The sequence below is a fragment of the Lycorma delicatula genome, chromosome 1 (assembly GCF_047948215.1).
Source record: "Lycorma delicatula isolate Av1 chromosome 1, ASM4794821v1, whole genome shotgun sequence".
Taxonomy (NCBI): domain Eukaryota; kingdom Metazoa; phylum Arthropoda; class Insecta; order Hemiptera; family Fulgoridae; genus Lycorma; species Lycorma delicatula.
The window spans coordinates 15,224,704-15,296,792 of NC_134455.1; the positions used below are offsets into that span (position 1 = coordinate 15,224,704).

At 29.5% G+C, this 72,089-nt stretch overlaps 1 protein-coding gene across 1 annotated transcript; it reads left to right on the plus strand.

The window, feature by feature from the left end:
- Positions 1–31,794: 31,794 nt before the first annotated feature.
- LOC142328464 (octopamine receptor beta-1R-like) lies at positions 31,795–57,002 on the plus strand. Its single transcript, XM_075372306.1, has 3 exons — positions 31,795–31,957; positions 50,653–52,354; positions 56,925–57,002. The coding sequence occupies exons 2-3, from the start codon at positions 51,597–51,599 to the stop codon at positions 56,935–56,937; spliced, it is 771 nt and encodes a 256-aa protein (XP_075228421.1). The 5' UTR covers positions 31,795–31,957; positions 50,653–51,596; the 3' UTR covers positions 56,938–57,002.
- Positions 57,003–72,089: the final 15,087 nt, after the last annotated feature.

Sequence of the window (72,089 nt, forward strand, 5' to 3'; positions counted from 1 at the left end):
AATTCTTGAAGGAGCTTAAATACTGGCTTTTTTATTCTATAATGAAGATTTCTTGTGACAGACTTGAGTTGAATTTAGGAATGCAGGAAGTACATAGTGTGGTGGTCAGGGACTGAATTTTTTAATCAATTATGTAGTAAGAAGTAATAGTCACATTTTAATGATTTTTTTTTTGTATTTTTTTCACCGCCATCTATCTACTCTTTGAATTGTTCTGAAAAAGTACTTCAACATAATTGTCTTAATTCATGAGGTACCTAGCCTTTTTTTTTTCATAAATTTGCATAACTAAAAGTTTTTTTTATTTTATTTAAATTGTAAATTTTTAGCATTATATTGTATATTTTTATTTATGAATACTAGTTGTTATAGAATAATGTATAGTATTGTACTTGTGAATTTTAATTGAAATAAAGAATTTGAATTTGCCTTTGCTTTCAGACGAAAAGGAACACTAAGTTTCTTTGAAATGTTTTAAAATACCATTCACTGTCCTTAGTTCAACACCACACTCAGAAGCTATTTGTTATGTCATAATGGTATGTTCAGAAAGAGAAACCATTTTCTAACATTTTCTTAGAGTTATATCTATTATAATGCAAGAAACAGTGAACAAAGATACTATTTGTAACAGGCAAATTGCTAAATAGCCAAAGAAAAATAATCTCACATTACGCAGAAAATTTAAAGAATGGGTGTGGTCAAGCAGTGTAGCTACAACAAGGAAGTAGACAAAAAATTTTCTGTGTTTGGATTAATTTACACGATATTGTACCTTTTTAGGATTCATTAAAACAAATTAGGCTCAAAAATTTACTTGAATTAGAAGTGCATACTTTTCATTTTCTTATCTCTTTCTCCAAAATGTTCATTCATTAAATAGAATATGTGATTAATCATTCAGTTTCATTTCAATAGTTTCATTTTGAAATTGTTATACTTCAGAAATGTGTCCTTGTAAGAAAAACAAATTAAATAAATAACTATAGCGATTACAGTGACTTCTTATTAAAAATTCTATTTGCAGTAATTGGCTGTATAACTTATTTAGAAATAAACTTTTTTTCTATTAATTTAGTAGCTATGATATGTAGGACAAGTTAAAAAACTAAAAAAATGAGAAGAAGTTAGTATGATCGAGGAATACATTCAAAGTAAATGATGTGAAGTTAAAATATGGATAAATCATAGGTAAAGATATAGGAGTTTTAACTATACAGAACATTGCCAAACAGCTGAACTGCAAAATGAGACAAAGATACTAACAGAACCCAAGTGAAGTATTGTTACAGTTTATTTATTTGTATTCATGAAAAAGCACACAGCTGTAAGTACAGTGCCTGGACAGTTACACATATAGTCCATGTAGATATTTTTTAAGGATTGTTTTGTCGTTGCAGAAGAGCTCCTTGACAGTGAGGATTCTGAGAACTAAACTCATTTCTAAATCCAGAGAGATACCAGAACAAACAATATATTCCTTGGATTATAGTAAGATGCGACAAACATAAAAATCAACAATATTCAGTTTTTTATTCTTTACTAGTATATCAATATTTTGTATCAAAATTATGATACTGCTGTATTTCTTCATGTGACTTAAAAAATATATTGTCTATCAGAATAAAATATTTATTTATAAACTGTACACCCGTGTATAATGTACAATGTGCATTGTTAAAAATTTATGGGTAAAAAATCATCAAAATATGGTCTAAATATATTTATCCATAAAATAGGTCAGTTAATTACTAATTAAAAATTTAATGTTCAATATTTGTTCACCAATTTTCACTGTCAATAGGTTCATTTAATTATTCTGTCATAATGAAACATCTTTGTTCCATTTATGTTTACTTGGTTGATATCTACCGTATTTATACAAAACAAAAGTAATAGATAGTATTTATGATAATTAAGAATCCATTTTTTGATGTATTATTTTCTTGTTATAAAAAAGTATTAATTGAAAATTTTCTTTTTATAACTATTTAATTGAATAATAGGGTGATATTTTGAAGTTAAGCAACAATAAGAGAAAAATAAAATGTGATGTGGACACCACATAACTTCCTTTTACGCCTGTTAAATTACATGTACACATTTTTAAAAGTACATAAAATTTCAATAACTTCTGATTTTTTTCATATTTGTTTTTTATTGTTATTCTTGAATTATTATTTATTGTATTTTTTTTTACAAATAGAAGTTAATAATTAATAAATCAACATATTTGAATTAAAAAAAAGTCAATGAAGTCTGATTTGAACCGTTGTGTCTTCCCTCATTAAACCCAAATATTTCATTAATTAAAATTTTATTTGGCTATAACTCTGGAACCAATCAAAATAAGTACCAGTTATATCATGGAAACACTTCAATGAGGCCTTATTACTGTAATTAAGAAAAAGTCCAAAATCCTAATTTTTGGGGATTTTGGGATTTTTTGGACACTTTTGCTTCAGTCAATTGCAATAAAGAGGGGAGGTGCACAACTAGGTGTTACAACAATTCTAAATCCAAAATTTCGGCATCCTACGGCTAATAGATTTTGAGTCATGTGAGATACATGCGTACAGACATCACTGACCTGCTGAAACTAGTCAAAATGGATATTTCTGTTGAAATCTGAAAATCAAAATTTTTTGTGATCACAATACTTCCTTTACTTCATACAAGAAGTAATAAAGTAGTTTATCAAGGTGAATCAATATCTGTCCTGATTTCTTTATTTAATTTTGTCCCCCAGCAAATATTTACATCTCCTGTCTTTGGCATTTCTTTTCACTCTTTAATATACCTTCTTTATCTAACATTTCTTCTTCAGAATATTTTCGCTGACACTATATGAATGATTTCTTTTATATAAGGCAGTATTCTTCCTCTTCTTTTATTTCTAATTTTGATACAGTTTTTCAACTCACATCTGAAATCATGCTCTTTTAATTGGAGTTCATCTTTCAGACTTTTACTTACTTCTGCCATTTCCCACTCTCAATATTGTAGTCTGTGGTCTCTCTCTAAACCAATTTTTGCCTAATTGTGTCATCCTGGTATCCCTCCTGTTGTGGTCTCTTAAGTAATAATCAATTATTTTAAATTGATTTATTTTAATTGGTTAGTCCTTCTTTTTTACATTAGTTTATTCTAAAATGTGGCCATTTTGCTACCAATTCTGGCCTATATTTTTAATATTGTATTACATACACTAATATATCTAATATATTCTTTCTTCAGCAACTCTTTTGTATATGCACTTCCATTTTATTTTTTGGATCTTTTCTCATTCTAAAGCTATTTAAATCCCTGTCTTAATTTCTTCTCACCTTTGCTCTTCCTGACTTCTCTCTCTCTCTCTCTCTTTCTCATTCCATTTATTTTTTCCAGGCCCCCTTATTTTAAAATTATTTTCAACCATACAGTCAACAGTTTTTCACTTAACGTAATTATATTATATTTGACACCTTCATTTTCCCTCCTTTCTTCCATTTCCATACTGATTCTTTTCCTCTGTACCACTACCTTTCCAAAAATACCACCACATGGAAAAGCAACCATAGGTTCCTGTCATATACAGCATTTTAAAGTAATGCCATAGTTTTTCTTTTTGATGGAGTTGTAATCAATTCATTATGTCAGATACACTAATGATCTTACGATAGTCATTGGTATTTTTGTAATGTACAATCAAAAGTAAAGACAGAGGCTCTGTGTTTCAGTCTTATTTTTCTCAGCATTTTTTCGATTCTGCAATACTCTCTTTCAAGATTTATAAATAATGCAAGTGTACAACTTTTGCTCAATTCTTTTCTAAAGTTGATTGGAGAGTTAAAATCCCTTATCATGTTTCCATACTTTTCTTGAACTAAATTAGTCTTCATCAAGCAGCCTTTCCTTTTTTAAATTGTATTCTATTCTTCTACAAATTATTCAAGTAAGTAATTTGGAAGCATGAAGTGGTAAACTTACAGTGCACTAGTTCTTACATTTATCTACAGCTAATTTTTTGGAGTTGGAAAAAAAGTATATTTAGTGTACAGCAGACACAGTAATACTTTTTTCAAACTGCACAATAATTCAACTGATATTATATCACCAAATTGCTTTGGTTTATTCTTGTTTATATCTTTCAGGGTCCATCCAGTTTAGGCTGCAGTAAACAGTTTATTCTAAAAGCCTAAGTTTTTTTTTATCTCTAGACTTACCAGAGAGTTTTTTCTCTATGAAGTTTGTCGAAGTATCCTGCAAACTTTTAACTCTTTCTGACAATGATTTACACTCTGCAGATCTGGTATTATTGGTAACTGGTAACATTGATAAAAAAATGTTATCTTTTTCTTCTGTAAGCTACATTTATATTTCCTGTAATTATTATTCTTTTTAGTTCACAACATCTTTCCTTCAATCAGCATTCGTTTGTGGCTTTGCAATTTCCTATTAATGTCAATTCTTATGAGTTGATGCAACTTTCAATCAAATATCATCATCTTAATTATTTTTATTTCTCTGCATTTATCTAATAGATCTGATATATTTTTCACAATCCAATAATTTTATCCAATTATTACCTTTCTATCCAAGTACATCATCCTTACTTAAGATTTTATTTTTCAAGTTTATCCAATCATTTTCACAGCTTGTTTTCAGAATTTTTTTTATTGCGTGATTCTAGGCATAAATCTAAATTACATTCAAGTGTTAACCTCACATCTTTCCTTTTAACCTGTCTGTATTCTTTTCTTTTAGTTTTTTTCTTTAATTTCTTAATTTTTAACATTCACTTTATCATTACTAAAATGCATCACTCTTATTTTCTAATCTAATCTCTACCTAATCATTACTTACAAATAGTTTATCTGATACGATCTCTGTCTACTGGCCTAACCTAAAAGTATCTTTGTTTTTATGTTTTTCTTAAAAAAAAACGAGTGTTGAAATCAGAAAAAATATATCTAATAGAAATACATAGAATCCAGCTATATTAAGATATATGGGTATACATAGTTTAGCACGTTTTATCTTTTTTTTTTTAATCACCATCTCTCGATGACTCAGCTTTGAGTAGATTCAAGACAGTAGTAATTTTAAACTTTCAAAATCTTATTTACATTTTCATGGAAAGGAAAAGGAATTATTTTATGAGTGTAAAACAATTTTTAGTTCTAAAGCTGCCATATTAGTTGATCATAAATTCAAAGGCATGTATAAATTCATATAACATGAATAAATTTAAAATAATTTAGTCACTCATATTTTTTAAAACATAAAACAGCTATGTGATTTTAAATAAAACTAATTTATAATTAGTGTTCCTGAAGCATTCATTAACTTTCTAATAACAATTAGCATTTATACTGCAACATGCTCTCACAAATGCCTAATTTCCAAGTTCTCTTACCCATACCTCAATAACAATATTCCTTTGTATATAAAGTTAATTTTTTTTATCTTGTGTATAATAGTAGCTATTTTACATTTAGTTTTTCAGCCATATCTCAAATATTTTAAGAAATATAATGCAGTTGAGACTGAGGATGAATTATTTAAAAATCTAATAATATCTGTTGTTTATATCCCTGATTTCTTCTCTTTTCAGTTTTATTTAAATATTTTTGTATAAATCAAATATTTTGAAAACTTATGAGGAAAAATTGCACACTAGTCCTAAAGTATGATCTGTTTAGTTAGAATAGTGTAGTTTCTTTCATATATGGGTATGAAAAAATTTCAAACAGATAGAGTACTTCATTATGTGAATTACACAAAACATAATTTAAAATTAAGTACAGTTTAATACTGTATCTAATTTTAGATTTTTATTCTTACTTTTGCTTGGAAAATGTGATTCTATATATTGCTGTGGAATATTTTCAGAGTGCTTGCTGAAATTTAATTGTCTTAATATCTATGTAAACTTAATACAAATTGAATGAAAGAGCTAATAAATAATAAAATGGTCATAAAATATAAAAATAAAAATGATAAAATATAAGACAATTATTTTTATTACAGTTACCCACCTAAACTCAATAATTTTATTTTTGTAAACTTATCTTCGCTGCTGACACAATTACTGTCAGAAGTTTTACCTCTAGAAAAATTATGCTTGAAACTTACTCAGTAGACTTACTTACGTAAAGTACATAAATAAACATGATAAAAATTGCCTGTGTTCAAAATATACAGCTCTAATAATGCTATTCAAATACTTCACTAGAAAAAACTTCATTATTAATACAATGTCAGATTATCTTTGAATTATATTGAAATGTACTTTAAAAAGATGGACATCATTAAACAATGTGAAGTGATTACATGCTCACAAATATGAAAATATATATATATTTCTGTTTTCTAATTATTTTGCTTCAAGGAAAAAAATGTTCATAAATCCAGCCATATCTACGTCTTTCTACATTATTCAATGTTCAATCACATTAATCCACTACAGTTTTAAACAATTTTAATCTATACTTTTTATTTAGAAATTCTGTTCAACTAAACATGTACGTCTTTTAGATTATTTATAATCGTGTTTTACAATCTTTGTCAAATTTTCCTTTGTTTTACAGGTATAAAAATTGTAGTAATTTTTTAAGTTATTGGATGCTAAAATAATGAAATTATCCATTTTGGAATCGAAATTAAAAATATGTAGTGGAAAATGAAAATATTTGTAAAATAAATCAGGTATGTAAAATTCTATTATTTTTATAACATCTTATTTATAAAGACAAAAGTTGCTACATTCCTCACAAAAAATTTCGCAAGTTTTTTCCTTAGTCGCAGATTTAGTTTGAATAGAGATGTACGTGTAAAATACTGCAAAAAATATTTTCATGTACACAGTGGTTTGATTTATTTTGGGAGAATGTTAGATATAAAGGCTTGAGTTCGTATGAGTGGAATAATACCACTTCTGAAAATTTATTCGTTTATGCAAGTCTTGAACGTATTTAACAGATGATTGTCATTAGAACATGTTCAAATGTAGTCGGAAAATATAATCATATTTTTCCACGTGGTTGCAGTTAAATATGTTTTTAATTTTTTGGACATTCCTCTTGGGACTAAACTTCTATTTTGAACTAGGTGATGAGGATTGACCTTTGAGAGCGGGCTTAAAGAATGCAATTGTGTATGCATTTAAGACGCTTTTTTTCACTTAATGGTGTTGATTTGCTTTACGAGTAATATGATTATATACCTTACTAATCATCACCATTAATGCCTGATTTCTTTCAGTACTTTGGTTTTCAGTTCTCTTTAAATCATATGTAACTATACTGATCACTAAACTATTTCATTTCTACTATTGTAGAAATGTGAGATATAGCAAAATATTTTTTTGTATAAATAAAATAACTTACAATTCAACCTTACCAATAATTCGTCAATTTTGTTTTTTCTAGACTTTTGGTCATTTGACCATCATCCGGAAGTTTTCTTTCAGTGTAAACGTATTAGGATTAAAATTAACATAAATTCATGATTGAAAGAGATATAAAATATTAAAATTTAATGTAATTTTTTCGTTTCACTTTAAGGTATTTTTTAAAAGTAAACTACAAAATAAAACTCATAGGATTTCAATAATTAATTGAATAGTTGCCCGTTAACAGATTTTTTAAAAACTTTTAATAAAAGAATGGTTGTTCAGTAATTCACATGGTATTACTGTCCTGTGAGGATGTTAATCGAATGGCAATTTTCAACTGGAAATGCACGTATAAAAACTATTTTTATTTACATGTTTTTTTTTAAATGACATGTTATATTATTATTTAAGTTTTCAGTTTTTTTTTTTAATTTTTTGATAATGTAAGATATAAATGGTTAAGCTCGCTAGAGTGGACTTTTATAACTGAAGAAATTTGTTTTTTCTGTTCAGGTTGTGCACAGAATTGATTTGTTCTTTCAGGTCAAAAAATGTTGTAGATGATCGGTTAGTATGTGTTCAGTTGCAGTCATTTTTATTACAGTGCCCTTTGGGACTACCCCTCAAGTTCTATTTAGAACGAGGTGGTGAGTATTGGTGTTTGCGAGGGAGGTTAAGGTATACAATTGAGAATGAGTTTAAGAAGATTTTATTCTTTGAATTGTGTTACATTCAATATAATTGTATATCGTACTAATCTTCACCTATCACTTCCAGTTGCTTCCATTCCATTCTTTCTTGTTCCTTTTTAATCGCTTATGAGTTATCTTTGCACAGTAAACTATTAGATAGTTCTGTTTTATTAATGTCTGATGTAGCAGAGAAAGTTTTTTTACAACAGTTTTTTAAATGAAAGATATTGTACAGTCAAAGTAGTCCAGTATCTACTGTCTAGTATTCAATTTGTTTTTGAAATAAAGACCTTTTATTAGATTTGAACCTGATAAATTTAATTACCAAAAAAAGCAAGCTTTTAAACAACTGTTTTCCTATGATGATTTAACCATATCACAGGCCAGGTAGGCAATCTCTTTACAATTATTATCTATTAGAAAACATAATATTCTGTATCATCTGTATTTGTAACTTACATTAGAAGCGATAAAGTTTTTTATGTACAGTTCATTAGGATTTATATATATTTGTAAAATATTAGAAAATTTTTATAACATGTTCCTTTAATTTATACACAAAGGTGTGATATTACTAATTTTACATATTATTGTGAGGAAAAGGTTTGTTTTGTTTGCTTCTCTCTCAAGGTTCATAATTTGAAAAAATTTGTTCAGTACTGTGAAAAGGTTACACTAAATATGACAATTTGTAAAGCAAGGCGTAGGAAGACGCACTTGAAATTGTTTTAATTATCAGTTAAGCTACATAATTGTAATAGATTGAGTAAGTGTTTTTAGGAATTGTATTATTCAAATAATATTAAGCTGTGTCTTTAATTAGAACTTAAAAAGAAATATTATACAGACTATAAGCTGAAATGAAATTGGTTTTCTTGTGTCCATTCTTCCCCCTCCCATTTTTCATTGGAGTTTCTGAAAGGGGAATTAGGGAATATATTTGTGAATGCGTTGATTAATGTTAATAATAATAACCACCTTTTGTGTCTAATTTCTGTGTTGACATTGGCTGTCAGTTCCCTATTGAATCTGGTATAACTATCCACAATACAGTTAAATATTTAAATCGTAATATTTTATAAATGTATGGTTATGAGCAATATGATTATCTTACTATTCATCACCTTTAATGCTTGATTTATTTTGTTCCATTGACTTTCAGTTCTCTTTAAATTGTATGTAACTACTGTTTGATTGGTACTATTTTAGAAATGTAAGATGTAGCAAAGTATTTTTTTATATAAATAAAATAACTTATAATTGAACCTTATCAACAATTTGTCTGTTTTTTTTTTCTAGTACTTTTGGTCATTCCACCATCATCCAGAAGTTTTCTTTCAATATAAACTTATTAAGATTAAAATTAATATAAATTGAGATATTATCGATACTTAAAGCAGTTAGGAGATTAGAGTTAAGGAAGATATAGCTACAGCAGGTGGTCTCCACGACTCTGAAAGAGGGAACCATCTCGACTAAAACTAGGGTGAATACACTGCGGATACATGATTTGGAGCATGATGCCACTTCTGAAGATGTACTTCAGAACTGGGGCAGATTGTTGAGCCAGTCTGTTTAGATGGAATATGACTTTCCTTGAGAGATGGCTTTCGAGAGACTTGGATTGCCACTTGCCAACTCCCTGCAGTTGTAGCTGCAGATATCACCCGGAAAGGAAGTGTGAAGATTGGGCTGGTGTCCTGTCCGGCTGACATTGTTGAGATGCCTTTGAAGTGTTATCATTGTTTTGAACTCGGATATGTGGCAAGGAACTGCCGCAGAGAAAGCAGGGAAAATACCTGCTTTAATTGTAGAGAAGGGCATCATACTGGAGCTACTCCATACCCACAGAAAGTTGCAATGCAAAAAAAAAACTGCAGCCCGGAGTAGGACTGGGGGATCGACAACCCTTCAATGAAGCTGATTCAATTGAATCTGAACCATGTGGCTTTGAAACAGGACATTTTGGTGCATAGTGTTTTAAAGATGAGTGCTGATATAGCACTCGTCTCTGAGCCTTATTGACCCCACTTGCAAACAAACTGGAGAGTATCGCTCGATGGAATATATGCTATTTGGAATATATGCTATGTGTTCACCTTTATTGTCAAGGGACTCTGTGTGAACATATGTTTGCAAGAACAAAGGTCGGCGACATCTATTCCTACAGCATATATTTGTCATCGAACATAAGCATGGGATAGATATAAGGAGGCTCTGACAATACTTACTACAGATGTAGCTGTGCATCACCTGGCATTAGTTGCAGGTGATTTAAATGCATGGTCTGCATCATGGGGCTCTGCCTATACTGAGACATGGGGTAGATTACTTTCTGAGTTTTCGACCTGGTGTGTCTTAACACTAGGAACGAATTTACTTACTGGAGAGGCATACACAAGTCTGCAGTGGACGTCACCTTTGCCATCCCTGCCTTTGCAGCTAAAATTCAAGAAAGGCAGATGTGTGAAGGTTATACAGGGAGCGACCACCAGGCTGTCGTTATGATGATTGATGATGGCATTTATCGTGTGATAAGGCAACCCCCCTGACTCAAGGATGTAGTGTGATGGGAATAGATCCCCAGTTATTAGTGGAGGGCCTTGATTTGAGGAAGGTTAATGAGATTACAGTGGCAGAAGGAAAGGTTCAATTATTAGTGGATGAATTGATGAGGGCTTGTGATGGTCTCCTATCCTGAAGGTATTACAGGGCTGGTCGTTCACCTGTTTATTGGTGGAATGAGGAGATCTCATGGAAATGCAGCCAATGCCTAAGGGCTAGAAGGGAAATTCAGCAGACTTATTTCCATTCAGCTAGGAAGCATTGTAAGGTACTTTACAAACAGAGAAGGAAGGAGTACAGAAGCTCAGCAGAGAATACGAAGAGGCTTACTGACACCAATTTATTGAAGAAATCAAAAAGGATCCATGGGAGAGACCATACAAGGTTATTGTTAAGTATGCTTTGAGACCTAGAGTACCCACTACTATCAATATGGAGGCAGCTCAGCACATCATTGATGGATTATTTCCACATGGTGATGGGGTTCCAGCGACTACTTCAGGTGAGATAGTGGATCTACCAATGTTCACGAAGAAAGATTTGATAACGGCGATGGGGTGCATCCCTACTGACAAGGCCCTTGGTCCTGATATGTTACCAAACCTTGTGATTAAATTGGCAGTCCAAGCTAATGTAGATGCATTTATCAATGGTTATAATACCTGTCTGAGAGAGGGGGTATTCCCCGAAGCATGGGAATACGTCTTGTGTTGGTGCCAAAACCTGGATGTGATCTGGTGCTTCCATCATCTACTGGTGATGATAATACATTGGGGAAAATCATGGAACATATGCTCCAGCAAAGGCTGGTTCATGCAAAGGAGGATGCAGGTGAATTCTCGAGGAGACAATATGGTTTTTAAACTGGCAGTTTAAAAGCCATATTTGATGCAATGGTGAGGAATTTGATGCAATGGAGCAGGTGATAGGCATGGCTCAGATGTATCTTGCAGAAAATGTGTGAATTGGTGGAGTAAGACGTGAGAAATGCAATTTAATGTGTTTCTCATGTCGCCATTGTAAATGTTCTCTGGAATCTGCAGGTTCCTGCATATCTGTTGAAATTATTATTGTCTTACTTAAGAGACAGGCAATTGACTTATACAACGGAGAATGCCATGAATGTAAGGACCATTGATCAGGGTGTGCTGCAGAGGTCAGTCCTTGGACCAACCTTATGGAATTTGGTGTATGATGGAGTCATTTGGCATTTATTTATATATAAGATAAAATTACAAAGTAGACAGGATGAATAGGAATATTGTGAGTGGGATGAATGGAGACAGCTGTATGTTGTCGTGCTGCACGCAGTTAAAAAAATAGAGATCTTGATAATTATCATTGTATGATACGTTAAACAGCAAACAGAAGAAATAATGAAACTTTATTGTAATTAAATTGTAGTTCTACTTCCTACTGAATACTTACACACATCTGATATGATTGTTCAAAATTTCACATGGTGCAAATATGCTGTTAGGATATAGATTAAATAAGAGGAATTATTTTTGAATAGGGATGGATGTATAAATAACTGTAAAATATATTTTTATTTCTACATTGGTTAGATGAAAAGGCTTAAGGTTGCTGAAGTAGATTAATATCACCAATAAAAATTGTTTTGTTTAGTCTTGGACAGAATTGATTATTGTTTAATGTAAAAAATCTTATAGATGATAGTTTAGAATGTGTTCTGTTGTAGTCTGAATGTAGAATCATATTTTACCATGTGGTTTGTAGTTAAATATATTTTCAGTTTTTAGGATGGTCCCTCTTAGGACTACCCCGTCAAGTTCTATTTAGAACAAAGTAATGTTCATTGATGTTTACGTGGGGGCTTAAGGTATTTAATTGAGTATGCAATTAAGATACTTTTTTCATTGAGTGCCGTTGATTTTCGTTAAGAACAATGTCAATATATACCTTACTAATCATAATCTTTAATGTTGGATTTCTGTCATTCCATTGGCTTTCGGTTCACTTTTAAATCGTGGGTAACTACACTGAACACTAAGCTGTTTGATTCTAATATTTTAGAAATGGGAAAAATATTATAGAACTGTTTTGTTGGTTATGACTTAAGCTAATTTGTAGACGTAATGTATGTAATTACACTAGTAGGGTTTCATAAATTCATTAAAAATTAGCCATTAAAAAAAACAAATTAGTTTTATATTATTAAGAATTCCATGTTTAACAATTTTAATCAATGAAGTTTTTTTTGCGGTTTCTTTGGTTTTAATGTCCTGTGAGGATGTTGATTAAATAGCAGGAATAAGTTTTGTTTGGAGATGCATATATAAAAAATATTGAAAAATTTGGTGACACATTTTTTTTTAAAGTAATTTTTATTTTGTATTTACTTTTTTCAGTTTGATTTATTTTTATTGAATGTTAGATATGAAGGGTTAAGTTCTCTCAAGTCGATTAATGTTTATTGTTTAAAAAATGTTATTTCCATTCAGATCTTGGGACATAATTGATTATGTATGGAATGTTATAGATGATTGCTTAAAATGAGTTCAGTTGTAGTTGGAAAGTTGAATGATATTTTACTGTGCAACTTGTGGCTAAATTTACTTTTCCCAATTAAATACTTATACATAAGCAGCCTACAATGCAGCCTGATCGTACTTCAGTGAAAATGACCTTGTGTTAAAAGTGAAAAAAGTATGCAGATACTCTATGTTCTATAGGTAAGCCTATAGAAACCAAAGCTCAAGTTTCAACACTCAACCAAACATCTCAGCATAATTCTTGACAGTGACTATCATGGATGCCTCATGTTGATCAGCTCTCTAAAAAATGAGAGTAGACTCTACATTATTTACATAATTAAGCAAATTTAATACTAGCAGCACTAATACTGCTAGAACTGCCTGATTTACTTTATTTGAGACACACCTAAGATATGTAATAATTTTTTGGGGAGGAGCAGCTAGCACCTGTATGGAGAGGGTCATGATTTAAAAAAAATTATGCAATCAGGTGCCTGCCAGGCTTAAAAGAGTTGCAGGACAACTTTCAATAAACTTAGAATACATTATGTTTCAATTATATTATACATTAATGATATTATACTATGCTCATCTCCACAGAATAAACAAGATTGTCAAAGATGCCTATCACTACAACAGTCACAACACATCAAACTTTATAATGCATCACACTGCCTGAGTTGTACTCCAAGAAGTTGACATTCTCGTATAATGGAATTTATTCAAAAACCTGCCAGATGACTTGGACCCACCAAGAATACATTACAATGAAGAAGAAGAAACAATGAAAGAATTACAACAAGAACAATGAAGAACAATGAAGAATTACAATGAAGATTTTACATTGAAGAAGAAACTACACCAATGGCTATAGTACAAACCCTTACACACAGAGGGCATTCCTAAATTCAAGAAGTGGCTTTTAAATCCTATAAATGTATTTATAGTTGTACCATTTTATTTGTATAATTACTGTCTACCTTTGATATTTTTCTATTCTATCTTTATGACAATAAACAATCTAAAATTTTAGTATTGTTTAATAGCCTTATTTTTCATCTCGCCAGTTAACTATACACTAAAATTAAAGGACGAGTTCGATTTTCTGACTCAGTACGTTTTACTCTTTTTTTTACATCTTAGTGAAATATATTAGTTAAAAATCGCTTAAAATTATTATTAAATAGCTGAAAGTAGGCAAGGGAAATTATAGGTAATTCATATAAACTCTTATCACCAAAAATAGTTTACAAGTAACCAATATTAAACATTTACTTGATTTACAACCTAATAAGTATTTCTGAAGAATTTTTTTGTAATCCAAAGTATTTATATTTGAAAAAAGTGTAATTTAAAAAAAAAATAAATGTATAAAAGAGAAAGTTTTTACCCTCTACCAAATAAACCGTAGCAAACAGCTTTGATTGCAAAAAATAAATTTAAAAAAATATATTTTTTAATTTGTTCATTTACCTTCAAATATTATCTTTATATCAGCTGCTAGAAGTATATGATTGTTATCAATATTGTATCCTCAGAATCTGTATATGTCTTTATCGCATTTCTGATTCTTTCTTCTTTAGCTTGGAATTGGTTATCATCTTCTGTTGGTTTCAGTATGTGTAGTCTTCATTTAGGGATTTAAAAAAGTGCTGTGTTGGTTATGTACATTTTATTTCCCTTATAAAGATAAATAAACTGTTTTCTCATTTCATTCCATGCACTCAATAGTCCATACTTTCCCATTAATGAATCGCAAATGCAATAGAATTTAATGGTATCCCTTTAAAAAGGGCAATGCAAATAGCACAAAATTTTCACTAAGTACATTAGTGAAGCATACATAAGTTCTGCAATTTTAATTTAAAAATCATACATATAGATTATCTATTATTATTTTCATTTAAATAGGCCTTATTCCAGAAACTCATTGACAAATTCTTGTAAAGCATATTAAAAAATGTTAGGGTGAAGAATTTTACTTTAATATTTCTAATTTTTAGTAATTTATAATCTAAGTTTGATTTAACGCTTTATTAATGGAAAAGTACACTTATAAAATTATGAAAAAAGGTTTTATTACATTATATTTACAAATTATATATCAATTAAACAGCAATTTTATTATTCTTATTTTGATTTTACATCCTGTTTCTTGAAAATAATAAGTTGGCCAAAATTTTATAGATGTATGCATATACATTTATGAAAAACTATATTCACAATTAAAATATACACATGTCTGTGATTGTTTGAACAAATGTTCTTGTGTGGTTTCTTTAAACAATTGACACCAGTTTATACTCTTACCTTCACTCATAAGATGGTCCAAAAACGTGACAAATTTCTTTCTAGATTTCAGCATCAGATCTATTTTTCTCAATTTTAAAATTGATTACTCCTTCAACCTCACAAATTGTGGGCTGCTTATTTAGTGGACCCAATTTTAATTAAGTTATATCTCCTTTCATTTCCCTAAGTTACCTTCTTAATGCAAGAATAATATTCTGAATTAGATATTAAGTATACAATCAAAGCTCCAGTCATCTGCTCTTCAATGAAGCATGAACCTTTTCTATAAGTCAAGGGATTTTTTGTGGTGGTGAATTTTATCTATCTCAGTAGTCAGTAGTTATTATACATTAAAAAATTAAAAAAAGTTTGAGTTTTTGCATTTCTAAAATTAAGAGAAATAAAATAAGCAAGTTGGGAAAAAAAAAAAGAGTTTTCTTACTGTATATTTTTAGTGTGCAAATTAAAAGTCCTATTTATCTATCTGAAGTTTGGTTTTCTGACTTGGCAAGTTTTTCTTTTTTGTAATTTTCAGTGAAATTTTAAACAATTTTCAACTTTGGAACAGTTAAAAAGTGTGGCCTTAAGTAATATTTTGAAAATCATTAATTATAACTGCTCTTACTTAACACAAAGAACAGAGCACTGCTTTACAACTACTCATAATATCTAATGTGGGGAATAGGTGGCTTCTGTGAAATGCTATTTAATCTGGTTTCTAATTTTCAACCTTTTCTGATTGTCTGGTTTGAGGTCCTGCCAATAGCTAACCTCCATGACAGGATGCAGAATTAACAGGACACATGAGCTCCACTATCAAATCGAGGTATTGTACCCTATAATTACGGATAAATATATAAAGATTGTAAAGATATATTTTCTGTTCTGCAGGCATTCTAAAATTAAGACTGTTAATGCAATATTTTTATTATTTTTTTAATGTAATTATTATTTACCAAATCTTATTCCTTTTAAAATGAACCTTTCAATTATCTTTATAATGACAATAATATTTTTACAATAGCGTAATATTTTAATAATGATGTCATTATTTTCATTTTTTTAAAATAAATCATTTTTAAAAAATACAAATTAAATTCTGTATGTACTGCTTTTATTTTGTATGACTTAGATTATCATAATTATTATTATTTTTGTTATATCTATAAATATTTTAAATAAAAGCTACGCAAAACGAAAAGAAAATATGTTTATGATTACAAAATGTTAATAATATTAATAAACATATAAATATTTTTAAAATACAAATGTATTCATTTTATATTACTATAGATTATTTTTTTTATTTTTTACAGAAAACATTTATAATTTTAATTATCGTCTTTAGGAAGACAAACTGACAATTGTAATTCGATAATGAAATCTATACACGTGTTTTTAATAAATTAAATAAAAAATATATATTCACCATACAATAAAAAATGCCGATCAAAAGGTAAATTACAATTTTAGTATATTGTTTTTTTATTATGAAATAAAATGAGGTTTCCTGTTGCTTCAATCTAAAAAATAAAACAAAAATTGTTAATATTGAATTAACAAAAAGTTTTATTGTAATTATTTACATGTATTTATAAATCTGGTGGTATGGTTTTACGCAAATGAGCCCATTTTGAAAACAATTACTTATTTAAAAATGTTAAGTTATAATTCAATATGTATGGTGAAGAGACAACAAAATTTTTCTTAAAACAAATTTGTGCATATATAGAAGAAAAAATTTAAAAAAAGACAGTGTAAATTATGATTGTTTTTGTTGTATTTTTCCACTGTTGTACATGTATTCATGAAGAAATAACAAAAAATGTAACTAAGATATCACAAGAAAAGATAAATTTAACCTTAAGAGGAAGTAAAAAATAATATTCTGGGCTATAAATTTGTACTAAAGTAGAATATTGAAGTATTAATTAATGATTAAAACAGAGAATTACAAAATAAATTATTTGCTAAAGATATGTAGCAATAAAACATTCCCATAGCAGAAGTCAACATTACCTTTAACTGTTGGTGGTCATTTTGAATTTACATTGTTCTTTATAAAGTCATAATTATTATATTTTTAATCCTAATTTACCAGAATTCTTTTTCTACTTGTTAGAAGTAAAAAAGTGTGAATTGTGTCTGATATTTTATTTTAAAAGAATATCTATTAAATAGTCCATCTGCTTTTAAATTCACCATTTAAATAATTTTTTTCAAAAGCTTTATTCATTTCATAATTTTAAAACTAGTGACTGTGAATGAAGTGTAGAATTTTTTTTTGAATTATAAAGCTGACTTTACAATCCAGGATTCAAACCAGATAAAAGAAAAGGTGCTACTATATGTTAAAAAAGTTATGAATAAAATAAATGTGTGTTTTCAGTGTAGGAGTTGGTGGATCCAACTTTTTGTAACATCAAGTTTCTTCATAAGTCAAGTAAAATTATTGTTTATTTTGTTTCTGATTTTGATTTTTGATTTGGATTATGCATCATTAAGAAGATTACAAAAATACAGAACTGGCCATTATCGGTCATCGAGTTCATGTCGAAATTGAGAATGGAATTAAAATTTTGTAATTATCATTTTGCAATAATAGTGAAGGCTATGAAGTTGGTTCAAATGTACCAATGTGAGGTTTACAGAAATGCATAAAATATATAAATATCAATTTTGAAAATCAAATGTAAGACCCCCAAAAGTGGCAGAAAAATTTTTAATAATTGAAAAAAAATTCTATAAAATCATCAAAACACGATATAAATGAATTATATTAACTAACTATAATAATCTAATTTACTCCATCTGTATATGTTAGAAAAAATGTTAAATTAAAATTAGAACAATGTTTAACTTTCTATTTGTAATGGATACTGAAAAGGAACCAACATATCAGACTATAAATTATGATAACAATATCTGTGAATATTGATTTGAATCAGCCACCAAATGATGATTATGTGACCTAAGAGAACTTTAAAACCTAAAAATTCATATGTGTAAAACCTATAAATAACAATTGCATTAAATCAAACAATAATACTTGGATATATTATACAAACACGTAATATGTAATAACCTGAATTAAGTAGAAGTTAGAGATAACTTTGTCAGAAATGAATTATTAATTTTTTAAAAATTATTAATAATTGAGAAAGTAATATGAGAATTTTCATGCTTTGAAAGTCTTACTAGACTTTTCATTGGTAACTAGTTTTTTATACATTTGAAACCAAATAATATATTTGAAAAACTAGCCTACACATTATTTGAAAAGTAATTTTGTCTGTACAATCTGAATCATTACTGTAGCATACATTTGAAATTTACATGTAATCAAGTCAAATTAAACATTTCTGCTGTGAGTTGTTTCTTTTACTTAATAAGTTTTTTAATTTATTATAATGTAAATATCTAAAATCTTAAAAAATAAAAATAAAGTAATATTTTATCAACAGTAGTTTTATTAAGTAATTTAAGTAGAATTATAAGTAATTTAAACATAGAATTTAATAATCTAAATTTCTATTTTATTTTTTTACTCTCAAAGTTCTAACACTTATCAGACACTTAAGTCAGATTCACTCTATTGAGAGTACAACTTAATAGATTTAATAATAATAATAATAAGTTATGAAGTAAAATTTTGATAATAAATAAATGTTAGTGTCATTGAGAAATGTAATATTTTTACTTATATGAGTTCATACACGTATATTATTTTGATATATATATTGTGAATATATACATAAATACTATCAGACCCGACAATGCTAGGCTATTGCTAGATTTGAGTATATATATATATATATAGATTAAATGAACACAATTGAAAGTTTGGTAAAACATTAACAAAATGAACATTACGGAACTTCAAAAAATTTAACCTCTGCCTTTTCTCTTTCCCCCTTTCCCTTTTCCCCAATTTCATTTTTACAAGATTTCATTTACCCATTTACCTCTCTCCCTTTTCCATATTTCCCCATTTTCCTCCCCTCCCTTTCCATTTCCCCTTTTCTTTTTTATCATTTCCCCTTTCCATTTACTTTCCTCTGTTTTCCCCTTTTTATTTTGTCTGTTTTCCCCTTCTTCCCCTTTTACCCTTTTCGATTTTTCCCCTTTTCCCCATAAATCGGTCCAGACGTTTTTTTAGTCTACAATGGACACACATATCAGAAACACTGAAATTGAATCGTAAAGTATGTATATATACACATGTATGTATATGTACATATAGCATGTTCTGCTTTTACGTCCAACAGATAACGCTGTTTTTCAAAAAAGCATGCTTTACCTGTCACCAGGTGTGATATCTTGCATATATAAATAGTAGATATATAAAACACACACGTATTCAAATCCAACATTGTGTCAAAATTTCAAAGCAGTCGGTGAAGAGCTTTCAGAGATTTAAGATTTTGAACAAACAATAATTTACATTTTATTTATATAGATATATGTGTATGTATATAGATAAATATCTATTTATTATGAATATAATACAATTTGCCACAAACTGTTCATCTGTAACTGTAATAATTTTTTTGTAATAAATCTTTGTAATCATGGAAAGACCTTATGGACACCTACATATATGAACACCTATTTATGTTTACACCTTATGACACCTATTTATGTTTCCGAAATTATATGTAATTAGCCTTTCATAATGATCTTTCATACAGAGATAATTAATGTTACTCCCAAAATTTATAACCACGTAAGTAAATAAATGTCATAAATAAACAAATTATGAAATATAAAACTGTATTTAACTACATTTGGCCAGAGTTGCAATTATATAAATTTGTTGATTCACGGTAGAAAATAAATAAAAATTTAGGAAATTAATTTTTTATAAATTCTGCTAGGTTTATTTGGAAGGCCCAGCTCAAATTAGTAATCGATTTAATGAAAAAATTTACATTTCACCATGAAAACTATTAAAATCAGTTCGGCTTAAAAACATGATATATTAATTATATTTTTTATTTACATTAATCAAATATGAAATTGGCATTTTTTAACAAAAATATGAAATAACAGTTAATAAAGTGATGCTTCTTAAGGTACTAGTGAGTTGTAAATAATTCGTGATTGTTTATTTACTTGTTCAAGAAGGGAAAAATGCAAAATTCTGTAACCTAAATCTAAGAATTATAATGAAAGATAAATTGCATCATGTCACACCATGTTATTTATAATATTTAATCTCATGCAATACTGGCATATTTTACTTGACTTTATAATATGTAATGTAAATGAATATTTTATTATTATTATTATTGAAAACAATAACTTAAAAGTTGATATTTAAATTTTCCAGGAAATTAATAATCAATATAAATTATATTTTCCCATTAAATTGATAGGCTCTACATGAAAGTTTTTCCTGTTAGAAATTGAAGAACTGAATTTAATTGAATTTCATAATGGAGCAACATGTTACTAGGGAAATTATGTGAAATTTTTAAAGAATACATTTCCTACAGTGCTTGAAAATTTCTTAATGGCTAAAGGAATTGAAATTTACTATTAACTTGTTGGAGCACAAACATATTTCATGAATGAATTAAGGCAATTTTTAAATGAAAAAATTACTGGTAAATGAATTCGACGAAGAGGCTAAATTAACCACCTAGATCACCATATATCATTATTCTATGGGATGGATGAAATGCAAGATATATAAACAAAATTATACACACATGATGAACTGATTATTAGTATTCTCAATGATGCTAAGAAACTCATCAAGGAACTTGTAAAGTTGGCAACAATATAAGGATACTAGTTGAAAAATGACCGATGTCTATGGTGGGATTTTTGAACATTTATTTTAAATTAATCAAGTTTACATTTTATTAAAAAAATTATTAATTTCTTAACAAGTTGAGTATTTTATTATTATTTAGTTTTATATTTTTTACAAATTTGTAACAGTTTTCTGTTTAATTTTAAATAATAAAAATTAATTTGTTTTTTTACACAGACATCAGTTTTTCAAAAATTAAATTATTTTCAAATTTTGACAAAATATACCATGTATTACTTATTTAACAATGTTATATTGTAGTTTAAACCTTAAAAAACATGTGTTTTTTACCAAATTTTTCTGTTTTTCATTGGTTACTATGAAAACTATGGGAGATACAGTTTTGGGATCTGATATATTCATTTTGTCAGGACAATAAATGTAAGAAACCATCAAATTTTCCCTATTATACAAAGTCTTAAAAATTTCAGTATAACTTGTAAAACTTTAGAATTTGTACTCAAATTCTACTGCTACCCCCAAAAAATTGCATCATTTTCTGAATGTCAATATTTAAACGTACATATTTTCTCTGGAATTAATGTTCTTGAAAAAAAAACAAGAAAATTTTATTTATCTCCTCTTTTTTTTATTTTAATCTTTCAAATAAAGTCATTCACATGAAATTTAATTATATTTTTCTTCATTACATTTTATAGCTACTTGAGCTATTGCTGATTAATTTATGTTTTTTATACACTAAAAAGAGGTACACTATGGAATTGATAGTGTTCGTTCATCAGGATATTGATAATTATTTGTAAAAGCCTTACTCTGAATCATAAAATATATTATCTAGTGTTATTACATCTTATTTCAATAATGATAGAATATATATCTGAATTTATTAAAAAAATTACTGTTCCTGACATAAATTACAAGTTGGTCAAACAAAATTTACTGTTTAAAGTTAAAATTGAATGTTTTTACTCATATTCATGTAAAACCTTCCTCATCAATAGGATGTTGACTCTGTAATAAATATTCAGTTTATATTAATTTTTTAACTTAATTCATTATTTAACTTTTTTTTGAATACTCGTATTTGAGTTTAAAACTTTATGTTCATTTTGACATTTTGAAGAACACAAAATGTTATATGTTACCTAAATCCAAGCTCTCCAATTTTTTTGTTTTTTTCATCAGTGATAAATAAGTAATATACTATCTGGGTTTTGAAGGGCCTTCTTAAAATTATAGATGTCACTAAATACATAAAAATTATTGTGAACTCTGACTGAGTTTAGTGATAATGTACTAGTTATTAGTAAATGATTATATATAATTACTGGTTATTTAAAATTTATTTAACCATCACTTTTTATATTTTTATTGTTTGATTTTATTTTTACTGTAGTGTTGCTGGCAAGCTATGTTCTGTATTTAGTACATACATTTGTTGGTTTTTTTATTCATACTGATATAAGTTTGTATACACATTAACAAACATCACAAATCCATTCTTCAGTATTCTGAACTTTAGTTCAATTCAAATTATTGAAATAAATATTTTATATTATGAATAAAAATAATTATAAAAAGTAATCCATTTTAATAAAAAAATAACAGAAATATATCAATGTGGTGTAAAATATAATTAAAAAATAAAATTGAACAGTGTATATAGTACAGTGTATTTTCTGGAAAAAAATTTCATCACAAATATTTTATTGTAAAAGTTTATTGTTGAGCTCAGAATCAAATTAAGATGAAAATAAATATATTTGTTTTCTTTAAAAAGTCAGACAATGAAACCATCAAATTAAAAAAGTAAATATATTTTACAAAAGTAGTTAAATATTGTGTAAACCGGGTGGGGAACATTAAAAGTAAATTCTAATGAATGTAGGTTTTGTTGCTTTGTTCCATTAAATCCCACAATATCTGATCTCTGTTGTCATATAAATAATAACTTAAAAGTAGAAAATATTTTTTAATTTATACATTTTTGTAAATGATAAAAATATTGTTCTAGATACCATGATATAAAACTTAAGATTTCATACAACAAAGTAGTAAAATTAGTGGACTTGGAATAATTCAAAGTAGTAAACCTTCTTCTAAAAGATTGATAAAAAATACATATAAAAACAAAGAGCATTTGTTATTTTAACAATCAGTAAAATCATAAGAAACAGTGAATATGTATTATTATAAATGCTACCAATTGAAAAAATCTACTTCCTCCTGTATAAAACATGTTCCATGTTGTTCCTCTAATGAATGAAACAAGAGATATAACGATTGTTTCCCTCTCAAAATATTAAATTAGTTCATTGCCTTATACTATGTGGTACATTGAAAAATCTTTTCTTGAGAATAATCAAACGGTAATAAAATTTTATAAAAAAATTATCAGACTTCCCAGGAACTTCCAAAACAAAAGCGAGTGACATTATAAGATTACACTGTTTTCCTTAGAATTTGTGCATGTTATAAGAAAAAACAGTAAGAGATTATTAAGAGACTCCTGTAAAACAATAAATTTAAAGTGGATTGTAAATCAATAAATAAGAAAATTGTGTCATGAAAATGAATTATTGCTGGATCTACACAAAAACTAAAAGTTGAAAACTGATGTAATATCTGTTATTCGTAATCAGTAAAAGAATAAAACAATCATTTCAATTGTGAATTTTTTAATGAATTTAAAAGTGAACCTGAAATCTCATTCATAATAAATAATTATGTGTATTTTTACACATATAAAAAAGAAATAATTTGTACTCTGGTTAAATCATCTCAGGATAAACAATCAAATTTGCCTCAGTCAAATGTGAACAGAAAGCTTTTTTGTGTTGCAATCTAGTTCAATTTTTAATATAATTTTCTTTTCTTTTTTAAACTTATCTCAAAATTTAAAAATATGCAAATGAAGGAAAGTCTGAGTTACGTGGTGTATGTAGCAGATTCTCTTTAACAAATTTTTCATTGGTGTCATGAATCAATTCTGCCATGCACACATAACCATTATCTTCCACAAGTAATACATCTTTGTTCAAACAGATTTATTTCATTATATTTTCCTTCATATCTCTACTATACTAACTGTTGATAGTCTATTTTACTCCAAAAATCACAGAAAAATTTACATTTACAATCTGAAGCCATTGTTATCACATTATTAACTGATGCTTTGAGATAACTTTTATCCTTACTGCAGAAATGTGATACTTATATTACATGCTTATTGCTTGGACTCTGGCTAATAATAATTGATTCAGGGCTGATAGTAATTCTCTATCTTTCATAAAATTTTATTTTATCAAATGGAATACAATATTTTTATTATTTTACTTATCTAAAGACTAATTTATTTTTAGTTTTGGTAGGTTGTCTTTGAAAAAAACTTGTCCTGGTTTTGAATGCTTGTCCAGCTTAAAATTATTATTAAAATATACATATAATTTTTTTACTGAGTACATTTATCTACCTTTCTTATCTTCATCATAACTAAATCAGATGGTTAGGCTGTGTTATTATCATATTTTTCTGAACAGTGATTTAGTTATGATGGAATTTTTTTCATTTTTCCATAGAAGAACAGAATAAGAGCACTTACAGGCAAGTTATCTGTCTTTGCTAGATCCTTTATGGCTTCTTACATTTACTGGAAAGACCTATACCATTAAGAAAACTTATCACTAGAGCTTTTTGCATTAAAAATACAATTAATCCAAATTATATACAATTTTATAATATAGTAAATATATTGCACAAGAATTTATGGTTTCATATTATTTAATTCAATTTTTATTAGAAAAATACATATAAATCTATTTTTGTCTTTTCATATACTTTATTTGTACTGTCAGTTAATTCTATATTTTTCCATTAAGTTAACATTTTAATTTTTATAATCTTATTTAGAATTCTCACTCGACCGTTGATTTCATTCATTTCACATCTCATTAGAAAAGATGAATATATATAAATAATTTAAAAAGTAATAAAGTATTTTTTATGTGCCTAAGAAACTTATTTTGCAGTTAAAAATTTGTGATGGTTTACTGTTTATTAGTTTTTCCCTCCTTAACTAAATTATATTAGCTTTCATTATTATTATTATTCTCTCTGAGCTAAGTCTCCAGATCACATAATGCATCAAGAAAATAAGTGGAGGAATTGTCAAAAAAGAATTTTATTCCTTTGAATAACAATCAAAACTGTTATAATTACATATTCTAGAAAAATGAATATGATAAAAATTCAGAATATTTGTAAAAAAAGATTTTTTTAAGGATTTGATAGTAATTATGGATCATAAATTTTTATTAGTGAAGCATATTGCCAACAATTATAACTGAAGTGAATGGTTAGGGCTAGTAAATTAATTTTGATCATGATTAGAAGGAAAAAAAGATTGTGTATTTAAAAATACTGGTGCAGGATATTGAGACAATGCAATCCTGTAGTCTTATTGTTGTAATATTATTATTGTATTTTAAATTTATCCATGGAAGAAAGGTTTATCTTTAAACTGTATGAAATTTTATGAAACTTTAGCAATAGAGTTGCAAGCTTTTTTATCACTCAGTGATTTAACAACTCATATCCATTAAACAGAATGATGTTAAATTAATTAATTTTTATATTGACCCCTATACATATTATTAGTTATTTTTTTGTAAAGTTTGTTTATGTAGAAGGTACTTACAAAGGTACTCACAAAAAAAAAATTAAAACATAGCGTCAAACTAATTTGTAGTAGCTCATGTCATCTGTTGTCTCCTCTTGAGTTTCCTTAACGTTACTCATGGAATATTTTTAAAACGATCACTGTGTAACTGTAAAAGAGTAAATGAAAGATGAGTTCAAGGATAGCAATCAATGTGTGTTTTTTTCTATTATATTTACTAGTTAGTCAGCGCTGACTTCATTCATCCTTCAAGTCTAGCCAGGGGATGGAGCCCCAATGGACCACTGCTGTTACCCTCATGATTGTGAGAATAATAATGATAGAGCTTTTCAACGTTTCCCTTATTCTTGATATAGAAGCTCTTATGCCTGCCTCATCTCTCCAAAGGGGCCAGAGCCTTGATCTAGGGCTTAAAATCTTCCCTGGTATAACACTAATGTACCCTGAAAATTTGAAAGCATTCCGATCGGTTGATTCTCACGTGATGCTGCGATATTCCCTTGATTATTTTGAAAACTATCTAGTTTTGTTTAACCAATTGGTGTCATCAGGTGATTTTTGAACCTCTATTAGTAAACAAAATTTATTTTTCTCAATTTTGTATAGCATAGCACGCTCGCTTGCGCGCACACACACTCAATTTTTTTAATGGTATAGATTTCTACAAATTTTTAATGAATTGCTATTAATAAGCATCAATTATAGACATTTATATGTATGATATTGGTTTAAAGAATTATAAGCTTGCTACTAGTTTATAATATGTAAATTGATTCATTATTTCGCATCATATATTCACTTATCAATGATGTGAGTTCAGATTTATTATGGTAAGCCATCGCAGTGAAGAGAATCTGTGGGTTCCCTTATCAGGGTACTGTAAATTCCACGTGAGGATGGTGATATCCAAAAGTTAGAAGTGATTATTCAGTGATAGAATTTCTTTAGAAGAGAATTAAATTTCAACTTCATCCATTGCCATCCTGTATAATTTCTTTTATTTAGCTCCATCATTGTAATAATTTATTATAGATTACCCAATTTTGTGCTTAGAATCTTTTATAACTAAACAAATTACACTTTTAGTTTTTAAGAACGATAGTATACATTATATGTATCATTAGTTAGTTATAATGTGTTGTAATATGTCACTGTTTTAATCACACACATAAATATTTTTACTTCAGTAGGTTAATTGTAACTATCTAGGATTTGTTAACTAAATAATTAAAAAATTTAATAAACATACGTAGAGCCGCTATATAAAAACTGTAAAAAATTTAATTACGTTACGTTAATTTATAAAATCATAAAATTTGAACAGAGATTTCAAATTCGTTTAGGAATTTGAACTCTTCAAGGAATTTCTTTATCCCTTCAAAATTACGTGCGTGTGGTGGTAAATTAGAATTTAACTTTTTAGTTCAAAGCCATCGACTACAGAAGTACAATAGCAGAACAGCGTTTTGAGTTTTAATTGTGAAATAAAGAGGCTTTTTACAAGTTTAAAATAATATTTTGTATTAAAAATATATGACGTCAATAAAAGTCAGATAGGGTAGAAATTGCTTAAACCGGCAAGACGTAAGTATCCGAAGCAAAGAGTTGAATTTAAAGTGAAAATTTTCACATAGGGGATTATATCCAGACCAACGTTGTGATAATTTTATAACCTGCACGTTAAAATTGTTATGTAAAAAATTCTTTATGACCGTTATTATTCTGAGAAAGAAATGGTTGAACAGACATTGAAAAAAGGAGGATAAAATTTACGAAAATAATTGGAAAAAAAAGGATATATTACCGTAACTCGTAACCGGATATAATATTAATAATAATAATAATAATAATAAAAATTCGGTCCATAGAGCAAAAACATTTAATCGAAATACTTAACGACAAACAATGAAATAGTGGTCCTTGAAAAAGCATTGTGTTACAATAGAATACGATTTGGATACTTGTAAAATATAAATATGTTGAGGGGAAATTATATAAAGAAAAACTAGGTAAAGCGTTCATTTCTTCCATGTTAGTTTTAGTGTTAAAAATTTATGAGCGTGAGTTAAGAATGAAATAAATATTTGATTTACTCTACCTGAGCAACATTTTATAAACTTTTTTATATAACTGAAATAACTGGCCGACATATAAATGATGAAAGTGGTCAAAATTGTAAAAACTTTTGGTTGATTATAGTTGTTTCCTAAAATTTTTACAAGAGTCAGATACGTAAATGTACAATGAAAGTTTGTGATAAGTAGCCATAGAAACCGAGGGTTTTTTCTAACTGTTTTCTGTAAAATGTGTAAAATAGTTCTCCAATATTACAGACCTCTTATAGGTCAAATCGGCAATTAAAAGATTTACGAATAAGCGAGGAAGTTAGGCAGATTTATTAATCTTAATCTTCTGGTTTTCAAATTAATCGTTTTGTATAAAACTACAGCTCTCTGAATACTAGAAAAAGAACAATAATCCTAATTTAATTGTAGTAAATCTGCATTATCGTCCTTATCAGACGAAGGAATGATTTTCAATAATTTGGGATAATGAAAATGAAATTGATTTTTTAATATTTAAAATTACCTTGAGTACCGCTTGTTTTCAAGTGTGCTTTTATAATTTTATACACCAGTTTAATTCAAAATAATGTTGTTCTGGAATTCCGATCGCTTGACAGCTATAAATTGTGTATTATAGATTTTACAATATATTTAACAACTTTCACTTGCATTCAGCCTAGCAATTACATTCATACAATTGTTCGTCCTAACCAGTACTTATTGTGTACAGTATGTGTATAAAAAAATAGTTTTACAATAAAAAATTATCAATAATAACGATATAAAACAATAAAATTAATAAATAAGAAATTTAAAACATGATGATGATTATTTTTTACTGTTTACAGAGAAAGCATGTTTAATGGTATTCGTGTACTGCGTCATAAAAATTAAAATGGTTTACATACGTACCAGTTAAATGAAAACAAATTATGTTCTCTAAATTTATCATAACTGTATTTAAGTTTATAAAATAAACTATCTGTATAAAATAAGTCAATCGGTAGTGTTTGGCGGTTAAGAAAAAAACAGTGAAAACATGATCAGGTTAGCTCTAATTGGACGAGATGGTTGAATCATTCCTTGTAAATATTTCAAAACGTTGACCGATGCTGGAATTAAATTGATGTAGGAAAAATATTATTCTACGATGGTGCCGGTTATATTCTTTATATTGATTTCGAACGTCCGGGAGCATTACATTATAACCATAAAAATTATCAGAAATCATAATTATAAGCGAGATTACCTTGTCGTTCTTCAAAGGTAATTTAAAACTTAGTGCCTAATGGTTAATTTAAGTAGATAGTTCTTGACCAGCATCGAATTGTTGTGGTCTAAGCTTACTTGTTTCTTGAACTCGCCTTTTCCAAAGCCTGGAATGTATTACGATCTGGTACTCTTTGATTTGGATTATTTTTACGGTATTCACGCGTAGCAGCCAATCAATTTTTATTTACTTCTCCTTAAATTAACATGTCCGTCAACTCTCTAAATGAAAATATATTTGAGGTACCACATATTGTGAATGACTGACCGAACAACAACAGCACAACACCACCCAAATGAATATTGAAATGACAGACACTAAACAGAAGTCTGGGACTACTTCTATTCAATTTAATAGATCAAAAATCATAAAGAAGCACCAAATTTACCTCTTGATTTGTACCCTACGAATTTTGGTACCGTTTATTGTCACAGAGGGAGCAGAAATCAGGGATAAATGTTTTGCGAACCGAAACTCGCTAATTTACCGTTTTCGGACCTATGTTTATATGAACTTTTTTTTTGTCTGTAGAATCAACTCCCGAGTGATTGTCGTGCAAACTGGGATCGCTCTGTATAAATTTCATAATGTTTGTATACATTAATTAGTAATACTATAAACAACATAAAAATAGTATTTTTGAATAAATTACGCCACTAAAAACAAAAAATAAAATACTGCATAAGTCAGATATAAAGAACATCAGTGCATCCGCGTTAATCGCACCGTATAAATTACTATTCAGCTAATTTCAATAATAAAATTATAAATAACAAAACTGTTGTTTCAAAAATATGTTTTTATCAAGTTAGAAAGATAAATAAATCAAATAATATTTGATCTAATCCTTAAAAAAAATAAGTAATATTGAAAATAAAATACAATTAAAGATATATATGATCGCTGAATGGATTTGACGGCACGTTGTAATTTATAACCTTGTGATTGCCTGGAAAAGGGCCGTTTTTTTTTGCGTTAGCTCTGAGAAGAGCTTTTGGGTCCGGAAACTGATTTCCGACGAAATACTCTGGTCCCTTGGATGCGTTTCCAGAGTACTCTGTGGTCTTTTGGTTTGCTGTAGTGCTATTTGCTGTTGGTAGCGTGTGTGCCTAAGTTTCAAGGCGTGTTGATTGCATACTGATGCTGTTAAGAATCATATAAATATACTCATTACCTGCTATTCATATGCGGTTATAAGGTAGAAATTTCTGTGAACGTGTACTCGTCTCACCACGGCGAATAGATGACAACAACTTTTAGTCATAAGCCCCTGTAACGAGTAAGCGAATACTACCTGCTAGTTCTACTCGCGTTCTTTTCAAAATGAAAGCCGTAATCCGTAGTTATTTTATAACTGATCCAGAAGAGGCTAAGAGTTAAAAGGGTTATTTCGTTTTCAAGGTACGATCTGTCACGAAATTAAAACCACAGAATAACTGTCTTGTATGATCTTTTCATTAATTACGAATTCCTCACAACTTCACCGTATGAGGCAGATAGCCAGCAAATAAAAACGGGAAAGAATATCAACGTCACAGTATGAAAAATTCAATACCACCGGATAGAATTCGAATAGCAAGCTGATTTATTCTTATACAAATAAAAGATTAAAAAATGATATTAACAACAATAATTAAAATAGCCCAATGACTGGATAATCACTTGGAAACGTATAACCAATAATTAGCTGATATGTTCATAAAGGGGAGTAAATTCAGTTTACCACGGAAAGCTAAAAATGAGTCAACCTTATGAATTCACCTCGATTAGTGTCTTGAGTCAAAAAGATAATTTTCTTTTAAATTTGATATGCTTTTTCCAACATCTTTAAAAACTAATTTTCTTTTTAGTTAAAACCTCTCTTGCGACTCATGCAAAATTTCTAAATACTTACACTTACAGATAGAAATGATAGGTTGAAAATCAATAAATATTTCATCTTTTTTATATAGTATACAAACATACGTCTGCGAAATGATAACTGTTTTGTGAATGAATAATGAATTTATTTATTCTGCGCAGCTGTTTAGAGGAACATTAAGTGCTTTAAAAGACCTGGATACTTGGAATCTAATCTAGCCTAGTGTGGTATGAGAGCTTTTTGCTTAACGCTACAACTTTCTTTCAATCGGCTTCCATAAATTACTAATAATGAACACGTTGTAACTGTAGGCGCATAACTTGATGACTTATCCCTTCCCGGATTAATTATAAAAGTCACGAACTTTTTTTTAATCTTTTAATGTTGTTTTTTTTTTTTAACTATATAATTTAAATGTGCCTTAACTTTTGAAATTACGTATATTACCATATTTTTGGCGGCATATCATTTAGTTTTATACTGACAAATGTATTATGTAAGTAAAATATTCATTTTTTGTATGGCTTGACGATTATTCATGTTATCAAAACTAAATAATAATTGGAGTAGATGAAATAAGATCATTCTATAAATAATTAACATTATTTTATTAGCGATTGAAATATTTAATTTTTGAAACTTATGTAGAAGGGTTGGTGTTGATTCTCGTACTTGTAATGAAAGTTCAACAACAACCAGCAGATCGCAGCACTGTGTCAATGGTTTTATTCCGTAGTGCGACTGCAGCTATCGGGCGGTTTGGTTGCACGTTGGTGGTGACTGCAAGGTTTTTGTCGCATGCTAGTCCGCGCTTATTTTGTCGTGTGTGTTTTATTAATCGTCACCCGATGATGATATATGATTTATAAAATATTGTGAGTATGGTACTAAGTAGTGTGTTGGTGTTAGCTTATGTTTAATTAATGACGATATTAGAATTATAAAATATTCATTTTTTTAGTGTAAAAATTGGTCGTGTTTCTTTAGCACTTAATGTTTTTTTTTATTAACTTATATTTGCTTTTTTTAGTTTTTTCTAATTTAATTGGTAATCCAAATATTTATTGTAGCCGTTGTTTAAGTTGAATGAACTTTTTTAATATTAATAATTATTAAAATAAAATAACTTGTTATTTATGATTCTCTCATAATTATGTATGTAATTACATTACATGTAGTTTACTCGTCTTTCAAACTTCACTTTAATTTTTGGAATACTTTTAAGTGAATATTTTCTGAAAAGTTTTGTGTATAAAGGAACTTCTGAGAAAATTACTTAAGATTGATATTATTTTTATAATATGTATTTTGTCTGTTCTTATTCATGAAATTAGTTTATTTAAATAATTTTCGTCCGAATAGTAAAGATCCTAGTTCATTGATTTATGTATCTGAGCGTGAGATGAAAAATCGTGTTTGATTCCCAGTAATCTTATTTATAAATATCAGGTGTTATAACTTATTATCAACCACTTCGACCGATGTTGTTTTTTCAATACTGAATTGATGAATTCCTTTAATGTAATTTTAAATTTTAATATTCATCGAAATCAAATTTACAGTTAAAACTCTACGTTAATTAGCCGGTAGGTATTTTTCAATTAAAAAATAATTTTTTTAAATGCAAATAATGAATTTACTTTTATAATTTTTTTCAGTTGCAGAATATTTTAATATAATTTTTAACTTAATAGTAATATTAATTTATTAGTTTTTTGTTCATTACTTTATCGTATAATTTGTTTGTTCGTAGATTATTTTGTTGGTAATAACGAAATTCGTTCCCAAAAAAATTGGAAACATTTAGTATGTTATTCAGTTTTCATCTTCTTACGTAAAGCTTAAAAATTTTATGATTTTTAATTACGTTTACGGTACTTCTGCAATAAGTTATTATATAAACTTTTAGTAATTATTTAAAACAAACAGGAAACCAATATTTATAATACGATATTCGGTCACAATTTGTGGTGGGTGTTTTGTATACTATTTGTGTATTTTTAAGTAACTTTGCTTTTGGTATTCAGCTCATTTAATTACTTTATTGTCATTAATATTTTGCTATTTTGTTTTGAATCTGGATTCTTGCCTTCATACACCAATTATTAAAACCAAAAAAATTGCAGCTATTTCATATCTTATGAGCTGTGAATGTATTAATAATAACAGTATTATATTAACAAACAAGTTTCTACATGTGTAGTTACACACTTTAAAGGGGTATTTTATAATGTACATAAAAGAACCGAGTATTGTTTTCTTAAAATAGAACTGTTCTATTACTTTATTAATCAGACTTGCACATTTGCATCAAAATTGCATTGTTGATGTTTAGTTTTATGATTTTTTTTTTGTAATTTATTTAACTATACTTAACTTTAACTTTATTGACAGTTCTAACAATTAGATCCTAAGTATTTTTATTCATTTTTGATCTTCCTTTGTAGTAAATAACCTTTATGTTTTAATAAATAAAAAAATTAAAATATTGTATTTCTTTCAGATATATTTTTACTGTTAACTGTAATTTTCTACTGCAGTATTCGAACATCTGAAATTTTGAGAAAAATATGATTTTGATATCCCATGGTACCGTAATATAACTGTTAAAAAATTGTAAGCGGGGCGGCAAATTTCACTAGAAAAATTACATTTTTATTTATTTGGGTTTTGATAGAAATAACTGAAAAGAAAAATAATTTTTATTATGAAATGTAAAAACATTTTGATTTAGTAGAAAAACCTTCGTGCGAAAACTTTATAAAATTTTTAGGTGTTTTCTTGATTAATGAGAAATACATAAATTAATAAAGTAATTTTTTTTACTGTCAATTATGTATTATTACAGTAATATATAAATTTTATATCACAATTTCAGTTATTTAGAATTTAATCCTAAATGTTTGGAAGTATATTTCAAGGTATTATAAAGTATAATAACGCATATTTCTTGTGTTAAATATGTATATATCGTAGTTCTAAATTATTATAAGTAAACTAACAATTGAGAGGAGAGTATAATTTATTATATGTGATATATATGGAATATTTACATTAAAAAAAAGTTAATTTTGGCTGTTGGAGATAGTAATTATACGAAACAAGCCAAAAATAATGTATTTTGCTACTTATTTTTTTATTAAGTAAAGTCAAAAAACAATCTAAAATTTAGCAACGATTTAGTTTGGCGTATCCGGAAAGCAGTTAAAGAAAAGGGATCAAGTTTTATTCATTTAATATAATTTATAATAGCACAACTTAACAACTAATTTGTTAGACTAAGTAATAATCTTATGATTATTATTAAATTATTCAGGGTTAAAAATTATATTCAAATTCATGTTCATAAACTGGAATTCTACATTGTCCTCAAATGTGATCACCTTGTTTCCTAAAAACCTCAAAGTTTATTCTTAAAAATACTGAAATTTTAGGAAATGGTGAATATAATATCTTCATAAATTGACAATATTTGATGCTGTTATCTTTTTTTGTGAATATTAAAGAGAATATTGTAATAGTTTGCCAAATTTTTATTAGCTTATCACTGTTAAAAATATTTATTAACGCGATTGAGAAATAAAAAAAAAGAAAAGTTTATTGTCGCGGTAATATTTGATAATTACTGCGATATTATAGAGATTGAGATTGATAATTATTATCAAAATATGTTATAACCGCCCCGCTTCAAATAATCTGTTTTTATTAAATACATGATTTTCTTTTTCCTTTAAGTTTACATGAAATTTTTTTTTCTATTGTGAAAATACCCTTTCTTCATAATATCCGTATAGTTCACATTGAATTTAAGCAAAATAGGGATACTCTTCCTTTCTACATTTAGTTTTGAATATATCATAGGATTTGGCTGACCGACTTTGACAAAATTTGTTGAAAATACAATATCGATTATAATCTAGGTAAAATTATCCTAAAACCTGTGGAAGGATAAAATTTACTTTTTTGGTAAGATGGAATTTTTCATCGTTTAGTTACTCATTACGTTTCTCACAAAAATATAGCATTTGAATTAAAACAGGCGATTTTTTTTTTCAGCCGGTGTAAAGAATCCTTCAACATGTAGGAAAAAATTCTACATAATTTGAAATAATTTGTGTCTGCTGTTTCAAAATAATTTTTAAACATTTATAAAAATCACTTAAAGAAACAGTCCGCTGTCTACCTTATCTTTCATTTTCGTAAATTTGTGTATTATGCATTGTAGTATTCAGTAATCGTTTACTTTCAATTAAATGTTCCACCTCATTACAATATACATTGGATTCTTTAGATTGTATCCATTCCAAAACCACTATTACGCATGAGATATTCTGTTTATACAAACCTTGCTTCCACCCCTATTTTACTGCGCGGGTCTTGAGATCAGGTGGAAGTGGTAGTCAAAATGAAGGAAGTTTTAATGCACGATTTCACTTAGTTTCATTAATAACCGATCGCTACAATAGCAGTAGTTTTAGCCTAATGTTTTCGTAGTATGACATAGTTAAGAATACTCAAATAAGATTAGGAGACCGTACCTAGAAACAAAATATAGAAAATTCCTATTCGTGTCCCTGTCAACTACTAGTAGACGCACTGCTGTATCTTTGCAGCTAATGAATATTGTTCAAATGAAATAGTCCTCTCTAAACTTTTATATAATCTCCATAAAAAACGTTTTAAATAAACTTTTCATTTAATCTATACAGAAAATTTAATTGAAATTGGTATTTATTTAGGTATGTAAATGAACTGTATTCAAGCTTTCTCGTAATTATGAATTACGAATCGATAATTATGATCGAATCATGGTAAACCGATGAAGAGTATGTTTAATTTTTTTATGATTTCGTTTGTTGTCTTTTATAATCTTGTAATGTTGTATGTTGCACTTACGATGATCGGTAATCTCTATGCGTGATTTATATAAGCTTCTTTAAGCTAATTTAAGTATATTTTAGCTACTTAAAAAGAAAATCAAACGTAAATGAAGTAATTAAATGCTTATCATGTATTAAATAAATAATTCATTATCTATCAGCCCTAGCCAATTTAGAAAAAAAAAATTAAAAAAGTTATTGAAGTATTTCCAGGAGCTTGTCATAGTATCGATATAGTAGAACAATAATTTGCACAGTAAAATACAATATTTTCTTTCAGTCGATAGTAGGCTATTACTACAAAAGTAGACACAAATAAAATACTTTTGACCACAGATATTTTGTTTGATATGCTTACGTTTACTCTCTTATTAACCATTCTCAGTGATTAATTTTGTAATAATGTGATTAGGGCAAAAAGGCAAACACTTTTTTTATATGTATCATAAATTATTGGTTTTACTGAAATTGTTATCAAATTTTGTTGAAGCTTATAAAATGTCTCTGTAATATTTAATATAAAATAAGAAGTGTTTAATTATGATTTACATATTTTTTATCGTTCCCACTGTATCATAAGGTAGTCTTTTGCGATTAACTTTGTAACCAAGGTTTTAATAAAAATTCTTTAAACTAGATTTTCATGAAAATACTTTCCTACAATTTTTATTGTGCTTTGTATTGTACTTTCAAAAATGAATAAATTAGGAACAAAACAAAGAAACCAATTATTTCTTACAAGTGTTTTTAAAAAAAAAGAATGAGTATAGCAAATTATATATGTATATATATATATAAAACGTAATTTCGTAAATATTTTTGATCAAGGAACTTCAGGATAATTAAACGACATTGAAAACAAGGAAATACAGATGTAGGACAATGGATAAAAAAACAAAAACAAAATAAACTGTTGGTTATTGTAAGCACCGCAGTGAGTGATATGATTTTGTTAGGATAGAATCTAAGCCAAACCTAGTGCAATACTTCTTTTGTATATCAGTAAAATTATCGATTATATTTATAAACAAAATCTAAGAAAAACACTTATATGTAAACGTTTAGAAAATGTTATTTTAGGCATTGGATATTTAATTTGTACTGTTGTCAATTTAATAAGTCGACTTCTACAGCAGATGATAGAAAGTCAATGTGTGATGAAGAAGATGTTTATCAAGTAATAAAGTTGAGTGGACAATTTGGTAATAATGGAAAGTTGAAGTTCTGTAACAGGATAACATCAAGAACGCAATATGACTGGTGAATATGACCTAGGTCAGAGTTCTTAAAAAGAAAATAGGCTTTCAGAATTTTAATATTTATAAACTGATGATTTGCGAACTCCCCATTTTTAATAAAAAAAGAAGACATATTGAGTGAGACCAGGATTTAAAGGAAAGTATTAAACAGATTAATTAGACCATAATTTAGACAAAATGAAGAAAGGAAAAATGTTACACTGACAAATCAAAGATAAAAATGTGGAGTTAAAATTTTATCAAACCATCGTCCTTAGTGTAGAAATTTAATCCATAGTGCATTCAATTGAAAACGAATAGATAAACTTAAAAAACGAAATAATCAAGGTGGAGGAATTTTGGATAGAAAGGTAGTTGGTAGAAAATTGTGTATAACAAGTAATATATTAGAATTGATGGATAAATGCAGAAATTTAAAAATAATATAATGAAGACAGGATGTTATACTGACTGTAAAAATAAAACCAGTAGAAGTTACAAAGTAACAAAGGAAACTTGGTTGAACTAGGAATATATTGAGCTAAAGGAAAATATTTTTATAGGAATATTTGATACAGCAAACAAACAACATGAGAAAATTTTGGGAAAATAAACAAAAAATGAATTAGTTCAGGACTTCAGATAGAAAACTATCATTAGAAGTATAAGGAAGCACATACAAAGCTTAACAAATGAAAGATTATTAGATCATATTTTGGGGAAGGGAAAATAAATAAATTATAATATTAAAGGAGATTTTAATTTAAGATTTAAGTTTGAAAAACCTGAATACAAACGAAAAATTTCTTTAGTTATTGTTACCATGATAAAGACAGGAAGAGCAGATAATTATGAGACCTACCACATTATTAATTCAACATTGCATGCATTGAAAATCCTCTCTAAAATAATTTATAAGTGAATAGAGTACGCTGCGAAAGATGTATTAAGACATTCTTGTTTTATGAAGAGCGTGGATTGAGAGAAGGTAGTTTTGCCCGTAAGACTGGTCATTAATAGAACCAAGTCTTAAGAACAACGAAGAAAAAGCTAATTACGTGACATTTATAGATTTTGAAAAAGTACTTTAATATGTAAAATAAAGTAAACGAATTTTTAAAATCAGGTTGTTGACGTATGAAGAAATGAAGATACCTGAAGATATTAAAGGAGAAAAAAAAATATTGTAAAATTTTCTAAAAAGGTGGACTAGGTTGGTGGGCTAAATATAAAGATAGATTTACTTGATATGGTAATAGTGGGTAAAAAATTTAGGGGTGACAAAGAATGGGTTCATAAAACAGATAACTGAGAATGTAAGATGAAGTAATTATGATGAGTTTTTAATATTCATTCAAAACTGAAAGAAATAGTTGAATAGCATCAATCCAATAATGTAACAGATTACTCAGACTATTCGCTTGAGTAAAATTAAATTACTTGAACTCTAAAACTAAGCAGACTTTTGAAACTATAGAAGGATAAACACGCGTACCTTCGAAAAACAAAACCCTCCTGTCATTGTCTGATTAAAGAAAATATTTATTTTTCAGAAAATGTTAGAAAAATATATGTGCATTCTTTAGTCAGTATATGAAACAGACCGTGTCTCTTAACACATGGCTTTAAAAACTGAGCGTTTTCAAGAAAAATATCAAGAAGTTCTTAATTTGTCTTATAATTATTTGGCCAAGATATTAAATATCTTGTGCAGTTAGTTGCTAACTCAACTGGTAATTTCATTTTCTACAAGGTCTATAAAATAAGAAAACTCTATCATAAACCTAGATTTTCATAAATAAAATTGCTATTAAATGGGAAAATCGGTTGGTTCTCATTTAAGTAAATGAACAAAATGACTCACATAGTTCTGCTCCATTGTTTGAATATATACTTACACAGAAAAAAATCATCAGCTTTTTCTTAATTTTGATCACTTCCTGTCTTTTTAATAATAAAAAAAAATGTTAAATTTCTATTAAGAAACGGATGGTTCATTTTTTTATAAGATGAAAATTGGCGATAATGGCCGAAAATTTAAAAAGTAATAAGTGCTAAAACATTTACTCATGAAATATGCACGCTGTCAAAAAAAAAAAATCAAATTTTTTCACATTTTTGGTATATAAATAAATCGGATTTATACAGCTTACAGGCGAATTATTCTGAATATACGCTTTTCTAAGGAATAATTTCCGAGTAGGTATTAGAAAAATTATTCATGTTGCATCAGTTTTTTCATAATTAGAACGTATCCCACACTCATTGTTAGTGCCGCTTGAAGTCTATAATTACGATAGTTTTGTAATTTCCAAAACAGGGTGCTTTAACGTGCAATATCTTCAAAACAGTAATTGTTCCTGCAAGCAGATTCTTATGCTTTAACCCACCGAGTTGGTCTAGTGGTTAACGCGTCTTCCCAAATCAGCTGATTTGGAAAGCCGAGAGTTACAGCGTTCAAGTCGTAGTAAAGCCAGTTATTTTTACACGGATTTGAATACTAGATTGTGGATACCGGTGTTCTTTGGTGGTTGGGTTTCAATTAATCACACATCTCAGGAATGGTCGAACTGAGAATGTACAAGACTACACTTCATTTACACTCATACATATCATCCTCATTCATCCTCTGAAGAATTATCTAAACGGTAGTTACCGGAGGCTAAACAGAAAAAAGAAAGAAGATTCTTATGCTTGCAAGTATTTTTTATTAGTTTCCAAATACCTCATTTTAGTTTATGTTTCAATTTATTTTGTATTTATAAGTTCAATTTTATTTTGAAAACTATAAATTAAACTTTCTTCATGAAGATTGGTTAGTTGATGTACTAGTCAACTTGACGGTCTCGGGTAGTTTAGGTTCACTGAAGAAGTTACATTTTGTCGAAGTGAGGTAAGTCAGAATTTCCTCTCCGGATACATCGTTAATATCAGATAGATAAATTTTCTTAAATAAGTAAGTCTTATGTTGAAAGTCGCGCTTGGATTACCAGGGAAATTTTTTGTTAAAAACAAAGGCATTAGAAAATTATGATATGATCAACATTTTTTTAAATAGTACGTAAAATATGTTATTGAACTTTCATTAATAAAAACTTAAAGAAAAAATGTCACATTATATATATTAAATAAAACATTATATTTCATAAGTGGTATTTAGAGCCAAACTTTCCGACCCATTCAAAACAAAATCTGGGCTTCAACAGGAAATGGACTCTCCCCTCTACTGTTTAATTGCGCCTTTCTAGTCCATTCTCATGAGAGAATGGGCTAAAAGTGCAGGTCAACTACTATTAAATTGGTACCATCATCAATCTTAATTGCCTTGCATTCGCTAATGTACTTGCGAAAAACGTAGAAGAAGCTCAAACACAAATCGAAGAAATGTGAAAGATAGCAGGAAAAATTGAATTACTGATCTCATTCGAAAAAACGGAAGTTATGCCCACTTTTAAAACAGAATCTTCAGTCCTCCAACTATATGATAACAAGAAATAAAAAAAAGTTGAAAAATTTAAATACCTTGGGGAAATAATAACATGGAATCTTAAAAAAAAAAAAATAACAGTCGAGAATGGAACAATCAAACTTAAAAAAGCCCAAGGATTAACATGGTTTATATATAGAAAAAAAAATCAGTATATATAAACACTAAATTTAGACATTATAGTTATAAAACCTGAAGCCACAGACGTCTATGAAATCCTGTTCGATCTAAACTCTAAGTTCGTAACCCATAAACTAAAAATAACTGAATGATTCTGAGTAATCCTCAGAATCATTCTAATCAGTAAACTCAAAGTCCAAGTTAAATGGTGGATAATTCCCACAAGATTCTCTAAACTATGCCAGAATCAATCATCGATAACATGAGAAAATGAAAACTAGCATAATACGGATACCAGACGCCAGACTGATGAAACACATCTTCAATAAAATCAAGAATTATAAAATTAAGAACAGAAAGAATAAGTTTAAAAAGATCAAAGTAGATCTAGAAGAACTTAAGATCAGGGAAGAAATGATTAAAGGAAGAGTAAAAAAGAGAATCCTGAAGGAAATATTCATTAGATTTCACCTAAAAAAAGAGAAATGTACAACATAATTATATTAAAACAGTAAGGACAGCCAGGTTTCTACGGATAAAAAACTGTATGAAAAAATATTGGGATCAAAAGAAGAAGCACATTGCTGATTCTCGAATTCGTTCTTCAAGTATTTTGAAACAAAGATGTGATAATAATAATAAGGCAAAGGGGACTGATGTAAAATTTATTATTTACATAAAATCATTTGTGCCATATAGTCAAATAATATATCACATTATACATCATATTGGTTATTATTTGGTCATAATAACCAATAAATAATATTTTTTATATAATAATAATAATAATAATAATAATAATAACAACGTGGCGAAGATACTTCATCAGAAACTGGCTTTGGACCTGGGTCTCCTTGCCGTCTCAGTCCCGTATTTTAAGTATGCTCCTCAGTCTGTATTAGAGGACGATCAGTATAAACTATACTATGATCGTACTGTTCTGACGGACAGGACAGTGGAGCATAATAAGCCAGACATCGTTCTGACCAAGAAGCAGGAGAAGATCACCTTCTTGATTGATGTCACAATCCCATTGTCCACCAACATAGTGAAGAAGTACAAGGAAAAACTAGTGAAGTATAGGGATCTTGCAGAACAAGTCAGGGAGATTTGGGACCAGGAGAGCGAAATGGTGGGCCTGGTGGTTTTGGGCGCGATGGGAGAGATTCCACGTTCTCTGCATGGTTCATTAAGATCCGTTGGAGCACCGGCAAATCTGTTCCGACCAATGAGGAAGGCTGTGTTGCTGGATACATGCCGCTTGGTCCGTCGGTACATCACAAGATCGAGCGATAAGATAACGTCTGTTATTGAAGGGGACGATCAGGTGGAGCTGCAGACGGTGGACAATGGCCGTTAATATTTGGCAGTTCATTAATTTTTATGTCTGGTATTTTGTCTTTCATTCATATATCTCACCCATAGTATTCAATAGTTCATGTTACCATATACAATGCATGTCAGAACAATAGTTATAGCTCTTGCACCTTGCCTTTGGGCCGGCCAGGATGCTTTTTACTGGGCTTGCCCAAGAGAATAATAATAATAATAATAATAATAGTGTTCAGAATTTTGGAGAATCTGTATTTCTCAAAACTCTTATATAAAAATTGATTAAAAGTAAATAAACGATTGTAGGAAGGGAATGGAATTTTCATCTTATAACATTAACAATATAATTTAGTACTACTTTTTGCAGAATACTTTTTGTTTTCCAAGAAACCAAAAAGTTGACGTAATTGTTGTACTTCCGTAAAAGTAGAAAATGCAACCGTGTTTTCAAAATAATTTACTACCGTCAGTTTGGAACATAGAAGAATAAAAGAACGAAATTAAAAAAAAAAAACACATCTTTTTACCCATTTTTTAAGAATAGATAAATAATAAAAGTAACGTAGAAATATTCTTTAACAATAGTTGACGATTGCAAAACATCTGAATATGATATTAATATTAGTACTACTGTCATTAGTATTCAAACTTGACAGTTGAAGATTACAAGCGTTGGTTTATTAAGGATTAATTTTGTACGTCACGTACTCTTTCTGTTTTAATCAAGCGAAATAAGTTGAAACCGTACAAGTATGGTGATGATAAGAAGTGATAAATGGCTGTGATATTTTATTTTAAATTTGTTTTAAATTAAAAGAAAGATAATAGTTGAAATTAAATAGAAAATAACATTAAAATATATTTTTAAAATTTACATTAACGTTATACTAATTTATCACGTTTAAAAAAATTATGTAATAAAAAAATTGTTAATAGTAATGTAAAATTTATTAAAATATAAAATAAAAAATTCATGAAAAATTTATATTTTACTGTAAAAATGATAAAAATAATTTATTTATTTGGCATTATGCCATTTTTCATTGAATTCCTTAATTGCCAACTAGAATTTCTTTTAAAAGATGTAGTTCATGAAGTAAGTACTTTGTTAGTGATTTATTAACAGTTTAATGCCTTGGTTACAAAATGTTAATAAATTATTGCGAAAAAATTCGGATGCTATCTTAGGTCATATGTAAAGAATATGTATTAGTTGTACTCGTTTAAAATCGATTAGGTTTTTCAAATGATTTTCTTTTTGTGATCGTAAAAATTAAGGATCGTAAAAAGTAATGTTTTTTATACTTCGTAACTCCGGATTATCAGATACATCCACTATTAGATTTCGGATTATCAGATACATTAGGAGATACATCCGCTATGCATCTGGACCTGGTGGTAAGGTAGTTATGTACCTGTGTGTGCTAGCATCGATTCTCCTTTAGTCAGGCGGGTATAACCTACAGTCATGAAATTTAAAATCATTAATGTTTAATTCGGTTTATTATTTGAAAGAATTGACTGTAGTCGTGTGAAAACACTGAGATAGTGCTAAATTGAAAAGTTGTTAAGGAGTCTTATTCGATTGTTTTTTTTTTCCGACTTTTCGAACAAAGTACGGTGTTACCTTGGGTCGCACAGGGAATTGGTGGAAGAAATTGAATTTAGTTTAGGTTTTGAAGTATAGGGAGCAAGAAAATACCATTTACTTAAAATGAAATTTCTTTATGTATATAACAATATAACATTTTATATATATATATATATTTTTTTTAATACACAACTTCAAATACACTATTACAGTATGTCTAACTTTCAATGAAATTGATGTAGTAGTTTTGGAGATTTTTGAGCCACTAAATTTTATACATAGGCCTATGTATACAAAGTGATTCACGTAGCATTACAATAATGAAATAAAAAATAATGAAAAAGGTTTGTGTGAGCATCAGTCCCGGAAACGTTCCGTTAGCGAGTTACGGGTAGCAAAAGATTTCGCCCTCATTCCATTGCAAAGAGTGAAATAAAACCATACTAATCCTTGAAGCCAAAATAAGCGGTATACTTGATAGTTTCTTATCCTTTTTTACCTGATAAGTTGAACAAAATAGGTTTCAGAACCATACCTACAGCACTTTTCACAATATCCGACGTAAAAAAGAAAATCTTTTAAAAACTGGTTTATTACGTTTGTTATAAAAAAAACTTCGTTAAATGATTAATAAAAGCGTAAAATATCAAAACTTGTAGAGAATTTAATTATGAGAAAACCGATTTTAAATACCCCAATAAAAAATAAATATAACTTCAAAAAATTTGGTTTTGTTACTAACACTTACCGTATGTAAACGAAGAAATTACACAATTTAAAAAATTGTACTCCTTGAAAATTAAACACATAAGAATAACTTTTAACCTGAGTGTTTGTAACCTAGTAGAGACAGTTTTCAAACTACACAACTTAGAAATAAATATGGAAGTAAATTTTAATATGTAGATGAGTGGGGTAAAAGGTTTATACCCCATTCTCCCAGGACGTCTAAATTTCTACATTTACTTGTAGTATCTTAAGAATCAATTTCCGCTGCTATTATAAGCTGTTCCACCGCATGTACTTTCAGCACCATAGTACACCTCCCCAGTCCGTATAACTTATCGGTATATTTAAATGAGAAATTTGCAAAGCGATAGATTGGCCGCGGCGCACCACACTCCTAGCCTCTAAGATCACCTGATCTAACACCGTTAGATTTTCGGGTGTGGGGTTGAATGAAAGGTACAAGGGAAAATATCATACGCATAAAGAGCTGGTTGCTTGTGTTATATACACCGCAACACAAATTGAGAGAAATCATGGAGAAATTCGGAAAGCAACGCTAGCACTCCGAAAGCGTCCAGTCAAATGTATTGAAGTAGAAGGACAAAGTTTTGAAAAATTACTGTAAACTTTATTAGATGTATAAATTACATTTTTATTATTTTTTAAATTGTATCAATTTTATGTTAATTTGTTTTTCTGTAGTTGATAACATTTAAAAGTTTTCATACATTTGATTTGTAATAAAATAAAATGTCTTGAACGTGCATTTGTCTTTTTACTGGGCTATTTTAAATCATTTCTTAATTAAATCCTCTACAAGTTTTGATGCACATTTTACGCTTTTATCAGTCATTTAACAAGGTTTTTATATTGTTTTTTTTTTTACGTCACATATTATGAAAACTATTGAGGTATGTTTTCGGAACCTGGTTTATTCAATTTTTCAGGTAAAAACCTAAGCTACCATCAAATATACTCCCTTATTTTGGATTACTAGAAGAATTCCAATATAGTTTTGTTTCATAATTTGGCTTGGAATCATGGCGAAATCTATCGTTAGCCTCGCTAACAGACCGTTTCTGGACTCATGTTTATATGAATTTTTTTCATCATTTTCGCTATTAGAATAACCTCAGCAACACCAAGTGAATCATTTATATACAGTGCGTTTCATATTGTTCTTAGCAGTTACAAAAATTCAGTACAAAAAAAGTATTTCACTTACCTAAATGAAAGTTGTACGAGGTGATGCAAAGACTCAAACAGTTTTTGTTAAAATCTATTAATGTTCAATATGTACTTCTCAGGTGACACGGCACATATCAACACAAAAATCTAGCGCTTGCCAAACTCGTTCTAACTTGTCATTTTCGATAGATTTAATTGCATTGATTATGCGATCCTTTAGCTCAGAGATATCGTGCGGAATTGGTGGGATAAACACCTTATCTTACACGTAACCTCAGAGAAAGAAATCACATGGCGTGAGGTCTGGTGATCTTGGTGGCCACAGCATAATGTGTTGGTCTTCTTCAGACGCACGTCCTATCCAGCGCCGAGGTACTGTTGTGTTAAGGTACTGTCGAACCTCGTTATTAAAATGGGCAGGACAACCATCTTGCTGGAAAATGAAGTAGTTGAGTATCTGAGGCATAAGCCATAATTGTAACATATCAAGGTATAACATGCCGGTTACTGTCATTTCCATTAAAAAAACGGCCCATACACTGCCTCACGAGAGATCGCACAAAAAAAGTTTACTTTCGGAGAATCCCGAATGTGTGCCACATAAGCGTGTGGGTTTTCAGTTCCCCAAACTTGCACTTTATGACGGTTTACTTTGCCGCTAATATCGAAAGTAGCTTCATCGCTGAAAATTATTATGTTTAGAAAACCTTCATCTAACAACATCTTTTCCTGTAATTGTAAACAAAAATCGAGCCTACGTGTTTTATCTCCATCAGAAAGATGCTGAATTAATTGAAGATGGTACGGTTTGCATAATAAACGTTTACGGAGAACTCTCCACACTGTTGTTTTCGGATTCCTAATTCTCTGCCTGCAGTCGCAGTCGATTTTGACGGGTTGCGAATGAAACTTGCACGCACACGTTCGACAATGACTTCTGAGGTTGAGTTGTTTACACCATGCAAGAATTGAATCGTCACTTGGTGGCTCCTTATGAAATTTCAACCGAAACGCACGTTGCACAGAAATTACTGACTTTGACAAGTGAAATTCTAACACACAAAACGACTTCTCGCTTCCCGTGGCAGCTATTTTCTCTACTGTCGACGCCTAGCTAACAAATGGTTTACTAACTGCCTCGTATATGTGTGACAAAAACTATTTGAAGTACTCTTTCGTACAGTACTTGTTTTATTCTTACGAGTGAAATCGTTTTTTGTTAATGAATTTTTGAAACTCCGAAGAACATTATGAAACGCCTTGTATTTCAGAGGTGGATTTATTTTTTGAGCTTAAATAAATTTTGTTTGGGAAAATATAACTGATTAAAGGCAACCAGTAATTTGGTTTATTACTGGTTTGTGTTTTATAATTACTGCCGTTGTAGATTAAATAAAATTAATATTAAAGTTATTAAATTAATGATTATGTAGGTTTCAGTAATATTAATCATTTGTTTTTTATCTGTTTGTATTCTAGCATGAAATTTTTATTAAGAAAGTTTATTAATACTAATAAAATGTAATGTGGACTGTGGATTTTTAAGTAGCTCACATTAAACAATATAAATAATCTTTTTTTAACTGCAGTTAATAAATTCAGGATTTTTTCCTTTTACGATTACAAAAAGATTTTAGTAGAATATGATTAGTTTCACATTAAAAATAAGTATTTTTGCCAGTAAAACTGTTATGGAAGTATTGCTACAGTTTTTGTAGAGCACATTCTCTATAAAACCAAATAAATATGAATATTTGTATTCTTAGTAAATAAATAGTATGTTCAAATTTCAGCAATGAACAAAACATCTCAAACTAAAGCCATACTTGTATGTTCAGAGAAATAAGTTTTCAGGAAGGAGTTTGAGAGGTTCTATTGATTAAAGAAGTGTGATTATTATGTATATATATTGCTGCAGCTGAACCATTTATCTATTTGAAGTATTCTTTCGTACAGTACTTGTTTTATTCTTATGAGTGAAATAGTTTTTTGTTAATGAATTTTCGAAACTCCGAAGAACATTATGAAACACCCTATAAGGAAATTTTGTTAAATAAATGGTATTTGTGTATTTTTCATACCTAGAACATCAAGAATATTCAATTTCTATTCCCAATCGCATAGCGCGGCCGAAAGTAGCCATACTTCAATTCTAAAATTCGCTGAAAAAATATTATACCTATTTTATTTTTCTCATTTAATTTATGTTTTGTGTATTTCTTCCGCAAAAAAATATATAAAATAATTATGAAAATATATTATATAAAAAAAAACTAAAAGTTGATCTTCTTGCACATACCTGCGCAAGAATTCTTTTACGTTGGGAAAACGAATAGAGATATTTTGAAATTATTATTTTCATCTCATCTTATTGAAGTTTATAAACTGATTTATTAGTGGTACAGTCTTATTTACTTCTGTAATAAGTTGCTCTAAAGGAGGTTTTATATGGATGATGAGTTTCTGAACTGTTAGCAAAAGGAATAAGTGATACCTACTCTCTTTTATACCTACTCTCTTTTAGATTTTTATAACTTTGTTTAATATTTGAACCGTTACAAATCACACTATTGATTTTTTTTTAATTTTATATTTTTAAATAAATTTGTAAATTAAACAGATGAGAATAGCTTTTAACCTGGGTGTTTGTAACCTAGTAGAGGCAGTTTTCAAACTACATAACTTAGAAATAAAAATTGAAATAACTTTTAATATGTAGAAAAAAAATTAGACGATATTAATCATAATAATTATTCTTGAAGTTATTATTTTATCAGACAAAAATAAAAATAAAAAATGTAGGTTAAATTTACAATTTATAAGAGCTGATCAGCTTGTTAGGATAAAATAGAAACAGTACATTTTTGAATATAATATGTAATCATACATAACTTTACTTATAATCAAATGTATACTTTACATATATCTAAAAACAAAATAAAGTAAGTTTACAAAAAAATAAAATAAATTCCCTAAACTGAGTACAAATGATATACTACAGTTACGTAATCATCATTACTACTACTTTTTAAAAAGAGTTGATATTTTCTACGAAATAAACGAGTATAACATTATTTTCTAAGAAATATATAAAACTTTTTGTTTTATATATAAAGTAAACAAGAACTTCAGTGTTTACTTTCATGCTGATTACTTATTTTTCAGTACTAGCTTGTAGCAGCTGCAGCAATCTTTTTTCTTTAACAATAAATGTATTTTCTTTTTTATTAATTTTTGTGTATTGCATTCAAAATGTAATAGGTTGAAGTGGTTGATGAGAATATGATGAAATATTAATGTTCAATTTTTATGTTGAATATTAAGTTGCTGTTTGAATACCTACCCGCATTAAAACTATTGAAGAAACTCTTGTAGCTTGAAATCGAAAATTTAAAAATGAGCTAAAATTTATTATTTCTGAACTTTATGTGGAATTATTTTTTTAACTCTGTTATGTTATTTTTCTTTCAAGTTTATTTAACCTTTGTTAGTTTTGTTTGAAATAGACCAATAATAGCAGTCGTTTGAAATAATATGTTCACACGAAACGAAAATACAAAAAAACTACGTCTTTATATAAGTAAAAAAGGAAAGTAAAATGAAATAGACTAGGCTACTACCAAGTATAATGTCAGATATGTAATTATTTGTACCCTAAGTTCTCCAGCTGCTTTCGTTAAACTTTAGCATTAAAATATGTTATATATGCTTTAACAATCTGTTTTACTAGCGAATTTTGAGGACAAAAAACTGATTTTTCTCAAAATGTCTCTGCAGGCAAGATAATTTTGAAATATTTCATTTAAATTACCTCCCATTAAGTTGGTTACAAATAAATATGCAATGTGGCCTCTAAAGGAACTAAAACCTAAAAAATTACCACTAAAGACTAATAAAGAACTCATTTAGAAAATAAATAAAAAGCACAGGAAAAATATCAATCGAAATCAGATCCTCTACCTTTTATTGAATTTTGCTAAAAATAAATGTACAAACCCACTTTTTTAAAATACCAAGTTTTACAATATTCTTTCATCTTAAAATCAAAAGAAAGAATATGTGTAATCTTAAATACAATTTTCTGAAACAAAAGATATTGATATATAAAAAACTTTGAAACACTCTCAAGATGACAAACACTTTCTACTTCTGGCAGTGAATTCGTGTCATTTAATAAATGGGCTTCAAAACCTTTTATCCAGATAAACTGTACGTTCGGGTACGACTTGAACTTTCAGAGGTTTATTTAAGAGCATTAAAAAAGCAATAAAGTAAACAATAAAGTAACTTATACGAAATATTAAGTAACTTTATCGATGAGGAGAGTGATGTAGTTTTTTCTCTGTAAAAGTATTGTCTAATTACAACAGTTATTTATTTGGCTTGTATCAAAACGTGTAACAATCTCCCAGTTCTTTCGTTTCTCATGACCAATCAAACTAAATATTTTATATATATTGATTTTTTATCTTGAACAAGAAAAACAAAATATTCTTACCAACCTGCTACGGGTAATACTAGTTTCTTCTTGCATATTCATAGTAAAAATGTGAAATTCTTGTTTCAAATTCTTTCTTTCAAATTAATATCATGAACAGGTAAAACTCCTTTCCTGAACCGAGGTGTATCTTTAAACTTCTTACAATTTAGAGTTCTCGTTGTTTCCTATTAATATAAAACCACAAAACCCTTAAAATTAATTAATTACTTCTTTAGTTAAAAACAATGTAATTACAACCTTTAAGTCATTTGTTTGTTGTGGAATTATTTTATGTAATGATTAACCACAACTTTAATGTTTTAATTACAAATCCGTAGTAACAACTGTAATTTTTGGTGTACAGTACCAACATACTAACACACACACACACACACACACACACACACACACACACACACACATACATACATACATACATATATATATATATTATATATATATATATGTGTGAGATCGATATTTGTATGAAATATATGTATATAATATTAGTGATTTTGTTTTCAGGTATCAAAAAATTCATCTGGAAGTAGTGAAATGGAAATTTGATACGAGAAGCTGGAAAACAATTGTTTAGTCAATTCTATTTATAACAGAATGCCGAAGATAACTGTCGAAGTACATCAGTGTCATCAATTTAGGAGATAACGCAATGAATTTTAAGTGAATCCTTTCATTAAATCTAGTCTATATATCCGTCGGTATTGCATCCAAATATCTTGCTTATAAATTTATTGAACAAACCTTTCTTTCTTCTTATTAGGTTTATATATTTTAATTCTCTGAAAATTGAGTGTTTGTATTTAGACTTATATATAAATATTCCTTAAATTATTACTTAAAAATGAAGAATGAAACATCTGAATTTATACGGAGGTTATTGTTTAAAATACAGTGTGCATGTTTACAATGTTTTTCTATAAACTTAATTTTGTACGTTATGTAATGAATTCAGTGTTTTTTACTAATAATGAATGTTAATATAAAATATGTTACAGTTTGTTACAATTATAAGTGTCTTTTACGTTTGTTACGACTGGATGATAAGTTGTATTTTAAAATTACTAATAATGATTTAAAAATTAATCGTGAATACATTTATTTGATTTTTTCTTAACAATTATTAAATGGTAAGCGATTTAACGACAGCTTATAATACGAGCTATATTATTTGTACTAATAAATCATGAAAAAACAACTTTAAGGAAATTTAAGATTATCGCACGGGCACATCAACAATATTCTGCATACCTTTTTTTGTTATTGTAGTAACAAAAAAGCGTCATAGCTAGTAGAAAGTATATATCTCGGTAGTATCCAAGTTTAAAAGTATGCGCATTTTAAAAACTTATTTTATTGACTGTGATAAATTAGTGACAGTAGGTGCTGACCTATTTAGAATTAAGTAATCTTCTACTTACGTAAAATAATTGACTTAAATGTAATTCAAAATGGAATCGTACTCGTTAATTACTGCTAGTTATCATAACGGCAGCACTTACCTTTATTATTCAAACATTTCTAGCGTGAACAATAGTTTCTTGTTTGTTGAAGATGAATTTCTCAATGATGCTGAATACACGTGGCTCCTGCTTGTATTATTTTTACTGAAAGCATTTGTTATGATTTTTATTATAATGGCTGCTCTTTTCGGAAATCTATTGGTAATAGTAAGTGTTATGCGCCATCGTAAACTAAGAGTAATAACCAACTATTTTGTAGTCTCGCTGGCGCTGGCCGATATGTTAGTAGCCATATGGGCGATGTGTTTTAACGCTAGTGTAGAACTTACAAACGGTCGATGGTTATTTGGATATTTCATGTGTGACGTTTGGAATTCTCTCGATGTCTATTTCTCTACCGTTTCTATATTACATCTGTGTTGTATAAGTGTAGATCGTTATTATGCTATCGTACAACCCCTTGATTATCCATTAATAATGACTCATAGCCGACTAGTTGTAATGTTGGCGACTGTGTGGTGTTCTCCCGCTCTTGTTTCCTTTTTACCTATTTTTATGGGATGGTACACGACTGAGGATCATCTTCAGTTTCGTCGTAGAAATCCGGACATCTGTGTCTTCCAGGTAAACCGTCCGTATGCAGTTATATCTTCCAGTGTGTCATTCTGGGTACCAGGTGTTATAATGATACTCATGTATTACCGCATCTACATCGAAGCCGATCGCCAGGAACGAATGCTTTATAGGTAATTATATTTTTATTATAATTATAAAACAGTAGTATTGTCTATTTCTTTATTTTATAAACGGTGATTCAAAGAAACGGGAAATTTAAAAAAAATTAAATAACGGTAATGAAAAATTGTTTTAGAAAATGAGTTTTATTTCATGTAATTGTACAAATGTTGCAATTTTAGGATACATACATTTCAGTTTATTTTTTAAAGATGACATCTTGCAGGTGACCTCCTCTTCTACGTAAACACTCACAAAATCTCTTCGTTAAATTGTTCATGGTTTGACGTAACATCTCAACCGGAATTTCCGCAATTGCTTCTCGGATCTTTGCCTTCAGTTCTTCCGTTGTAGTCTACTGTGGAACACTTTGCTTTTAAGGTGACCCCACAAAAAGTAATCGTAAGCTGAGAGTTCAGGCGATCTGGGAGGCCATCTAATGTCACCATTTCGTGAAATGACACGTTGTCCAAACAATCGGCGTACAGCTGCCATCGATATTCGTTCAGTATGTGGCGCTGCTCCGTCTTGTTGAAACCAGGCTGTGTTAAGAATCGGTGGAAATCTCTTTTGTTGTTCCACAACAAAGGTTTCAAGTACGGCTACGTAACTAGCCGAAGTCACTGTAATCGCAGGACTGTTGTCATCCTCAAAAAAATAAGGGCCTATAACATCGTAAGATGACATAGCACACCACACGGTCACTTTCTGGCTGTGCAATCGACGCTGGTGTAGCTGTGTAGGATTTTCTTGTGCTCAGTATCTAAAATTTTGCTTGTTAACAAATCCACTGAGGTGGAAATGCGCGTCGTCTGACATCCTCAGTTCGTGAACAAACTCTTCGTTATCATTTATCTTCAGAAGCATTACATTACAGAATTGTGCTCGCACAACTGCATCGTTCGGTTTCAGTTCCTGGACGATCTGCAACTTGTATGGAGGGTATTGCAAGTCCTTCACTAACATTCTTCGAAAACTTGAACTATGCAATTGTAAAGATGCTGAGAAACGACGGATGTGGACCGATGTGGACTTCGTATGACAGCATCTTGTAAAGCTTGAACATTCTGTGGTGTACGGACGGTTTGCTCACGTCCTGGAGGTTTCTTTTTCATTGCCGAACCAGTTTTCTCAAAATTAGATATCCATGTTTTAATTGCATGTGCTGATGGAACACGGTCGTGCCGTCCCAGATTAAAATGACGGCGAAATTCTCTACACTTGTCATTGTTTTTGTAAAACGCTTTGATAGAAAATGCACGTTGCGCACCACTCCAAGGATCCATGACAACTAAATGGCAGGTTAGGTTAGTGAGGCTGGAGCCACTTATCAAGTGGTACCAATCGCACACGGCTACCAACACAACTCAAAATTTCCTACACGAAATGGTGACATTAGATGGACTCCCAGATCGCCTGATCTCTCAGCTAAATGTATGAATCCTAAAATAAACTAAATAAACTAAAATGTATGTATCCTAAAATGGCAACATTTGTTCAATTACATGAAATAAAATTCATTTTCTAAAAAAAATTTTTCATCAACGCTGTTTAATTTAAAAATTTCCAGTTTCTTTGAATCACCCATTTTTCTTTACTTACGTTATTTTTAGTTTAATTTAATAGTATTTATAAGTAAACGTAGTACCATTTTGTTACAACAACCTTGTGTAAAATTGGAATTAAACATTAGGATTTAATGGATGCTATTTTTAGAAGTTCTGCTGATGAAAACAAAGTAAGATCGAGGAAGCTAGATTTTATTTCTATATTATACTTTTGAATGTGAAACTAATTAATTATCTAATTAATTGAAATGCATTTATTACACGTTCATAATTATAAGAAGCGTAGTGAATAATGTGACATTTTAATCATCTGTCAAGCTCATCATCCATTGGTACTATGCAAAAATAAACTCCATTATTATTAGGATTGGTTTATTTTCGGACGGTGAATCACGTAAATCTGTTACCGTATATACAGTATTATGAATTAAACTAGACATCTTTTATTAAAGCATGTCATATATGTATTTATTTATCTGTCGTACTGGCATAGTTTGCATTTAACAAATTTTTATTTATTGTTTATCACGCTCTTTCTGTTTTCATGAGTTCTATAAATTTGCGATTTAAGAAATATTTACTTAATTGTTTACTTCATTATTTAAGTTTCAATTACTACATCTCTTTGGTTTTACTCCAACTTTCGTTTTTTGGTTGCGCCTTCTAACTGTTTTATTCATAATAAAATTAATGAATATTGCTGTTGTAAACGTAAATATTAAGGTAGATCCTAATTGAATGGTTTGTTAGGCTTGTATTATCTCATTTCTAAAAAAAAAACAAAAATAAAATCCAATTTTAACTGATAAAATCTTGAAAAATAATCATGTCTCTTATTTAGGTAAGGCGCAATTAGTAGAAGCCCCCATAACATATTGATCATAGCAGCTGAAGCAGACTGTATAAGAACATTAATTTAATTTCATTCCAATTTTAATTTGTTATTGATACCTTATTTTTTATTGTTAAATTTAATTTTTGTTTATCTTTAATTGCGTTACTTATTATTGATTATAACATTTTTTTTTTTTAATTGAAATAAAAAATATAACAAAATATAATAGCTTGGAAATTAACAAAGTCCTGTTAAGGTGCAATAATAGAATATATTTTACCGTACTTTCAAACTTGTTATGGATAAAAGAGACATTGACGTGATTACGTTTGTTATACTTTGTATTGCATAACACAAGCAATATCAATTAGATAATTGGTATTTACTTTTTATTCCAGATATTAATTGGATACCACACCAAATGTCTATTATCCTGAATTGGCGAAGGCCTATCTGAAATTTCTGTCTACAAAAATTTCTGGTGTAACGATTTCCTTACCGGTCCTAATAAAATGTAATATTCTGTATTGGGCTACCTATTAGGAAAACTTTGTTTTATAGGTATCTGAATTGTGCGCTGACTCCATGAAAAAGTTGAGCCTATTTGGTCTCTTGGAATTCGACTACTAGCGGATTTTCGGAATATAATTTCAATTTTAAGGCTTGTGCACTTCCAAAGACCTGACAAAATTTACTGAATACTACATCGTTAACTAGAGCCGGAATCTGCCCAATTTGCTTATGGAAATTTTCATGTAGGCCCATTTACAAATTACGGTTCTAATGGCAGTAGAACTACTTGGTGGCTCAAGTCTTACAAATTAAATCTCATTTCTTCACGAGAAATTAAATCTCCTTTCTCGTAAAGAAAAGAAAACCGTAAACGAAAGTAAGAACCGTGAATCGGTTCCCTTATTACCTTTTATGCATTTGTGTTCTAGCTCTTTGTGCAATCACCGATAATTTTGGGTAGAAAGGAAAGTAAAGGTATGTATTACTGCAGAATGCTCAGAGTTCTGTCTACTGGTGTACATGAAAATTTGAATTTGTAGTTTTAAAAAAGCATTTAAGTTTTCTGCATTTTCTTTAGTCTACACGTAAATATATGTTTAAATAATTTTCATTAACACCTGAATTTTAAATAGATTTCATAAGAAAGCTACCTATTGTAACGGGTACCATAATTCGACATCCGGAAAATTTCGACATATCTTCGCATTTCACTCCCCCAGACTCCAAAACCAACTTCAGTTAAAAAATTATATATATATTTCACTTTCATGTGGACACGATAACTGCCGTAATTTTGCGCCAATCATTTCAAATGATACATAAAATATAACGACCCAAAATCTCGCTCGATTTCGTTAATAGGCAAAATCAAACCACAGGGGTGTTAATGAGGGGGGCTTTTTTAGAAAAAACAAAATATCACAACTTTCTTATTAGATAAATTATCGAACTTCTTTAAAGTTCCCTACTATTCTTTGTATAAGCGCCTAAAACTTACATGTGTAAAGCTTTTTGATGTGGCCCAGAGGTTGGAAAAAAAATAGGTTTTCGAAGACAAAAAATCATACTTCCCTTATTAGGCCCAGTATTGAATCAGTTTAATGTGGTCGTTAGTCCTCTATCTGAAACAAATTTTGATATGACCAACCCTTACGGCAAGGGATGACCAAAATGCTGGTGGAATTGTAAGAAGATTGGGCTTGTGTGGTAAACATGTGAAACTTTAACATGCAATAATTATTGTATTGATTAAATTTGAAGTTTTTCGTAACCTTAAGGTGAAATATTTTTTATCTCCTACTCAGCACCGGTGAAATATATCTTTGCCTTTCGGCGTGCCGAAAGGGATTTTTTATATTAATATACAATTTTTATTATTTTATTTAAGATATTTTATCATAACGAATTTAATTTTTTGGCATTTCATTTAATTATGATTTTTTATTTTTAATTAGACGTTACCGCTTTTATTTTTTATTCTATAATTAATCGTATATTTTGTGACGCTGACTTGTTTACGATTTTTACTACAGTTTTCCTTAACCTATCCAAACAAATGCTGGAGAAGCTCAATTTCATCCGTACTGTAGCCCATCTACCAATTCTTGACTGATTTATTAAATATATTATTATCAAATAGAATAATTTTTTTATTTTATTTTTTAGGATACCAGCATGATGTAACTTGAATCTCCGCTCGGAAAGTCAATTGTCTTAGCCAACATATTAATGAATAGTATTTAAGAAACAATAAATATTTATAGTAAATAGTATTTTAGGAAAATAAATAACTAATCACTTTAGAAACGGGTGTACGTTTTTCATAAGTTATAATTTTATTTTGTGTTACTTTTTAAATTATATATGATTATAGTATAATCATCTACGTGGTTTAAATTTAAGTTAATTTTTATTCTTCCTGGGTTACGACGTTTTATCGAAAGTATTATTTGTCCACCTGTGGTTTTTTTTTTGAAAGAAACTGAATTTTTCATCAAACTTCATTTATACTGTTGATTGGTTGAGACAGGTGAGTGCTAGCTGAGTATAGGATAGTTTTCTACATTATACACTTTATAATAGAGTTATTAGATTCTATTTTTTTATAAAGAAGTTTTATTACACCTAAAAATCTAGTTATAACTTTTTTTATAATCTCATATATATATATATGTAAAATGCTTTCATATGCAAACGCTGAAGAATATTACAATAGGGAATCATTGTGAACTGGAGGTAACTTTACCAGAATAACAATGATTTTAATTTTCAGTTTGGTCGTATCTATTTTCTCCTAAAGAAAAAGATAAAATAGAATAGAAGCCACTTTTTGTTCTTTATCTGTAGTGGTTCATGTTTTAGCACTTTTGGTTAAAACTATAAACTCCCCCTCTTATGTGTAACAGTTATGTGCAGTAACTGGGTTCTTTCCCCAACAACGTTCTTTCGTCTCAACAACGTTTGCTTACCTGAAACCTTTTTATGATAAAACTTATGCACGTAGTTTTCGTTGGTAGCTGAGGTTTATTCCCAAGACTATCTATTCAAACAGAAGACATAAGGAAAACGAAAATGCCTTCTGTTGCTTTTTGATTAATGATAGTTTGAAATTATTCAAAAATTAAATTTCAGAGAATCAACTCACCACCAGCATAGACCTTAAGTGGTACAGTTTACTTGATGTATACAAGAATGTATACATCCACTGTAATACCATGATAAAAGTTTATACGGCACTATTTATTTACAATCAAGTCTATTTCTCAGTCCAGAGAAGTGTCCTTGCAATTATAACGAGGCCCGCACCTACCTGTAGTACGTCTGACATGGCAGGTCGGCTTACCGGTTCCGGCTTTACCTTAGTTTCATCTTGCCTCTGCATCTAAACGCTAAGGCCAGGGACACGGGGACCGGCCCCAGCAGCCGGGTCTCGTTCTTAAAGTAACTCCTCCCACTTCTTGGGACTTCCTTTGCTCGTATCTACCTCAGCCATGAATCTCTCTGTTGTCAGCCAGTCCTCTTTACCTCCCAACATGAACTTTTGTTGTAGCTTCCGGGGTAATCACTTTTATGTTATATCTGGCTTTTAGATCCTCCCAACGTGCACATTAATTTGGTATAGAGGATCTGTGCGTTCTAAGTGCAATTCTCATTCAAAACTTATAAGCTTCTCTTCGATTGAGTTATTTTCATCAATAATGATTATAATGTAGAGTTAACGTTTTTGATATGCTATTGCCATAAAGATTACTTAATTTAATAAATATTTATTAAATAATTTATAATAAACACTATTTGGGTACAAGAATATTACTAAAACCATTTATTATGTAAGATTTAACAAAAACACATTGATTTTATTGCATTCAGAATTTCTTTTCTTTATTTTAAACTTATACTCATTTTATTTAGACTAGTTTATGTAAAAATGTTGCTTTATGAGTGATAACTGGAAAAAAGTATTTTAATTGTTATGAAAAAGGAGTAGAAATAATCATTGTTTTTCTACTCTTCTACTCTTATCATAATTCAGAAGATTTTTGCTTAATTGCAGTCATTTCTAACATCAAATCAATTGAAATCTCTTTAAATTACAGATTTTAATAAATCTAACTATTAACTTTTAATAAAAGTTAAATTTCCCTTACTTTGAAGCGGTTTCACAAAACAAATCCAATGCAAAAATAATTATGTAAATTAAGTTTTCTTTTACGATTTATCCATTATAAATCTCAATCACCCCCTCCCCAAGGGGAGAAGATCCCGCCTCGTAGCGTGTCAGGTCGCTACACCACCTCCTCCGTTCCTTGCCAACAATGGTTTTAACAGAGGACATATTCTTGCCCTCAAACTGATCACATTCCACAGTGTTCAGCCTGGCCACGTGAGATGCCACCGATGCAGATGCTCCGAGGGACACCTATATCAGTAAATTTACCCCGAGAGATAATTGAGTTCTACCTTCCGAAGAAGACAGCTGACACCTAAAGCTACCACACGTTGCCCTCAGGAACCAAGCAAAAAGCCTACTCGCGGAATATCGACACGCGCGCCTGTCACTTTAAATCCTAAACTACACCTAGTGCGTAGATGCATCAAGTATGCCACGACAGCATATCAATTTGCAAAATTCAGTCACCCGCAATGAATATAGTTTATTTAAGCGATTGGAGTGCAGCTAGCATAAACTAAGTCCCAGAGGACCTCAGGTGTGGTCCGTCGGCAGCTAAGTATAACCTCTAGTCTCCCACTACAGCTCCACTTTTGAGGACCACTCGGAATAGCCCTAGGTTGATCGCAACCAACATTTACTTATTACTTCCTTAAGTGTGCACTCCAATTCGACCAATCGCCATGCTAAGGTTAGTAGGCCGGATCCCCTCATGTCCGATGCGGAATCGACTCTGCAAGCAGAGCCAGCACCACCAGAAACCCGCGGTCGAGAAATAAAATTGCCAAAGAAGTAATTTGGCATCGCAGAAACAACACATGCAGCCTTCCGCATCAGAAGGGATATGGATCATTTTTAACAACAGAATAACTAACTACACTCTGTGTGCAAAAACAAAGCTTCAAAGAAGGATACTATCTATCCAAGGAAGTATAATTCTACCGCACGTAAGTAACAGCCACAGTCCTTACTGTTGATCGAATGCTTGCACTCTTTGCGCAACCTTTTACAGTTGACGCACGATGGAGCCTCGGCTTTCTGGGGACAGTATTCGCGCTTGTGCTTCCTCGCCACAATGCGCGCAGACCGACGCATACTTACAGAATTTGGCTCTCTGCCAAATGTTTCTGCAGAATTTTGGCACCTCTGCACATCAATGTACGCTTTGACCCTACAGGAAGTGAAGTCAACCTACAACCTACCCTCTGAAACAAACTTCTGGAAAAGACCAGCACCGAGTTCAAACACACCGTGATACCGCTGGGAATCACACGCTTTCCCGTCTTGAAGAATAGCCTACACTTTTCAAAAAAAATTCAGCCTCATCCAGTTCGGTGTTCTGTTCCCTCACGAGAAACAGAAACCTCCTCATCGGATAGCCGCCGGTCAATGTCGTAGACAATGATTCCGGGCCTACGCTTTCGCTTCGGGTCGACCGGAACCTCGAGCTTTTTCCACCTCAGGAGAGTCCTTGATGACTGACTGTTTCCTTGTCGTTCGCAACCACTACTAGACCCTTGCTGGTCTTTTTAATTTCCCTAATCAAAGGCGAAACGCCTTTGCTGCCTCGGAGCAGGCGTCGGGACCGTAACTACTTTGACCTCCGCGGGCTTGGAGGCCAATTTCTCAAAGCCATCTGCCAAAGCAGACAGCACACCCTTGATATGCCGCAAACGTGCGCTGACGCTGCGGGGGCCTTCGATAAAATCGAAGAGATTGTCAATGCTCTGTTGAACCGCTGACAGCATCGCACAAGAGCTGCCAGGTTTACCCTGGGCAGCCAAGAAATCCTCCACCAAAGGATCACGCTTACTCTCCCGGGTGGGAGCCCTTTCCTTTACCTCAGAGAGCTCACTCTCCGAGCAAGAGGGGAACGGTGAAATCTCCGCTCTCCTTTTGGGCCCAGGTCGAACTAACAGCTGGTCTTTTAATCATCCATTTTACAGCTTAACTCTCTCACTGCGTTGGGTTAGGATTTCAATCAACAACAGTACTGATGATACAACGATATGATGCTATTCACTACCTAAGCCCTCTACCACGACTTTCTTTTTACTAGCTTTGCTTCCCTCCATAGGCTGATAAAACCAGAAAGTATTTCTGCTAAACAATTCATAAAAATTTTAATTACTTTTTTTTTAATATGCAATATTTATGTAATTATCATTACTATGGAATTTATATTACAAAAAGAAAAACTATTTCAGTAGGATTTATATAATTGGGCTGGCTTAAGCCATTATACTGCAAGGCAATGATTTTCAACCTTTTTAGCTCCACGACACCCAAAATGTGAAAAATATAACGATAACTCGAAATATATATTTCGCGACCACTCAACCCCAACCTAATGAAACCTAGTTAATACTATTTAGCTGTGCGATACTGACGGGTATGAACATGCAACTATGATGTATAAAACATGGATAATTTACAGGTTTCAACTTTTCCGTACGTGCTCCTTGTAATTTGATCTGCTTGCATAATATTCGCTATGAGAGCGTGATATACGAACACGCATATGAAACGTTTGAACAAGTCGTCTCTCAGCAGTTTAAATGAGGGTTTAGGGATTGCAAAACGTCAGTTTAGTTTGAATGCGAAGCGAGTGTCTAGTGGCTTTATTTACGTTTTTAAAAGCGTAGTTTCATGAAAAATTATAATTGAGGTTTCGGTTTTTTAGTGTGTGGTCACACAGTATAACTGGGTTTTTTTGTATATTCAATTAAATTCTTTAACTTTGTACATTTTACATTTGTAAAAGAAAGAAACGAGTTATCTTCATCAGTTATTTATATTATGGTTTCACCTCATTGGATGGAAAGCCATATTGTGTTTACTATTTAATTCCTCTGCGAAAAAAGCATGAAGCCATAAAAATTAGTCTTTTTTTTAACCTCGGGGACCACCATTAGGTATTGCTTCAGATGATGAGATGAATGATTTGTAGCGTAGTGAAAATGCCATGCCTAATCGGAATTCGAATCCCGGATTTAATACGACATTTGGAAAGTGAGTATCCGGTTAATAAAGCTTTGGATGTATAGCATTGAAGCTGTCTTTCAGAGGTTGTTTGCGTGAACTAAAAATTCAGTTAGCGGAGTATTTCCCGGAAGACTAAATGTAAGAATTGTTTTTTATCACTTGAAAACAACTTGCTTTTGTGTGTTTTTAACGAAACCATCTTGATAATTTATTTTCTTCACATGTATACTTATAAATGTAACTAAACTATTTATAACTAATGATCTTTTCTTCTCATAAAATGATTTCATTATTGTTTACGTGTAAAGTTGGTGGCTAATTTCACGACCCCCCTTTCATATCATAAAAGATGGTTGAAAAGTGCTGCTCTAAGTTAAGAATTAAATTATAATATCAAATTTAATTATAATTAAATTTAAAATAGAATTATCTATTTTCTTATTATTGAATAGAAACACTTATGAATGATGAAAATGGTCCAGTTTTCTAAATAATTCTTTTTTTATTATTTTAATTTTTTTATGAATAATAATTATAAGTAAATATGTATAAAAACTACTTGCATGGACGTATTTTTATTACAATTTACATGCTTCACTTATATTTATACTTAAAATATAAATATTACTTATAGACTAAAAATATAAATAACAGTAAAAACAAATAAAAATATACACACGAGCGCTCATCCATTTACCCACCAATTCTTACGTATAGTGAAAACGGAAGAGAGAGGGATAAAGAGAGCATTCCTTTCTCTACAAGTTTTTTTATTTTAAAATGTTTAATGGTACATTAGTTTTATGGATATATTTATAAAACCAGCAGTTGCACACACAATCATAACTTCATCTTTATCATCCTGACATTTGAGGTCTTTCTTAATCTATTTCCGTTCGAGTTTGTTTTCAATTCAGGGTAGATTGTACGATAACTCTGCAATTGTTGACATTTGTGAGAATTATAGTAACACGGTATTAGATCTGTATAGATAGGCTATGATGGAAGTTGTTCTTCCCTTTATTATTCAAATACGTAGAACATGTGTTGAGATTCATGTGTTTTCTTGTGCTCTTGCTTAATGTAATCATCTTTCTTCTTACTTGTTAATGAACCAGCTGATTACAACTAATGTTATATGAATTTGCTTTCCTTTAAGACATATTAGCAACAACATCAATAAATCTTTATTGTTCTAGCTAGACATATTTAATATATATTTAAAATGTGAATAAATGTGAACTTAACTAAAATCATAAATTATTATAACTTCAAAGTTTAATTAACGAAGTGTAAACTTTGAAAGTAAGGAAGGGATTATTAATAATTGGTTATCCGGGATTACTTAATACGTACAGTTTAAAACAACCAACGAATTGCTCCGCGGCTGAAATTGTTGTACATTATATTTGGTCCTCCAGACCGGATTATTTAAAAATATGGATAAGACCGGATAATTAGATAATTATATGAAATATCAGCTACTTGTGAAGTTGTAATATTGTGAAATATATAAATACACTGTAGCTTGGCAAATTCAATCTTCATAAGTGATCATCAATAATAACTTATGAATGAACGAAAGTCTAGATTACATTGAATCTGGGTTTGTAATTTACATAACAGCATCGTCTATATAATAAAGAAAAACTATTAAGACAAAGAAAATCAATTAAGGCTTCCATTACAAGAATTGAAACATTCGCGGATAAATTTGACGCGTTACAAGAAGACAGCTACGTTTTACAAGTTAAATTACGATTTGCACCGCAAATATGATTCCATTCAAATAAAATTAGAAATGGACGTTGATAATAATAGTTTATATTTAGATCGAGAACATACAGAGGAAAATTTATACAACATAGAATTGTAAGTTGCAACATTTATTAAGTAGTCAGCATAGAATAAATAACACTGATAAACATAATTTTTGTTTCCTAACATGCGATACATGATTTTAATCTGGTTTTTGATATTGAAAACAAATATGAACTCACAATCTTTTTATCATCCACCATTTTTGAAAGACTTTTAAATTTTAAAGGATTTTTTTCATTTTTCAACGGATAGTTAGCATTTTAAGCTACTAGATTAAATTTTGTAAGCTCATTTTTTACCGTTTAACTTATATCATATCATTGTAACATGTTATGACATATGTAATACTGAAGAGTTAGCCTTCATGAACAAGAATAATTCATATCTGTGCAGGTAAAAACAAGTAGCTGAAAACACAGCTGTGTTGAAGAGTTAGCCTTCATGAACAAGAATAATTCATATCTGTGCAGGTAAAAACAAGTAGCTGAAAACACAGCTGTGTTTGTATTAAGCACTGGATTTAGGAATGAAGTAATTTTGCTCAGTTTTATTGCAGTCTTAAATTTGTTAACAGTGCAGTTGTCAATGCCTTGAAATTGTGTAAATGATGTAGATGCATTTTGTTATGTATGTGATGAGTTTACCGTAAAATCAAATAGAAAAAAAAACATTACACCTTTATTTAAGAAATCATATCATTTGTACTTTCAGTATAAAATTGGTGATCAGGAGAAGACATGGGCTCCTCGTATAGTATGCATTAATTTTCTGTATATTTAAGAGGATGGCAGAAAGGTACAGGGAAGGCTTTGCCATTTGTTGTACCTAGTGTTTGCCGTGAACAAAAGGATCATGTAACCGACAATTACATTTGTTTAACCAGTGTATCTGAAATTTCTAAATACTATAAAATATCCATTGTAATATGGAATCAGGCGTGTACCACAGTGAAATTATTCTAGTTCCCGAGCCACTATTCCAGTTCCTGAGCCACTTGTATGTTTCGAAAGTAGCGATGAAGAATCAGGCAGTACTGAAGACATCAATGATTTTGATTTTGAATTATCTTCCAATAATCCACATCTTATAAAGGTGAATAAAATGGCTTGGTTAGGGATTTAAATTTATCAAAAAAAATCAAGCTGAACTGTTAGGATCAAGACTGTAAAGTTGGAATTTACTTCAAAAAAAAGAAAAATGTCGGGAAAAGTTTATAAACTTGATGACTGGTGCCTTTTCATAGTTTCGTCCATGTATAATTTAAGAGTGGTTCTACTACAAAACTAACAAATATCCTTCCATAAAAGTTGCTTATGGTATTAATTTCAAAGAGACATACGATGTGATGAAAGACGTTCTTGAAAAAATAAATTATAAAAACATAGTTCAGCCAGAACATAGGTGGTGATTTGAAAGTAATAGCTATTTTGTTAGGCATGCAGTTAGGCTATTATAGTAAGTGTTTTGTTTGCAAATGGGACAGCCGAGCTAGGGATAAATATTATGTTAGCAAATAGTGGAAGAAACGAGACAACTTAACTCCAAATAAGAAAATTATTATTCATGAACCCTTCATCAGGCAGGTTTGAACTAATGTAAAATTTTGTAAAAGCAATGAAGAAGGATAATCCCAAATTTTTTAACAACAGGCAGAAATTTCAGACTGCTAGTGATGGAGAAATTAAAGAAGGAATATTTTGGTCCTCAAATAAGAGAGTTAGTCAAAAGATGTATTTAACTCATGTTAAATAGTGTATTACCACAATGTTGTTAATAAACTTACTTCATACAGAGCTATGGGATGTTTTATGTGTCTGAAAACATGTTTTCCACTCGCATCTGGATTTTTCCCTCCGACAACCTTGGAGACGTTAGTGACAAACACTGTGAAAGTTTCCAACAAGATATTTTGATGACAGAAAGCCGCTATAAAGGCAAATGGAATACTAACATGCTAGCCAATTACTGTATGACATTAGTTTGTGATGTGTCTGAGGCTATTTATAATGAATGAATAATATCAGTGAATTCATTCTAACACATATGGCTATGCACAATTATAAATTTTACACATTTTTAAGTATATTTTCCCTTAATATTTTTTTAAAAGCAATTTAAAACTAAGTGAAGAATTATACATTACAGTTTTATAAATACAATTTATGTACGTACAAAATAAATTCAAAAAACTTTACCACACTTAGAGAAATATTTAATTTTTTTTTGTCAGTAATCAAGAACATTCTATAGACAGCTATTAATTACTATTGCATTCTATCAATTTACCATTGATTTAATGTGACATTCTTGAATGAACTCACTTTTTTACATATTTAATGATTCGATAAGATTTTGGACTAGGTAAATAATGTAATTGAAAAATTACATTATCTACATTTTTTGCTAGGAGATGAAGCCTTAGCCTTAATAAAAATATTCCATTAACCAAAGAAAATTTTAAGATTGCATTAGATTTATTGATAAACGATTTGATAACGTATGTATGACTGCATGTTTTAATCCAGAATGTTTTTTAAAAAAAATTTTAAAGAAGAGAATCATTAGATCTTTTATTTAAATTCATTAATGACATTTCTTCATTTGTCAACTCACTTGAAGCAATGCAACTTCCAGTTAAAATATTCAAATTCATTATAATTTCTAACAAGGCTAGATTATAATACTGCCAGATTATGGAAGTTATAATACTGCCAGATTATGGAAGGAAAGTTTATCAAATAAGGGCTGTCCAAATTTTCAATATTTCCTAAAGATTCTTGAGAACAGACGACAACCGGGAAAATCTTAGTTTAAGTACTACAACTCACTATTCAGTATAAGAAATGTTAAAAGATAAGATTACAATGATGCATTTAAATCTAATTGCAAATATCTTACTGCAAACGTTAACACGATTCATAATCAACGTAGTGTTATTTATTATTCTAGATCTAACTTTAAACTTTGATTTGTAATCTCAATCATCAATTACAAAAATGTTTTTTTTTTTAAATTTATCCAATGATGAATGAAGAGACTTTAGAACATAATAATTGTTCTCATATGTTTTCACAAAGGTCATAGTAACAATCAATGTTACTCAAATAACTTATGTGATTTATGTCAATAAAGACAACAATCGTTCATACTGATAAAAAATTAATGATTCTAAATGAAGTAATGATAAATTTAGAAATAATGATTATTGTTTACAATTAAAAAAAAAATTGTGTAATTTTTTCTACTGCTGTATGTAATGTAGATGACAGTTTGGTCGTTCTTATTTGTGTAGAATCTTACTAGACGCAGGCGGTCAGTTAAACTTTTGCACTATAAGTTTCGCAAACTGGGACTTCAACTCAATATAGAAGATTTGCCTAATTTAGGCAAAAATAATGCATTTGCCAAATCTAATTAGAGTCTAGTACTTACATTGCTTTCACGATACAAAAACTATTCATTCAAGGTGCATTGTGCTGTTTTGTCAGACATAACTAATAACCTTCCATTACATATATTAGAAACTTCTTATCTTAATCTACCTCAAAATCTATTATTTGCAGATCCTAAATTTAACATATCAAATGATATGTTTTAATTGTAGCCCAATTCTATTTAAATCTTATTTTACCTCTTAAATTTATTTGAGGTTCAAGATATCCTATTATTCAAGAGAATAATTTAGGGTATATTTTTAGCGGTTGTTTTCCTACTAAATTTAAACATAAGAATACATCCCTTTTACATCCCTTTTACATCCCTTTTACATACCTTTTTACAAGCAAAAATAACTTAGATCATTCAACTATACTTGAAAAATTTTGGAAAATTCATGAAACTGATTCTGTTTCAGTTAATGAAACTTTTAGATGTGAAACACTTTCAACTTAATACCACTACGGAACAATCAAGGCAGATTTATCGTTTCATTACCACTTAAACCGATAAACTTCGACTATGTGTGTTGATTTGAAGTTTGAATGATTATAGACAAATATGTATTAAGTTTATGCGATATTCATTGATTGAATACATTTTGTAAAGAAACATTTTTGATTAAATTCTGGTAATCTTATTTGTCGTAATTGCATTTTAGTTTAATACATTGAGTAGTATTAATGTAATAAATAAATAGATGAATAAAAATAGATGAATAGATGAATACATTGTGTATATAACTACTATTTCATATCATCATGTCTTTGTCTACAATTGAGTCAGCTGAGCCTTAGCAGCGAGAAAAAGAAATTACGACAATTAAGACTGCCATTATAATATTTTTAAATGTAAACAAAATATGATATAAAAACTTTAACATTACTGCCCGCAAAAATCGGCAGATTTTGAATATAAAATTTTGATATTGAATATAAACATAAATCATTAAAATATAAATAATGTAATGTAATACAAATATGATACAATTTTGAACAAAGTATAATTTTGACAAATACTACAAATATTAGGCAGTATCATAATAGTTAATAAAATATACATAAGTAATGAGTATAACAAAATGGATACATATAAAAAGAATCATTGAATAAAAACTATCTGATAAGGGTAGCAGACAATTTATGTGTTGGTCCACGAAATTCACCATTTGATGTACGAATGTCAACAACTGTAACTAAATTATCAGAACCCATGAAAGCATGAGTAACAATTCCAGATTTCCAAAATAATGGATTAGTATTGTCATCACAATTTAAAAATTAATCTCCCTCACAAAGATTTCTATTAGGAAAACGCCATTTATTGCGTTGTTGCAGTTGATGCAAATAATCTTTAGACCATCTTTTCCAAATAACTTGAATAAATTTCTGCAATAATTGCTATCTACATAAACGATTTTCTGGAATTTCAGAAAAGTCTGGATCAGGAAATGAAGTAAGAGGAGAACCGATTAAGAAATGGCCAGGAGTAAGCGGTTCAGGATCTTTAGGGTAATCAGAAATAGCAAAAAGTGGGCGAGAATTAAGACATGCTTCGATTTGAGGGAAGATGAAATTTAACACTCTTGATTCCGCTTTCCCACAAGCCACCAAAGTGGGGCGAGGAAGGGGGAATAATAAATGACCATTTGAAATTGAAGAGAAAGATTGAATAGCCAAATTGAAGTCCTTTGATTGCAATCTTGCAAAAGCCAGCTTGGACCAGAAGACATCCTCGAGAGAGTATATCAGCAGGATTCAAAAGTGATTCAATATGATGTCACTTCGCATTAAAAGTCAACTGTTGAATTTCTGAAACTCGATTGGCAGCCAAACACCTTCCTATTGGTGGATTGACTATGAATCCAATGGAGTGCAATCATGGAATCAGAATATAAATGAATTTCGTTGATTCTTTCATTTAAAGCTAATTTAACTTTATTAAGTAAACATGATAATAGCAAACAAGCACAGAGTTCAAGTCTTGGAAGAGTCATTTGTATTAAAGGGGCAACTCGTGGATTTGGAACACAAATTAATGAAACTATCATTACAGTAAGTAATGATAAAGTATTACATCCGAAACCGTTAAAGAGATGCATCTTCAAATCCATGGAGTTGAAAGGATTTGATGCTACTATCAATGTTAACTTTTACACATCTGTCAACATTTATAGAACTAACTAAACTTTATTGTATAAAATTTGCCACTGCGATAGTAAATTATCAGGTAAAGTATCATCCCAATTGCACTTGACTAGCCAAAGGTTTTGTATAAAATGTTTACATAAAAATATAATGGGTCCAATAAGACCTATGGATCATATTTACCAGAAATAATTGATAAAATATGTCTTAAATATTTTAACTTTCCTTTGGTTGACTTCATAAATTAATTTATCTAAGTAATTATTCCATAATATACCTAAAGTACATTATGTTTTCATTTTTATTTAATGATATAGGTGTATTTAATAGTACAGTATCAGTAGAGAAAACTATTTTGACAGAAAGTTACATCAGTTTTTAACTGCTTAATTTCATGTACACTATCAGCTCCTGTAATAAGGTCATCAACATAAAAATCATTTAATATGGCTCTGCAGGCATTAGGAAATTTATCGTTATTGTCATTGGCAATTTGAATTAAGCAACGAGTAGCTTAAAATGAGGCACTAGTTGTATCATAAGTTACTGTTCTTAAGGCATAATGCTTTAAGTCTTGTTCAGGGTTTTCACGCCACAGTATTCTTTGCAAATTACTGTCCTTTTGAGTAACTAGAATCTATCTGTCTGTACATTTTTGTGATATCAGATGTGATAACATTATTATGGACTCTAAATCTTAAAATTATTGAAAATAAGTCTTGTTGGACCGTAGGTCCTAACGTATTATTTAGAGATAGACCATTGCTGGATTTGGCTGAGCCGTCAAACACCTCTTAGTTTGGTTGTTAAGCTTGTTTCCTTGAAAACAGCGTGATGAGGCAGATAAACTTCTGAGTCAGATATCAATAAATCCTTTGAATTAAGTTCAGACTTATTACCTAGGTTTATATATTCATTAATAAAATTAGTATCCCTTCTTAAAACTAGGGTCTTGAATAAGCTTATGTTCTAAAGAAAAAAATCTATTTTTGGCGTTAAGAGAATCACCAAGTTTGATGTTATCTGATTTACCAGGTAACGTAACTATAAATCTACCATCCTTATTTCTAATTGTATTTTCTATGAAATTCCTTTCACATATTGAGTTATGAGAGGTTTGACTAAAATAGGTTCTATCTCCCAGAATTTTTCTATCTGTGATGAAAGAAGTTTATTGTCATTACGAATGAAAAAGGAAGAAACGGAATTGTTGCGTGTAACATTTAAAGGAAGGTTTCCAGCTAATATATATCCAAGTCTTGTTTCTTGTATCAAGGGAAAATGCTGGTTATGTACAAATTTATTTGGCAGAATAAGGTTTAGGAAGTACTGTGCACCTAAAAGGACATCACTATTTGAAGAAATGTTTGCAAGAAATAAATAATTTCAGGTAAATTAAGATGAGATGAATAAAATGATTCAGCAGGAAGATTGTCAGTTAGGTTCAGTAATACAGCACAAACAATGTCTTGTTTAATAGCAAGAGTATAGTTTAACTGTGACACTAATTTGATTGACATAATGAGTTATTAATTCCAGAAAATTTTTTGTTAAGGTTGGCCTAAGTTTACGAGCAAATTCCATTGTGCAGAAATTGGCTTGGCTGTCTGAATCAAGCAACATTCTACATGTCTGATAATTTCCTGTTTGTCTACAGTATTGCACACAGCAGTAGACAATAATTCATTTTTGTTTGTAATTTTAATGCACGATAAGTATTATTTTCAGGCTTAGAGATAGATTTATTAATTTCCTCTGTATGGATTAAGGAATGATGCTTTTTGGAACGTTTTACATAAATGCTTATTCATACAATTATTTACAGAGTGACCTATTCGAAAATAATTAAAGCAACACTTATATTCTGGACTAAAAATTCCTTGCGTTCATTTACTGTTAAATCAAGAAATTTTTTACATGTATATAAATAATGATCGGATTTACACAGTACATTGAATAATTTTTGAATTTGCATGGTAACTAAATTTCTTCTGTAAATTTTATTTGTATTGTTATATTTCCCTTGACCTTTAAAGGGTTTGTTAAATACTTGTTTGTTAAAAGAACGAGTGTTATTTGATTGCGAATTATACTAAAGTTTAGCTGCAATATTTTCAAGTATTTGTCTTCTATTATTAAGAAACTCAACAAAGTTTTTGAAATTAGGAAAGTTTTCATTAGAAAGTCTTTCCTTCCAATTTTTGCATGTATCTTTGTCTAATTTTGATGCTAGTAATTGCATAACAATGAGCTCATAAGGATTTACAGGTAAATTCATTGCCTCCAGTGAACTTATACAATAATTAATTTTATTAATAAGTTGATCTAAATTATCTGCAGATTCCTTTTCAATGAAACCAATTTTTAAAATATTTAAATATCTTTAAGGAGATTTAAGGCGACTGAATAATTTTACCTTGTAATTGGTAAGTTTTTGATGATATTAAGGGCCTCATCCCTTAAAGATGACAGTAGTATAATTTTTTAATATTGGAAAGGTCATTTCTAGAATGAATTAAGTCATTAAATCAAGTAATGCTGCCAGTCAAGTAAATTTCCACTAAAACATGGCAATTTAATTGGCTGTAAGAACTGCATTTGATTATTAATAATTGGTTTCATATCGGTAGGATCTGATTTTATCAGGAGGTTTTATAGACATTTTATCTAACAAAGATTTTAATTTATATTCTATGTTACATAGATTATCTTCAGTTTGTATTCTGTCGTCAGTATCCTCATCAATAGCTTCCAACTGAGACTTAATGTCAT

Bases quoted from the DNA above. Each gene is read 5' to 3' on its own strand.
- LOC142328464 (XM_075372306.1), top strand. From the start codon at position 51,597: ATGGAATCGTACTCGTTAATTACTGCTAGTTATCATAACGGCAGCACT.